General features: G+C 40.3%; 1 protein-coding gene across 1 annotated transcript; it reads right to left on the bottom strand.

Annotated features, from left to right (window-relative positions):
• Positions 1–32,330: 32,330 nt before the first annotated feature.
• LOC108277442 (WSC domain-containing protein 1) lies at positions 32,331–70,054 on the bottom strand. The gene is made up of 10 exons (XM_017490200.3): positions 69,739–70,054; positions 68,638–68,694; positions 55,961–56,551; positions 55,128–55,242; positions 48,662–48,846; positions 39,217–39,338; positions 38,482–38,653; positions 36,375–36,539; positions 33,810–34,010; positions 32,331–33,099 (listed from the first exon to the last, which is right to left on the bottom strand). Exons 3-10 carry the CDS (start codon positions 56,364–56,366, stop codon positions 32,747–32,749), a joined length of 1,719 nt encoding a protein of 572 aa, XP_017345689.1. The 5' UTR covers positions 56,367–56,551; positions 68,638–68,694; positions 69,739–70,054; the 3' UTR covers positions 32,331–32,746.
• Positions 70,055–72,089: the final 2,035 nt, after the last annotated feature.

Genomic DNA, 72,089 nt, shown 5'->3' with positions numbered 1-72,089 from the left:
CATGATGGTCATGTGTCCACATAATTTTGACCATATAGCGTAGTCTAGGAATGTCATGAAAACTTATAAACTGTTCATTAACCATTTATAGATTATCAAAACATGATGACAAACATTTATTAACCCATTAACGATGAGATACTTCGTTAATGGGTTAATAAATGAATGGGTTAATAAATAAATAAACTTCTTGTTCAACAGGTTTGTTTAAATCAGTGAATCTTTTTGGGCATGCCTGTGATTTGCTTCTCTCTCTTTCATTAGGTCAGTGCTTAAATCAATGAATCCTTTCGATCATGACAAAAATAATGCTCCTCTCTTATTCAGTGGGTTAGTGTTTGATTCAGTGAGTCCTTTGAGTTAAGGCCAGGATTTGTTTGCATTGAAGTGGGTCAGTGTTTGAATCAGTGAATCATTTTGGTCATTACCAAGATTCGTTTCTCTCTTGATCAGTAGATCAGTGTTTGAATCAGTGACTCCTTTCAGTCATGACCAAGATTGACACCTCTATCGTTCTCAGTGGATCAGTGTTTGAATCAGTGACTCCTTTGAATCCTGACCGAGTTGGCTCCTCTCTTGTTCAGTGGGGCAGTGTTTGATTCAGTGTTCTTTGAGTCAAGGCCAGGATTTGTTTGCATTTAAGTGGGTCATTGTTTGAATGAGTGAATCATTTTGGTCATGATAATATTCAATTCTCTCTTGTTCAGTAGATCAGTGTTTGAATCAGTGACTCCTTTTGGTCATGACCAAGCTTGGACTCTTTCATTCTCAGTGGATCAGTGTTTGAATCAGTGACTCCTTTTGGTCATGACCAAGCTTGGACTCTCTCATTCTCAGTGGATCAGTGTTTGAATCAGTGAATCTTTTCAGTCATGACCGATATTGGCTCCTCTCTCATTCTCAGTAGAATGAGAATTTGAATCAGCGACTCCTTTGAATCCCAAACAAGATTGGCTTCTCTCTTGTCCAGTTGCTCAGTGTTTAATTCAGCGAATCCTTTCAGTCAAGTCTGGAATTCACTCGCATTCATTGGGTCAGAGTTTGAATCAGTGACGCTTTTTGGAGATGCCTGAGATTCGCGTCTTGAGTTAGTGAGTTAGTGAATACTGACCAAGATTCTCTCCTTTTTAAAAAAAAAAAAAAATTTTACATCAGCAAATCTTCGGTCAAGATTCACTTTTAAGATTCACATTCAGCAGATCAACTGAGTGTTCTCATTCTGAAAACACTGTCCATCATCCATGCATGTGAAGCACATCACATTCCAACAGATTGTTGAACCTACTTGTCTTCAAGGCTTCGACTATGCATAAAAATTCATTTCATATTCAAAAATGTCAGCTCAAATGTCCAAAATGACATCCACATCCGTTAATACGCGGCATGTTGGCTTCACTGCTGCATTTTCAGTTGTGTTCTCACGGTATTCAAAGTGCTTATAGCAGACCAAGTTCATTGCAGAGAGGAGGTAAATGTATCACGGTCCAGTGCAAACAGTGAACGTGTAAAAACAACATATACAAACAGTCTGTACAGATTACACGCTTTGTGAATATTGGACATGGCACGGTATTTGAAAATCTATAATTGCTTGCCGATAGATCGATTGGGTGTGAACATTTTCACCCGCATTTAAATTTTTTCCAATGATCTGCTGACTTCATCTGCTTTGTTAGATCTGTGTATAAAATCCAGCGAAAGAAATGCATCTGAATACTAGTGCAATCCAAATATACTGTAACCTGCACACATAAACGCCTCACATTGTATACGAGACTGATATAGTAAATGCTTAGCACCAACTGAAATAAAAGTTTATGCTTTCGATTTTCAATGTGTCACAACTCTAATAGATGGCATTGTTACCTATCTAATGCTGGACCTTGAATTTATCACCGTCTGCATCTCTCCGTGGCACATTTCTGCTTTAAAACGATCAGAGAGTCCTTGGTGTAGATTGATTGCCTTAACACAGACCGTTCTGTCATGTCCTGACTGAATAAGTCATCTGAAAACACTGTCTGCTCCCAAAATATTGCAGCACACAGCCATCGATTTCTCTCACTCTAACAGACGATAACAGCCTATCATGCTATCTGGGTTGTTCATACAAATTTAATATCATGAAATCGATTTAGACCAGCCATTTTATATTATACAGTATGACTGTGAGTGTGCGTAAGACTAAAATAATCACATCATAAACATGCCGTTGGACTTACTTTTCACGTGTAATTACGTAAATGACACGTGATCAGATGTGAAAAGCATGTGAAGGTGCATTGGACCACATTATGCAGTGAACACATATGATCATACGTGGCATCACATGAAAACACTAAGATAAACAATAAGATGTGAAAATGAAGGAATCGTGTGAAAAATAAAAACAACACGCAGGACATGCGAATTAGACGCACGAAATTGTTTTTAAAAATTGTGATTAATCGTGTGGATAAACAACTAATCAGGCGGAAAACAAATCATGTGTGAAAATGAACAAATCATGTGAAAAAAAATCAGTCGTGTAAATGTATGTAAATATATCCATCCGTCCATCTTCTACCGCTTACTCCTTATGTAAATATATCATGTATTTAAAAAAAAAAAATCACATAGGAAAATAAATGAATCGTTTAAACGTCATACGTGGAAATAAAATCACGCGTGAAAAATCGCATCTGAAAATAAAATAAATCGTACAAAAATGACGTGAAAATAAATAAATATTATTTAAATATTATTAATATATTGTTATTTATTTTAATTAAAATAAAAATTAAACATCATACGTGGAAATAAATCATGGGAAAAAAATCACATCAGAAAAATAAATACAGCATCTTAAAAAAAAAAAACATGTGAATATAAATTAAGAATCTGAAAATAAATAAAACAAACAAAACATCAGAAAATTAATAAAAAAAATAAATAAAAAGCACATGAAAATAAATAAACATTTAAAAATATTACGCGAAAAAATCCTGAATGAAGGAGTAAAACATTTTTGAAAATCATGTGGAAAGAAATAAATTGGGAAAAAGATGTGAAAATAAATAAAACGTTAATAATAATAATAATAATAATAATAATAATAATAATAATAATAATAATAATAATAATCACACATGAAAATAAATAAACTGTAAAGAAAATCATGTGAAAAAGAAAAAGATGCTGGATTTATGACCGGAAAGTTGTGAGTTCAAATCCCAGCACTGCCAACCCTCAACTGCACAGAATGTATAAGTGAGATGAATGTAAGCTGCTATAGATAAATGTAAATAAAACATAGAAACCCACAGAAAACCTGTGGGGTGAACTGAAGAGGAGAGTCCACCAGCGTGTTCTTCGAAATGTGAAGGATCTGGAGAGATTCTGTATGGAGGAACGGTCTCAGATCCCTCGCCATGTATTCTCCAACCTCATCAGGCGTTATAGGAGAAGACTCAGAGCTGTTATCTCGGCAGAGGGAGATAGCACAAAGTACTGACTTTGTAAAAGGGTGCCAATAATTGTTGCACACCTATATTTAACAAAGATATTTTTGATAAACCTGTGTTGTGTTGGTACTTGTTTAATATTCATGAGAGCAGAGTATTTTTGTGCATTTTTTTTTTTAACAAAAGATCAAAGGGTTCAACAATAAAGACAAACTTTCCCAGCTTTATTCGAACATATTTACCAAGGGTGCCAATATTAGTGGAGGGCACTGAAGGTATTTATAATGCATTATGAATACAGTCACTCGTTACCCATGGCACATTTAGTGGAACAGAAGCATAGCGTAAGTTGCCATGGCATCAAACACTAAGACAGACGTGATTAAAATGCCTGAAGACAGTGCTATGACATGTTTATGACATCATAATGTCAGTCTGATGTCAAAACGATGTCATTTATTTGAACACGTTTTTACACACTGAACACTTTGACTCTAACAAAGCTGCGGTTCAGCAAAAAGACCAAACCGATCCCCGCGTCACGTTCGCTCTGTGCTCTCGTTCGAAAATCTCTTCTTGAGTCGGTGTTTGCAGATTTTCTCTCCCGCTCATGTCACGTGGGGAAACCCTCGGCCTTTTCTACTCACACGACATAAACAAGCTGTCCTTTTGTTTTGTTTCGCTCTGCTCAGCGAGGCGTGTGGACAGAATACAAACCACCGCAGGGCTCTCGTGCACACACACTCACACGTACACACTCGCGCAGAAGCGCACACCCCGATCCAGCCCCCAATCCAGCTGTAAACATCACCGCTAAATTATTAAGCTTCAACTTGCTGTTAGCTTGTGCTGCCGGGTCGGAGAAGTGGAAGACAAGCCAATAACCTTTCACTAACAAATAGTGTAAGTGTGTGTGTGTGTGTGTGTGTGTGTTAGGAAAACACAAGCGCTATTTAATTTAGCCCTCGTCTGCTCGGATAAGACGAACAGCTAATCAATTAAGAGCCAGTGAATATCTGTCAGGGGACTTCAGGTACTGTTTGTCATTGAAAAAGCTCAGAAAAGAAAAGTAGGTGGCCGTAAACAACACGTTCTATCTATCATGTCGGTCCGTGACGTGGATTCTTTATGTACAGGACGTGATGTGGGTTTAATCTCTATTTTCTTCTCTTCCGGCTTCGTGTTCACATACACGGATTTTCACCGAATCCGAGTCAGTTCGTTCCTTTTGCAAAATCTCGATTGAATTGTTTGAATTTATCCTTAACTCGACACTCCGTAGACCGTCCCCGTTTAACACGCACGCTACTTGTACTGCAAACCCGAGTTACGTACAGTATGTGCTTACTCGGAGCATACTCATTCGACGCATTAAAGCATTTTATACTCGTTCTGCGTTCAGAGTGTCTAGCAAGGACATTTCGCTTGTGGAAAAGAAGATAAAATACACGCGTTATAAATCAGAGGTCAATTCGTGTTCTGTATCTGCCTAAATAAAACGTTAGATCGACACCCATTCAATCTCACACTTTCTTTTGAAATAGATTCCAATCTGTCAGATGAACTGTGTGAACACGAAGGACACATTCAGAAGCATGGCTCGAAATGGTTATTATTCTCCTATTAGACAGATTATTGAAAAAGATTACCCGGCAGAATTTTTATTCCGATTGGCCTCAGTTGGTTTACTCTATTCTGGGATGTTTAAAAGAATGAGTTCGATTCTGTTTGAGATCGCGGTTGAATTATTCTGTCGAGCCACACATGATGTTATGGAGATGCCAGTGATCCTGACCCTTTCTGCTCTCCGGACCTGCCTGATCCATCCTGATGCCCTACCTCTGGATGGAGCTCTCATCAACTAGAGGCTACGGACTGGAGATCGCTTACTACCATTGAAGTACCATGGAAATGGTTTTGGACCTCAATTCCACATGGACGTTCTCGCTGTGGTTGCTGGGACTACGGTTGCTGCGATGTCCTTGGGACTGCAATTACAACATGCAGTTTCACACTCAGGTCTCCTTTAGTGAACAGTGGACTAGTTCAACAAACAGACTTCATATAAACACCATAATGACCTTTCTTTCACTCTCACACTATCCGGCGTTACCCAGATGAGGACGGGTTCCCTTCTGAGTCCGGTTCCTCTCAAAGTTTCTTCCTCTTATCATCTTAGGGAGTTTTCCCTCACCACCGTCTCCACCGGCTCGCCCAATAGGGATAAATCCACACTCTTAAAACCTCTATCCTGTGTTTATATGTTTCTGTAAAGCTGCTTTGAGACTATGTCCATTGTTAAACGCGCCATGCAAATACAATTGAATTGAGTTAAATTATTTTCACATTATCAGTCTGCATGTAAACATAGCTAATCAGGGGATTCATCAGTGCATTTATACTCAGTGAACTTAAAGAATGCTCAGGAACTTTTCTATTTACTGCATCATGAAAGTGTGTGCTTTTCTCTGTACTGAAAACAAAAAGATCAGAAAACCAGCTGACTCAATACTGACTGATAATAATGGCAGCCTAAGTACAGGTGTTACATCAGTGCAGGTTTCTGCAAGACACACGTTTAAACCTATCAAATTCTTTCATTCAGAGATGGAACTACTTTTTCATTGGGACGAATATGCTGATTTGTTGACAGTGTAGTCAGTTTGCATTGAATCAATATGAATTCATCGTGATGAAATAATTAAACCATTATAATTGTTTATAAATGGCACTTCATGTAGCTCATTGTCGAATCATTCATTCATAACACTGGGCACAAGGAGGGAATAATGTACATCCTTGATGGCATACCAGTCCATCATGGGACACCATGCACACACACAGAGGGGTAATTTAGCATAGCTAACCAACTACTGGCACATTTTTTCAGAGGAAACCGGAAAACCCTGAGGAAACCCAAGTAACTCAAGACAGAAACTCAAGGCTCAGGATCAAACCTGGGACCGTGAAGTGGTTAGGCGGCAATGCTACAACACTCTACCCCAAAATTCATACACTAATATGTATTTCCTGAAGGTTTATTGATGCCCTTGGTGTAAGTGTGGAGTAAACATTCGCTCTTAATAAAGAGAAACTGTGTTAAAAATCCTCGTTCATGGTAATCGTACACACTCTACAAAAGAATCAACAGAGATTAGGTTGAAAAACATCTGAGTATTGCTTTAATCCAAGGAGCATGGTTTTAGACGAATCTTAAATACGTTAATTAGATTGAGCTTAGTCGATTCTCACATAAGCACCTGTAACGAGGACTCAAGACACTTCCCGTCCCTCAAGAGAAGGAACAATCAATGGAGTACTACAGTGACCTCTAACAATCACTTCCTGGTTCCTTCTGGTTTTAAACCATTTACGTTTAAGTTCCTGTGTTTGTATTCATCGCGAAGTCTTGGCATTCCCTGTCAGTTCCTTGCTATTGCAGACTGCTTTATTTACCCTTGCCATGTTTTTACACTTCTCTTTAGATCATTCTATGGTCTTGTTGAACTTTATCGATTGTGTTTTTGACAGTTGCTTGCCTTTGTGTGTGTGTGTGTGTGTGTGTGTGTGTGTGTGCGTGTGGTTGGATTTTGGATTGTGAATTCACTTTGTTTGCTACAGTCTGCATAAAAACAAGTCTTGCAAATGGATCCTCAGTCTGCTTTAGTCTCCATTGTTACAGCAAACTTATGTGTTTAAATTAGGGAAATAATAAATAACTAGTACTGTATGCCTCATCATATACATATAGTCTAGGTATAGGTGTGAGGCGATCGTGCTAACCACTAAGCCACCATGCGCCCTGGCTAGTATTACATATGAATAAAATTTCTCATTGCACTTATTTAAATGCCTCATTTAATATCTCCGGGAATACCTGATTTTTATTCATTCCCAATTAATGCTATAACCAACATCATTAATCAAGAGATGTCCCAGTTTAAAAATGAGTAATTCATTACATTCATCATTCTGTAATGCTTTGTTAAAGGTAATTTGTCTTTTTTTGCGTCGCTGTTTGCTCAAACTACAGGATTCATCAGTCACGGATTCACAAAGAATTGAAACAAAACACACAGCCCCATACGCGTATATGTTGCACAAGTAGCTACGCAAAAAAAGCCACAGTGACAAACTACGTCTCTCCCAGTCACCTGAAACGTCTCCCCAGTTAACCTTAATCACTGTAATGGCTATGCAGCAGACAAGAATGAGAAGGTGCGCCTGCAGGAGTGAAGCCACCCAGAGCACTTCTGTAATGAAAAGACCATGGTGGAGATTTTGGCTGCGGTTCAGGCTTGAATGGAGAGAAAGAAAAAAAAAAAAGAAGAGGAGAAGGTCAGCGTCTGAGATGCTGAGTGGCATCCGAATGGAGGAGCTGCTCCATTTTAATCGCCACCACAGGAGCACTCCTTGACTCATTAGCCCAAAGAATGATGGCTCCGTGTGTGTGTGTGTGTGTGTGTGTGTGTGTGTGTGTGTGTGTGGTAAGTGAACATGCTCTCAATCTTGTTCCAGGGAGAATTATAGCTGCAATGCAGACGCTCTGCTGGTTCGCAGGATGATTGACCATTCCTCTGCTTCCAGATGCGCTCTCTTACATGTGACCTCATTCTGCACGTCGAGCTGTTCAACCATTTAGCACTCTTAAAAATCAACCATTTGAGTTATTTTTTATACCTTGAATATAAAGTACTATGTGGACAGGATAAGATTTCCAGTCTTCAAGAGAAGTGATCTCGGTAGAAATCCCAGACATGGGAGCACCTTCATGATATGCACACAGCTCATTTTAAAGTGCACCTATCATGGTTTTTCAATTATTACCTTTCATGTAGCGTGTTGTATACGTGGCTGTTTGTGAATGTAAAAAGTCTGCAAAGTTTCAAAAAGCAAAGCGCACGACAAACGGAGTTATTGACTCCCAAAAGAAGGAACCGATTCTGAAGAGCTGAATCGAGTCGTTACTGATTCCAGACTTTACTTCCTGTACTAACCTACATAGGTTTGTAACAAAAAGCCCCGCCTCTGGTCTTCATCGGCTGCTCGCTGACAGCGATAGACCAATCACAACAGACTGGGACATCTGACCAATCAGAGCAGAGTATGTTCTCTGAAAGGAGGAGTTTTAAATGAATCGTTTAGAATGGATCATTTCGACTGAATGAGTCGTTTGTGACACTGGGTGGAAAAAAAAAAGATAATGCTGCAATTTAAATTATAAACACGTGTTTTTTGACCTCGGATGCGTGTAAATCTATTGTATGAGACCTCTAAAACAAAATTAGGCACGTTTCAAAACCATAATAGGTTGTGCTTTAATACAAACTGATTGGTTTGACCTTTATTATATGCTTGATGTTGGGGGCGTGGCCTCAGAAGTAGCGCTTGATCATTAGTAGTTCACGTGACAATAACACGTCTGTAGGCTATACCTGTGCTTAAAACCCCAGGAGTGTTGCACCTTTACAATATCAAAACATCTTCAGGAAATTTGGATGATGCAACTTCCTGTTGAGTATTTGACTTGTGGAATAATCCACACATTTCATAAGGGTGAATGTGTCCAGGTAACGGTTCTGAATGAAGGTGTTGGGAATAAAATGTACGCTTGTCATCACTTATGATGGATGGCTCATGAAAAGGGACGTTGCAAGCTTGGGATGTTAAATGTATTCACACATAACTGTAAAAGGATTTCTGAAGTATTTTGATGATTGTATTTGAAGTTCACACGTAGTTGTAGTGGACTGGGATTGTTGTGTTTAAAGCATCTTTTAGACATACAGATTTGTAAATATAATATCATCGGGATGCGAATGCCGGAACCGATCACGCCCAAATCATGAGAGCATCCTAAAACCTTTGTCTTACTGTTGGCATTTGTATTGGCAATAATGATTAAAGCTGCCATTTAGTAGTAAGTAATATGGTATATTCTACCATACATTCTTATTTGTCTTCTGCTTTAGACCGCTCTCATTACATCCTTCCTTTTCTCATTATAGATAATCGCGAACCGTCTCTAATTCTTTTCAACAAAGAGAAAATTCTGGGTAGAAGTGTGATTTTGAGAAAAAGTAGAAACTCTGACAGCTCAAGTCCTAATCACTTCTCTTTTCAAGCTTTCACCGAACGTGTAAAATCTCTAAAGGGAAGCAGACTCCTGTACCGAACACTCCAATAACTGTTCATGCAAAACTCATTTTTGTAGAAGGAATTTAATCAAAGTATGATAGTTCTTCAGAGAGGGGAACTACGAACTGTGTTTTATATACATATATATTAATGCTGGAACAATACATGTCTCTTCACCCTTACACTTGCTAGAGTAAGGATAATGAGCCTTTACTAGTCACATATACAGTAAATTCTTTTCTCTACATACCCCAGCATGTTAGGAAGTTGGGGTCAGAGCACAGGTCAGTCATGATACAGCGCCCCCTGGAGCAGAGAGGGTTAAAGGTTAAAGGTCTTGCTCAAGGGCCCAACAGTGGCAGTGCTGGAGCTTGAACCCCTGACCTTCTGATCAGTAACCCAGAGCCTTATCCGCCACACCACCACTGCACCAATTCCTAATAACTTTACATTCAACTGAGACTTTTCCTCATGAAATGTTGCATTATTTTGTGACAGTGTTATGGAATTAGAAATCTTCATTGTATCGCATTAGATCCAATAGGACAGGTTTAATTTCATCAGAGGATCCAAAGTTGCTTATTGGTGGTCTTGTGTTTCTAAAAAGCAGAGCGAGCGGAGAGAGAAAGAAAAGTTCCTTCAGTAATTAGACAGTGAACTTTGGATGGGAAAGGGAAAATATCATGACTTGGTTAGCAAAATGCTTATGTTTTTGCCTGGTTAATGCACCTGCTAATTACAGTAGTTAGCTGACAGTTGCAATTTCTGATATATTGTTCTGTATTGTTGTCGTGTATTTACGTAAACGAAACAGTTTGAGGAAGGGAAAGCCCATCAAATGAGTGAGTAACCTGATTAGCTTGCTCTTATTTGGGTTGTGTGTGTGTGTGTGTGTGCTAGTCACGCTAATTTTCTACCATGGAAGTGTTATTAAAGTATATTAAAGGTGTGGTAGTATGCACATATAAACACAGTTTTATTTGGAAAGGCAAGATGAAATGTAACGCTAACATCATGAGAAACATTTGTTGGAATCTTTAGCATGTGGATAGAGTGTAGTCTTGGTCACTGTGTTGTTTGTTTTAGTGCCTAGGGCTTGAAGGTATTTTTGATAGATCTGAGAGAAAACTGAGGAAAAAGTGTCAGGTCTGAGAATATTTAGATGCAGATTAAAACATTGTTTTAATACGTGCATTTTTTCTTCCTTTACTTCCAGACTCTGGGCCATTTAAGCCCTGAGTTTTCTACGATTGGGGAAGTGTGACAGCTGTTCTCGAGTAGTTCAGAAATCTGATTCATGGTCCTTTTTAAAATGATGGTCTAGAGTATTCTTTAAGCGAACCCCAGCACGGTCTGCATCAGGTGTAGAAGTTTTCCTCTATCAGGGCTCCATGCCGAGAAAAATGATTGGTTAAACTACCCATATTACTTCCTGCTTCTACTTTTGTGATGCCAGGGAACGGGTCATTATAGTTATTGATGTATAATACTAGACTTTCATAACACTGCAGCACGGTAACTAGATCTCTTGTGTCTGCCTGCATACCAGCTCAGCTCCCTGTTTGCAGGTATTACTCAGCTCCCTGTTCTTACATTATTTGCAGTTACCAAATGTTTTACTGTGAATTATTTTGTATTTTTTGGAACTGAGCTCAACAGGACTACCAATCGTCTTAGGTAAAAATACGCAGAATGGTATGAATACGTGAAGCTCGGGCTGATTGCTTTCTAGCCCAGACTGTACATTCAAGCACTCTATCAATGTGACACGCCGCCGAGATTTCATATGCACCGGGGCTAACTCATGTGAAGCGTGCTTTATTGACACATCCATACCACGTCATCAGCAGTAAATGAGAAGGTGCATATGAAATATGTATAATCGCGCATAATAAATATGAACAAGGTGGATATATATATTTTTTTAACGCAGATTTTAATTTTAAATGGACAAACAACAGAAGTATTGGTGTTGTGTGGTTTTTGCGTAAAAAATTTATGCCTATGATTTGACCCTGCATGCTTCATAGTATATCCTAACTATCATATATATGTTTATTCCAAATAAAGTCTATACTGTTGCTGCCGTCTATCTTTTATATCCTTTTTATGATATTTTTGATATTTTTCTACCTCTATACAAGTCAATTCTGGTTTATGTAAATATTTTTTGATGTCACAGACAGTCGTGAAAAGTCATTTCACCGAACATCGTACTGTGTAGGGTTGTGTGTGCGACCAATAACATTTTCATCTCAATTCAGGTCACCTTGACTATTCCAATACATATAAATGAACATTTAAATCTGCAAATGCTCCACCAATTCCCAGACGACGACGGAACTTCGTTTGAATCCCACAGTTCACTTGACCCGATCAAACAGAACGGATCAGAGTGACCGAATCCCCTCTCAAGGGAGCTCATCAAGGCAGACGCTGGCATAATTACAGCCCACCTGCCGCAGAGCACGTCACCGACCCCCTCCGAGCCCGCAGAGGAGAGACAGGAGCTCAAGGTCGAACAAGACGCTGAATCACAGCAACCGGCAGATGAAGAGAAAAGAAGCGCAGCGTGGGGCCCTTCTGGTTCAGGCAGAATAGAAAATTGCATTTAATCTGCTTTCATTTTGAGCTTCCTGTCTGAGATTTGTACTTCAGCCCTGACAGCATCAATTAGATGACATGAAGGACTTCACAAAGAAATGACTGCTATTTCCTAAACACTCTCTTCTTGTTCTTCTTCTTTTTTTTTTAAAGAAAAAGAGTGACAAATCTTCTGCTTTTTGATGAATGGTGATAGATTTGAGAGTTTGCGAGTAATGAAGTAGTCAGATCTTCTGTCTGAGAAGGACGTACGACTCTAAAGCTCGTGGAAAATCAAGCAACTGGATAATGTGCAGAACCTTTGACATGCTTGAGTTTGAGATATTGGAAATGATGCGTAAAAACACTTTCTGTGTACTCGAATTACTCGAACGTGCTTTCAGAGGGCCGTGAAATGGACCGAGCTTAGCTTTGACTGGACCCAGACCTGATTTCAGTATGAGCGTTTTGGAAATTGATAGCTGTGGTAAATTTCATGAGATGTGAGTGAATACTAAATGGTGGAAATTCTCGAGTAATTCCCAATAAAAGATCAATGAAAATGACAGACCGCATTTGTCAGATTTATTTTAACGTGGTCTTGCTAAAACGGAAATGGTCTGCATTTATATAGCGCTTTTTTAACCTTAGCGGTTCTACAAAGCACTTTACGCTGTTTCTCATTCATCTAACTTGGGGTTCAGTGTCTCGCCCAAGGACACTTCGGCATGTGGAGTCACATGGGCCGGGAATCGAACCACCGACCCTACGATTAGTGGAAAACCCTCTCTACCACCTGATCCACAGCCAAATGTAATCAGCCGAAAGTATATAAAAGCTAAAGTTATGGGGTTATTAAATACAACCCCAATTCCAAAAAAGATGGGACGTTGTGTAAAATGTAAATAAAAACAGAATGCAATGATTTGCAAGTCTCACGAACCCATACGTTATTCACAATAGAACACAGAAAACACATCAAATGTTTAAACTGAGGAAATGTACCGTTTTAAGAAATAAAATAAGGTAATTTTGAACTGGATGGTCGCAACGCGTCTCAAAAAAGGTGGGTAAAAATCCAAACAGATCACCATTACTTGTTCAAATTCGGATGCAGTGCAAGGTCAGGGTAGATGAAAAAATCAAAAGAATGACATGAATAGGATTTGTTGGCTCATCGTTTGGCTCCAGAGCATTTTCCTTCGGAGAAAACAAACACCAGAGCTCGCTTGAAGAATCTTTGAAGGGTTCTTTTTTTATTTCTAAATGTGTTTTGTCAAGTCAAAGTTTATTTAACAATTGTTTACCAAAGTGCTGTACAAACATAATCAGAATAAAACAGTAAACACATACAAAAAAAAAAAATCATTAAAACAGCTCTCATACTGAGTTAACGCCAAGGAGTAAAAATGAGTTTTAAGACTAGGTTTAAAAGCGGAAAGTGTCTGGGTTTATCTAACATGTAAAGACAAATTATTTCAAAGTTTTGGCAACCACAAAAGCACGGTCACTCCTGCTCTTCAGCCTTGCTCGAGGGATGACCAAAAGTTACTGCTCGGTGGACCTAAGTGCTGTTGATGGAGCATGTGGCTGTATTAAATCAGACAGATATCTTGGGGCCAGTCCATTTAACGATTTAAATACTAAAACTAAAATCTTAAAATCAATTCTAAAATGAAAAGGACGCCAGCGAAGGGAGGACAATACTGGTGTAATATGTTCTCACTTGCGGGTTCCTGTTAACAGACGAGCAGCAGCATTCTGTACCATCTGCAAACGTGTTAGCGAGGCTTGGCTCATACCTACATAAAGCCCATTGCAGTAGTCAAGACCAGTCGGAATAAAAACATGTATAACCCTTTCAAAATCGTTAAAAGACAGAAAAGACTTGACTTTGGATAATTGCCTCAACTGAAAAAAAAAAATAGATTTAATTATTGGATTAATCTGCTTATACAGTTTAAAGTCACTGTCCATAACAACACCCTGGTTTTGTACAGTGGGCTTCACCTATGGTTTTTTGACACCAAAATCCAAATAAGGGCCCCACGGACACGCCCGAGTCCAAATACCACGTTCTCCCTTCATTAAACTTTAAAAAATTTAAGGCCATCCAGGCTTTAATATCCTCAAGACAGTCGAACAATGGTGCTATGGACTTAGCATCTTTCCTTTGCAAAGGCAGATAGAGTTGTGTATCATCTGCTTAACACTGAAACAATATGCCATATTTCCTAAAAATTGACCCTAAGGGAAGCATGTATAAGGTGAACAACATAGGACCAAGAATGGAGCCCTGAGGGACTCCACACGAGAGAGACGCCGAGGTGGACGCAAAATCCCCAAGGCAGACAGAAAATCTTCTGTCAGCCAGATAAGACCTAAACCACTCCAACACAGTACCTTTAATGCCAACACAATGCTCCCAACGAGAACTTAAGATGCTATGATCTACAGAGTCAAATGCAGCCGTAAGATCTAGGAGCATGAGAACGGCATAATCGCCGTGAGTCAGTGGCTAGTAACAGATCATTAGAAACTTTTAGCAGGGCTGTTTCTATGCTATGAAGGGATTTAAAACTAGATTAGAACACTTCTTGAAGACCATGTAGATCTAAAAAAAAGATTGCAATTCCATAGATAGAACTTTCTCCAATATCTTACAGAGTTTTGAGATGGGTCTGAAATTAGCAAGAACCGAGGTATCCGAATTAAATTTTTTTGGTCAATGGTTCCACAATCGCATGTTTAAAATTCCGGGGTACAACACCCGAGGCAAGACTACTATTTATAATTATTTGAATTTTGGGACCAATGGTCTTGGCCTAGTCATATGATTTTGTCCTACCATATCTAATCAGTCGCTGGGTCCAAACCTGGTTACTGATTAATATTGGAGTACTAACTCGTGTAACATTAGCGCATAGGAATAAAACACATGGGAGAGTGCTGTTATAGAAAAATAATCAACAATGGAGTGGTGTGATGAAAAGTAGGGTTACTGTTAACACCCCAAAGGTGATTTATTCCTCTCATACTGCAACAGTTTATTCCATTTCATTTTATTTTATACATAATACTTTTTAGCCAGTTATAGTTACATTTAATGTTGTGGAACTCCCATGATATACTGTAAGTTATCTCTTACGTTAAAGCAGCTGTAAACATTCCTGCAAGTTAATTAGACAGAGTCTGAGATTGTTACCGAGAAACCTCAAAGTGCACCATCCTCCTTTTCAGCCCTCACTTTTAAAATTGTTCACATCACGTCCTGGTGATGACATTTTGTTAGCTGGGTTGTTGCTAGTAGATTTAATAGTCAGTCAATAGTTTTTGAAGTATACTTAGACATGCGATCGCAATAGTGAACTTGACCCTTGGTGAACTTTTCTTAGTCAACTTTGATAAACTTGTTCACTTGAAGGAATTATTCTTCATATTTTTAACTCTAAGGATGCTTCTTATGTAATTTGAACTGATTGAATTAATAAATAGAAGCTGTTTTTTGTGTGTGTGTGTGTGTGTGTATGTATGTATGTATGTATAAAACTGAGGAATGCGGACACTTTCTTTCAGCCTGAATAAAACGTCTTTATTCTAAAGCATATTTCACCGACACCTGAATCATACATAGAGTCAAAACACAAAGTCATATATTCAGACCCATGAGTCATACTGAGAGATTCGTGAGTCAGGGAGTCAGAGGCCTCATCTCATCATACAAGACAGTTGCTTTGGGCAGATTGACTGCTGGGAATTAGATCTTTCTCATACATGCTCATGCATGCATAATAAAAATTTCACAGGATTCTCAGGAGTCAAATGAAGGACAAAAGGATTTGGCGCAGTCGATATTCACCTCCTAAGCTGAGAAATGTTCAAACGTCTCCTCAGTCACACTCTGCGATTGATTTTTCTTTTTTCTTTTTCTTCTCAGAGGTGCAGAAGCTCTGTCTTAATTTTGCTGGTGTGTGGGTGAAAAACAAAATGGAGCAGCATGAGCTAAAGATGACACATTTATTAAAGCACTCAGTGACATTGCGTAACCTTCTGTTCACTCAGTCGAGAACTGGCAGTAGGATTAAGACTTGCTGTCTTGTCTTCATGGCTATGACATGTCACATGACAGAGGGTCCTGTTCTTGTAATCATAAAGCAAACTCAGAAATAACACATAATATCAGAGCACTGACATTTGTGTGTGTATAGAGGATGTCCATCAATGTATACCACTTGTCCTGCACAGGTTTGCAGGGGAACCTGGAGCTTACCCCAGAGAACTCAGGGCACAAGATGGTGGACACAATGGACAGGGTGCATTCACACACACACTCACTCACAAACCAAGGAGAATTTGGTAATACCAATCAGCCTACAGAGCATGTCTTTGGACTAGGGGAGGAAACCCCAGTACTACAAGGAGAACATGCAAGGTGGGATTTGAGGCCACAACTCTGGAGATGCAAGGCAAAAGGGCTAACCACTAAGCCACGCGGGAGAGGTATCCTTGGTATATTTGCGAGCATCTGTGAAGGTAATAACCTGGTGCAGAGCTGTGTAATGGTAAAAAGGGGCGGGGCTAGAATGATTACATTATCATTATCAACCACAGTGGTAGTACACGGGTGGCTGTGGATCAGGTGGTAGAGCGGGTTGTCCACTAATCGTAGGGTTGGTGGTTCGATTCCTGGCCCGCGTGACTGCACGTGCTGAAGTGTCCTTGGGTGAGACACTGAACCCCAAGTTGCTCCCAATGGCAAGTTAGTGCCTTGCATGGCAGCTTTGCTACCATTGATGTGTGAGTGAATGGGTGAATGAGACACAGTGTAAAGCGCTTTGGATAAAAGCGCTATACAAGTGTGCCATTTACATAAAAGACGGTATGAAGCAAGCTAATCAAGTTGTTTTACTTCCCGCGGTGCTTGGATTAGATTGGATTCTTCTTCATTTGTAAGTCGCTTTGTAGAAAAACATCATAAAAACCAACGAATAAATCTAAATTACAGAGATTTCAAACTGTGGCTTAAACTTTTTCTATAATATATTAAGGTGACTGCAGGACCATGTGGGAAAGGAGCACTGTAGAATCTGCATATTGCTCTGTAAATGGTTTGGGTATGCCCTACCTCTGGATGGAGCTCTCATCAACTCCAATTCGACATGGACGTTCTCGCTGTGGTTGCTGGGACTACGGTTGCTGCGAAGGCCTTGGGACTGCAATTACCACATGCAGTTTTACACTCAGGTCTCCTTTAGTGAACAGTGGACTAGTTTAACAAACAGACTTCATATAAACACCATCATGAACTTTCTTTTACTTTGAATTGAATCGAATGAATTGTTTGAATTTATCCTTAACTCGACACTCCATAGACCGTCCCTGTTAAACACGCACGCTACTTGTACTGCAAACCCGAGTTACGTACAGTATGTGCTTACTCGGAGCATACTCATTCGACGCATTAAAGCATTTTATACTCGTTCTGTGTTCAGAGTGTCTAGCAAGGACATTTCGCTTGTGGAAAAGAAGATAAAATACACGCGTTATAAATCAGAGGTCAATTCGTGTTCTGTATCTGCCTAAATAAAACGTTAGATCGACACCCATTCAATCTCACACTTTCTTTTGAAATAGATTCCAATCTGTCAGATGAACTGTGTGAACACGAAGGACACATTCAGAAGCATGGCTCGAAATGGTTATTATTTTCCTATTAGACAGATTATTGAAAAAGATTACCCGGCAGAATTTTTATTCCGATTGGCCTCAGTTGGTTTACTCTATTCTGGGATGTTTAAAAGAATGAGTTCGATTCTGTTTGAGATCGCGGTTGAATTATTCTGTCGAGCCACACATAATGTTATGGAGATGCCAGTGATCCTGACCCTCTCTCCGGACCTGCCTGATCCATCCTGATGCCCGAACTCTGGATGGAGCTCTCATCAACTAGAGGCTACGGACTGGAGATCGCTTACTACCATTGAAGTACCATGGAAATGGTTTTGGACCTCAATTCCACATGGACGTTCTCGCTGTGGTTGCTGGGACTACGGTTGCTGCGATGTCCTTGGGACTGCGATGACCACATGCAGTTTTACACTCAGGTCTCCTTTAGTGAACAGTGGACTAGTTCAACAAACAGACTTCATATAAACACCATAATGAACTTTCTTTCACTCTCACACTATCCGGCGTTACCCAGATGAGGACGGGTTCCCTTCTGAGTCCGGTTCCTCTCAAGGTTTCTTTCTCGTATCATCTCATGGAGTTTTTCCTCACCACCGTCTCCACCGGCTCGCCCAATAGGGATAAATCCACACACTGAAAATCTCTATCCTGTGTTTATATGTTGGGATAGGGGTTAGCACGTTCGCACCCCCAGGATCGGGGGTTCGATTCGCACCGTGGCCCTGTGTGTGAGGAGTTTGCATGTTCTCCCCGTGCTGCGGGGGTTTCCTCCGGGTACTCCGGTTTCCTCCCCCAGTCCAACGACATGCATGGTAGGCTGATTGGCGTGTCTAAAGTGTCCGTAGTGTATGAATGGGTGTGTGAGTGTGTATGTGATTGTGCCCTGCGATGGATTGGCACCCTGTCCAGGGTGTACCCCGCCTTGTGCCCCAAGCTCCCTGCGATAGGTTCCAGGTTCCCTGTGACCCTGAAAAGGATAAGCGGTATAGAAGATGGATGGATGGATGGATAATGCAAACACGGTTTTGCAAAGAAGAACCAATTTTTGAAAATGTACATTTGGTCATCAAAAAGTCGCCTCTGCAACATGCAGCTTGATGAGGCAGGATGCAAGTGTGTGAACGTAGTGTGAAATCATGTAGCGATTTAAATGTCAATGTGTCCGTTTAAGTAAATGCAACGTGTGTGTGTGTGTGTGTGTGTGTGTGTGTGTGTGTGTGTGTGCTTATTTGTGGGGGTTTGTAGATCATTTGGCGTGAGTTTGTACTATCTACTTTTGCCAGCGTGTAATTAAACAGTCAGGCAGTACAGTGACAGTTGCAAACATTGCTTTTCTCACTGTGTGGTGGGTAAACATACATTTTTGCCTTGTCACATCATCTTTAGAGACCTTCATTGTGATTTTGCGGATGTTATTTGGAGAATGTTCTTCATTTTTACACATCAACATAGCAAATTTGGAGGGGGATCAAAAGGCAATTCAGGACATTATAGTGTGTGAAAGCCTTCAGCGAGAAATGTAGGGGTAGAGTGGCTTAGTGGTTAGCATGTTTTCCTTGTACCTTCAAAGCTGGGGGTTCGAATCCCGCCTCCATTCTGCGCGCGTGGAGTTTGCATGTTCTCATTGTGCTTTGGGGATTTTCAACGTGTACTCCGGTTTCTTCCCCTAGTCCAAAGCGTAGGGTGTTGATGGGCTGCCACCCTGTCTAGGGTGTCCCCCACCTTGGTTTCTTCCCCTAGTTTAAATGGTAGGGTGTTGATTGGTTGCTACCCCGTCCAGGGTGTCCCCCACCTTGGCCGGCTGTGGATCAGGTGGTAGAGCGGGTTGTCCACTAATCGTAGGGTTGGCGCTTTGATTCACGTCCCACGTGACTCCACATGCCGAAGTGTCCTTTGGCAAGACTGAACCCCAAGTTGCTCCCGATGGCAAGCTAGCGCCTTGCATGACAGGTCTGCTACCACTGGTGTGTGAGTGTGTGTGGATGGGTGAATGAGAACCAGTGCTTTGTAGAACCACTAAGGTTAAAAAAGCGCTATATAAGTGCAGAACATTTACAATTTACTTGTGCCCGCTACCCTGTGTAGGACAAATGGTACAGAAAACAGTTGGATGAATGACAAACTTTCCATTGAAGCGAAGAATTTAGCAATTTTGTTGTTGTTATTTATTAAACTTCCAGTGCATGTGTCCACTTCAATTTTCGACAATTTGACTTTGTACTAATAAATCTTTAAACGCATAAGCAAAGTTACTGCATGTTTACAAAAAACTAAATTGATAGGGGGAAAAAAAATATTCAGAAACAACAAATATTTGTACTTTTTTGTTGTTAGCAAGTTCATTTTTGAGATGCCTATGGTAAGAAGTAATTAGCTTTTTTTGTAGCATTGTGCATTGTGGTTGAATTTTCCTTCTTAAATTCCTATTCCTGCTGCTATCAGGTCATCCTGCTACTCTCTTCAATGCGACTGCTGGCTGAAGTTTTTTCTGTTTGAGTGCTGTTTATTTGATTTATTTACTTGATTTATTCTTATTTAACCGTTGCATGCATATATATATATATATATATATATATATATATATATATATATATATATATATATATATAGCATCAGAATACTTGTCGATTTTATTTATTAAACATATCTTTGATTATTCTTATGAATACGTACCCTTTTCCGGTTTAGATTTATAAGTACAAAAGACGTTATGTGTGTAAATTTGACGTGTTTACATGCACTGGAAGTATAAAAAAATAACAAAACCAAAAGTGCCCGAATACTTAGTTCCCCAAACTGTATATTTTTATTCAGATCATTCCCTCAGCAGCATATGATTAACATACGCCAGGTTCAGCCAGGCCCTCAAGCGTAAACAGCGCACCCCTACCACGACTCTTAACGGCAACACACAAAAGTCTCAGTAGGATCCATTCAGTAGACGGCTCAGGGCTAGAAGATGTACTGATCTCTCCTTTATTCTCTGAGCTGACTGTGTTTTTCTGCTTTGCTCGGTGCCTCTGGGCGTCTGTGCCCGATCCTTCTTGGTTCTGCCGCAAGTTTTCCAACTACACTTTGTTGCTTGTTTTCAAGTTTTCCCAGTTCTTACTCTTCCTTGAGTTTTTGACTGGTGAAGGGTGAAGGGACTGTGTAAAGCTTAAATATTAATAATAATATTATCAATAATGAATAATAGTGATTTTGACCGTGGCATGGCTGTCTGAGTATTTTCGAAACTGCCAATCTCCTCGGATTTTTATCCACAACAGACTCTAGAGCGTACACAGAATAGTGCGAAAAACGTCTGGGTTACGCATGTAACCCTGTTCCATGAGACGGGAACGAGACGTTGCGTTAGCTGAACGCTTCCCACAGCGTTCAGCCTACGCAACGTGAAGTTCCCTTTGAAAGAGAACAAAAGATATCCCACGAGCAACAGTTCTGGAGACCTTGTCGATGAGAAAGGTAACAGTAAAATGGCCAGACTGAGTCGAGCTGACAGGAAGGCTACGGTAACTCAAACAATCATGCTTTGCAATCGGGGTGAGCAGAAAAGCATCTCAGACCACACAAAACGTTAAGAAGAGCGCACTAGGTTCCACTCCTGTCAGCCGAGAACAGAAATCCTAGGATACAGAGGGCACGGAAAAAAGATGGATGAAGAAAAAAGACGAAAAAAGGCCAGATGATGTTTTTTTTTTTTCGATCTTTAAATAAAATGAAATAAAAAGACTGTAAAGAACTTCAAACTAATGAAATGAAATAGCTCATGATAAAATAGCTTATGCTCTGAGTTTCCACCATGTTTAGAGTTCAAAACAGGTTTTAAATGAATTACTATTCATAGCTCGAAGGATGTATAAATATCTCATTAGCATTTCTCTATTGTGCAGATTAGCAGAGCCATTGAGAGGCCAATTATTCTTTTATTTATTGTTTACCGACTTTTCAATTAATGGTTAGAACATAATGACAGCATGTACTGTATATTAATAAATAACAAGGCAGTTTTTTGTTTTTTGTTGGGGTGTTTTTTTTTTTGTTTGTTTGTTTTTTTGTTAGAGAGGAAACCACTTTGTCACTTTGTCATTAAGCCTCAAGTACATTTTACCCAAGCTGAGAAGAGTTTCAGTAAAACGCAGAAGTGCTGCTTAACAAACCATAAAATTAATCACTTTCCAAGCAAGGCAATTCTCTCTTTAAGTGACTTCCGTACAATGGTTACCAGTGCGCTTCTCCGTGGAACATTTTCTACTCTTTTCAGTAGGAGAGGAAAATTAAAAATGCCATTGAGTTAAATCGGTCGAGTGGAATGCTTCGCCGTGTAAAGTCTCATTTGTTATTCATGGACCATATGGTTTAGGCCAGAGCACATAATCAAAATGTCCTATTAACAATTTAGCTAATTTCCCCCATTGCAGTTTGCATAGGATAAACTGTATCACGAGAGCATTAGCACCAGAATCATTAAACACATCACAGATATTTCAGTCTAAACATATTTAGTGTGAATTTTTCCTTTAAGACAGATGCGTGATGATTTTTTAAAAATTATTACCATAAACTAGAGATGGACAGATTCCACACTTAATATGAGTAACAGGTTCAGTAAACTTCTTTAGATCTGGCTCTCCTTGATAATGGGGAGCTGTAACTAAATACAGTCTTCTAGAATTCAGATCTCACCTATAGTTCAAAATGAATGCGAATATAACACCGTAAATTGTATTTCATGCTTTTTGATATAAAGGAAGCCGACCAAGCGTTGCCTGATATACGAAACCACAGACAGTCGTTTGATAGAGAACCCAGTGTGTATTAGTATGGTCTCTTGCATTTGTTATGAACATTAAAACTATTCAGTCTGATGATTTTCAAAGCTCTTTTTCAACCATGCATGTACATGTACAAATATTACCATAATATTACCAAATAGGTAAAAGTGTAGCTTCGACAAGTTTGTTTCCCACATATCTGGCAAAATAAATACCGATATGAATAAAAAAATAAAACATTTTTAAAATAAAAAAATAAAACATCTTAAATCTGGGGTTGTGTTTTCTTTCAGAGCTTCAATTTTGATATCGTATCCAATACGACTCAGAAAATAATACTCTATTTTAGGACTTTTGGCATTCACTGTTCTCTGTTGTTAGGTCCCGAGGCCATCGTAAATCTAGGGTTATAGTACAATAACATTTTAGTGGTTTCTAAACACAGCGATCATGCAGTGCATTACAATAAAATGCTCAAAACGGAGATTATACGGGGTCATGATCTTCTGAACAGCACTGATCAAAAAGATGTTTACCCATGTGCTTGAGTCGAGTGCAAAGGTTTACACACTCGTATGCCAAAAAAATGTTAGAAAGTGGGATTTACTATATCATTTTTAAAAATTATTATTTTGCTGATATGAGTAGGTGTCATTCATTTATTCATTCACTTTGATTCATTCATTCATATTGATTCTTTCTTTGACTCATTTCTTAGTTCATTCACTGATTCATCCATTCACTGATTCACTCACTGACTCGTTTGTTGATTCATTCATTGACGTATACATCGAGTCGTTTATTGCCTCATTCAGTCATTCTGCCATTGATTCATTCATAAGATAACACTTTATTGCTCCCAAGGGGAAATTAGAGATGAACTCATTCTTGATTTGTTCCTTGACTCTTTCCTTGATAGCACAAATATAAGGTTCTAAGTGATCGCATTTATCTTATGATCTTAAGATAAGGATAAAGATCATCTTTTTCTCCTGATGGGCGTGGTCTCTTCCAGAAAGAAGTTTAATGGGGATGGAAATGTCATAACGTATCGAGGCGGAAATCTGTCATTAAACATTGCTCTTCACCATCATCTTCACAACACCAGCTGAGTGAAGATCTTTTGGAAGAATGGTGTTCATGACTCCAGAACAGACCCAGAGACATGTAGAATTAAATATCAAGGTGCATTAAAGCTGTTCTGGAAACCTATAAAGGCCCAACACCTTACTAACACACTTTATGGGGTTTTTTTTTTTTCCCCTTTAATTTGGTACTTGTGTGATAAATATCCTATGACCTCTAATAGACAGTAATTCAGTGCTTGGTAACATCAACATGCTCGTCAACCCTGTGTGTGGTCACGGAGGGAGCGATTATAATATGCAGTAACCATCTGTTCGGTGGCAGCCGTTGCTGATAGGTCACGTCAGTGACAGCATCTAAGCCGGAGCGTATGCTGTGCTAAGAGTACCTGAGGGAATCAGACAAGCTAGCGCGGTATTGTGCCTGCCATCTGAGAGGTCAGCAGGACAGAACAAGCCTTGCATAATGAATTACACACACATATTTACACATGTATGCACATGCACACATGCATGCACACACACACACACACACACACACACACACACACACATATACATACATGCAGTCTGTTTCTTATGTCAGTGTGTGTGCAAGTAGCAGATACTAAATGTTTAAGGCCAACTATGCCATAATGATAATAATACATGACTGGACTGACCTTGTGTCAGTCTACATTACGAAAAGTTATTTGAGTGAGTGAGAGAGTGAATGAGAGAGTGAGTGATTGAAAGAGTGAGAGAGTGAGTGAGTGAGAGAATGAATGAGTGAGAGAGTGAGTGAGTGAATGAGAGTGAGTGAGTAAGAGAGTGAATGAGAGAGTGAGAAAGAGTGAGTGAGTGAGTGAGAGTGAGTGAGTGAGAGAATGAATGAGTGAGTGAGTGAGAGAGTGAGGGAGAGAGAGTGAGTGAGTGAGAGAGTGAGAGAGTAAGTGAGAGAGAGTGAGTGAGTGAGAGAGTGAGAGAATGAATGAGTGGGAATGAATGAGTGAGAGAGTGAGTGAGTGAGTGAGTGAGCAAGTGAGAGAGTGAGTGAGTGAGTGAGAGAGTGAGTGAGAGAGTGAGTGAGTGAGAGAGTGAGAGAGTGAGAGAATGAATGAGTGGGAATGAATGAGTGAGAGAGTGAGTGAGTGAGTGAGTGAGCAAGTGAGAGAGAGAGTGAGTGAGTGAGAGAGTGAGAGAATGAATGAGTGGGAATGAATGAGTGAGAGAGTGAGTGAGTGAGAGAGAGAGTGAGTGAGAGAATGAATGAGTGAGAGAGTGAGTGAGAGAGTGAGTGAGTGAGTGAGAGAATGAATGAGTGAGAGAGTGAGTGAGTGAGAGAGTGAGTGAGAGAATGAATGAGTGAGAGAGTGAGTGAGTGAATGAGAATGAGTGAGTGAGAGAGTGAGAGAGTGAGTGAGTGAGAGAGTGAATGAGAGAGTGAGAGTGAGTGAGTTAGTGAATGAGTGTGAGAGTGAGTGAGTGAGAGAATGAATGAGTGAGTGAGTGAGAGAGTGAGGAGAGAGTGAGTGAGTGAGAGAGTGATTGAGTGAGAGAGTGAGTGAGAGTGAGTGAGTGAAAGTGAGTGAGTGAGAGAGTGAGTGAGAGAGAGAGTGAGTGAGTGAGTGAGAGAGTGAGAGAATGAATGAGTGGGAATGAATGAGTGAGAGAGTGAGTGAGTGAGAGAATGAATGAGTGGGAATGAATGAGTGAGAGAGTGAGAGAGTGAGTGAGTGAGAGAATGAATGAGTGAGAGAGTGAGAGAGTGAGTGAGAGAATGAATGAGTGAGTGAGTGAGAGTGAGTGAGTGAGTGAGAGAATGAATGAGTGAGAGAGTGAGTGAGTGAGTGAGTGAGAGAGTGAGTGAGAGAGTGAGTGAGTGAGTGAGTGAGAGAATGAATGAGTGAGAGAGTGAGTGAGTGAGAGAGTGAGTGAGTGAGAGTGAGAGAATGAATGAGTGAGTGAGTGAGTGAGTGAGTGAGTGAGTGAGTGAGTGAGAGAGTGCGTGAGAGAGTGAGTGAGAGAGTGAGTGAGAGAGTGAGTGAGTGAGAGAATGAATGAGTGAGAGAGTGAGTGAGTGAGAGAGTGAGTGAGTGAGTGAGTGAGTGAGAGAATGAATGAGTGAGAGAGTGAGTGAGTGAGTGAGTGAGTGAGTGAGAGAATGAATGAGTGAGAGAGTGAGTGAGTGAGTGAGTGAGTGAGAGAGTGAGTGAGTGAGTGAGTGAGTGAGAGAATGAATGAGTGAGAGAGTGAGTGAGTGAGTGAGTGAGTGAGTGAGAGAATGAATGAGTGAGAGAGTGAGTGAGTGAGTGAGTGAGTGAGTGAGTGAGAGAGTGCGTGAGAGAGAGAATGAGTGAGAGAGTGAGTGAGAGAGAGAGATTTGTAATTGCTATTATTGATTGGTCGGTAGATTTGTTAGTTTATTGATTCACATTCCTTCATTGACTCATCCACTGATGCATTCATTCATTCATTCATTAGCTGTTTCATTTATTGACTCATTCCTTGATTGATTAAGTAATGCTTCCATTTATGCAGTCATTGATTCATTCATTGACTCATCCATTGATTCATTCATTGATTAATTCATTAATTGCTTCATTCATTGGTGCATTCATTAATGCTTTAATTTATGCAGTTATTGATACTTTCACTGATTTATTTATCGACTCACCCACTGATTCATTCACTGATTAAGTGATTAATTCATTAATGGTTTCATTCATTGACTCATTGCTTGACTGATTCATTAAAGCTTTCATCGATTCAGTCATTGACTCACTCATTGACTTATTGCCTAATTCGTTGATTCGTTTTTTAGGTTATTGTTAGTTTTACGCATAGCTCATTTTTTTCAACAGTACACAAATCAATAACCAGACTTCCCAAAGACAGTAAAACAAATAAAATGCTTCCTTCTTCGAGTCAGTCTTCATGAAGAGGTGGTAAAAGCCATAATTACATAATTAAATAACTCACAAAACTTTCAGACAAATCAAGAAACAATTTCTCAGCTCAATAGTCTTTAATGAAATCCTACACCAGAGCTGATAAACGAGGTGAAAATGTCCTTGTGTAGGACCGAAACAGCTCTGGGTCCCACAAGGCACAAGTCAAATCTTCAGTGACTGTTGAACTGCACCGTGAGAGACACGCTCGCTCGGTCGGAGTGAAAGATCCGATTCACAAGACAACTCCATGTGTGCAACTCTCTGACGCGCGCGAAGCATGGAAAAGCAATTAAGGGCACTTCTACCTTGCTGCAGGCTCTGAGTGTTTAAAAGAAAGAAACATGTGACAGTTCGTTTTAAGAAAGCAGTCTGAGGAAGGGTTTCCTGAACGAACAGGAAGTCTTACATCTTACATTCATGACAGCTCACATGAGTGAAGCTATATTAAAAGAGTTAGCATTAAGGCTATGGGCGGGGTTAGTGTTTGTACCTTTTCTTTTGACTATTAGTATCATTCTGATGCTCCATTTTGACTCCAACTACATCATGCTCATTTGTTCTGGATGAATTTGATGGCTTTGATGTATTCATCTGTGTGAATACATGTATAAATAAACATTTACACATACAAATTTACAGATACAAAAAGTTTGAAAATTTAAAATGATTAGAGTATACCTCAGTGAAGGAGGTGTGGCCTCTTTGTGTCAGTCTCAGTGGATGAGGCATGGCCTCGGTGTATATCAGTCACAGTGGAGGAGGCGTGGCCTCTGTGTCTGTCAGTCTCAGCGAAGGAGGCGTGGCCTCATTGTATATCAGTCACAGTGAAGGAGGCGTGGCCTCTGTGTGTGTCAGCCACAGTGGAGGAGGCGTGGCCTCTGTGTGTGCAGTCTCAGCGAAGGAGGTGTGGCCTCTATTTGTGTCAGTCACAGTGAAGGAGATGTGGCCTCGGTGTATGTCAGTCACAGTGGAGGAGGCGTGGCATCTGTGCGTGTCAGTCACAGTGGAGGAGACGTGGCATCTGTATGTGTCAGTCACATTGGAGGAGGTGTGGCTTCTGCATGTGTCAGTTACAGTGAAGGCGACGTGGCCTCCGTGTATGTCAGTCACATTGGAGTAGGCGTGGCTTCTGCATGTCAGTCACAGTGGAGGAGGTGTGACTTTTGAGTTCTGATAAACATTTATAGAACACTGACTCACATCACACTGCATTAAAAAAGCCTCAAACTGTATTGTATTAAATCCTCTGCTGTTTTAAATGTTTAAACATTGGATTGTTGACCACGTATCGTTGTAGGATTCTAGAAGAAATGATACACACCCCTACTGTTTACCCATCTGTGTTAACACCTCTTACCGAAAAATCACACAGAGACAGGATGTCTTTCTCAGATGCAACAGTTTGTCTTTTGTATTAGTTCCAACATTTAGCATGATGGCCGCTAATCATTTCCTTCACCTCCTTCAGATATTCAGACTCTCACAAACATCTCCAGTGAAATCACACATTCTGTCCATGATGAAGTAAAAAAAAAAAAAAGTCATCTAGAGAATGTAATCAGTGAATCATAGGAATGAAATGGGATTTGGATTGTCCAACAAGAAAGAGGCACTACAATGCATGTGAACACACACACACACACACACACACACACACACACACACACACACACACACACACACACACACACACACACACACACACACACACACACACACGCCATCATCTACAGCATCAGCATGGAAAGTAGATTAATCTGTCACAGGCTTTTTCAAGCATGAACCTCAGTGGTGACATCCTGAGCAAAATGACGATATTGAAGCTATTATCATTCTTTTGTAGTTCACTGAAGGATCTAATCTGCATGCTAAAGAGTAACAACCGTGTACGGTACTGGAATAACCCATAATTCCAAGCCACCTATATGAATTGTGAGCACAGATACCTTCATACAGTGATCACTAACAGTGTTAAATCAGGAATAAAACACTTTAGGGGCTTAATTAACTAAAGAATGACATATCATACTTTGTTTTATCCATGTTGCTGATCATCCACGAAATCACTGTTACCACTAATGTCACAGCAGTCATTACCTCACTAGCCCCTCTCTAAACCAAAACACAACAACAACAAAAACATAGCTTGTTACAGAGAAATCGAAAGTGTAAACTCCTCTGTCATGAATACTGTCCCGCTTTGCATAAACCGTCACAGAAATTCTAATTGTTTCCACTACAAATACCATTACAAACCATCAGCTAACCATTAAAACCATTACCACTACCATTACCGGTTCTTAATGGTATCCACTAGACATAACATGCCACCAATAGAAGGCAAAAAATGACCAGTAGAGATCCACAGGGAGTGTTACAATTTGTATTAAAACCAATACAATTCCCATTATAACCATTAAAACCATTACAAATTCTATGAGTGTTTCTACTGTTTTTTTTCCAGCAGGGTGTAGAGGAAAACTTACTGTTCCAAAGCGCCGACACTGGAGACTCCTTCCATAAATGCTAAATAAACATCTTTCTACTGAAAACCTCAGCATGCAAACAATTACACAACTTTTTTTTTTTTTTTTTTTTTTTTTTTTAAATCCATATATGTAAAACATACAGGTTGTTACTATAGAAACAATAATAATGTTTATTAGCATGCGGTAAATAAAATGTATTTTTGCAATTATAAAATAAATAAATTAATTTAAAAAAGGCATATTAAAGCATATTAAAGTAAAGTAAGCATATTAAAAAGTCCTAACTGTCAAGAATTATAATTATAATATTTGCATAATGAAAAATATAATTTCCCATGTAGTTATTCTGTTAAACTTTGAAGTTTGGAAATGTAAAAACCTGAAAAACCTTAGATTCTAGCTGTAAGATTATGTGTTAAATCGGGTTTGGCTAACTGTCTCGCTAACCATGTCCACGTTAAGTATCATGGGCCACTGGAGATTCTATAATCTTTAAATCTATAATCTCACTGCTGCTACACCAAACCTGATCTCGATCTATGCAGCTGTGCTACCCAGTGTGAAATTCAGACACATCTGGAGTGGACCGCCATCGCGCTAATCTTCTTAGTGAGGATTAGCAGGATGCTAGCACCGCAGTTTGTCTATTAAAGCAGGCCAGATTATGTTTAAAGAGGTTTCAGTAAGTAAGTTGAATCAACATGACGGTCATTTGGGATGTTTGTGTAGTGAAGAAAAGCCACTTTTTAAAATGGGACTTTTGACTGTTTAGTGATGAACAACGTTGCTATCAAGTCCTGTTTCTAAGCGCTGACAGGTCGTCGACCAAACTTCACACGCAGTTGACACCTTGTGTTTGTAGCAGCATTGCAAGCACTCTGAAATCTGATCATAGTAAAGTCCGAGACCCAGCTCTATATTCGCCCCGATGCGTGACAAGTCACTCGTAACGCTTGTACTTTGCTTCTTGCGGGCGTGGAGCGAGCACTGCTCTTGTCGCTCGTAGGTGTGTACCGTCATTTTTAGCTCTGACTAAACATTATGGAAAGAGTAGAAGCCAAAATGTAGCCTACAGCACACTTACATTTACTGCAGTATACAATTTATTTGTCTTTAAAGTGTACTTGGAATGAATTCTAATATGTTAATCAAATGAAAAAGTCTGAAAATTGGTCATTTGAAGTATGCTACGTGCCAGGCTTCATATTAGCTTTGTTAGCAGATGAAACTAACTGTACTAGCTACATACACTCACAAGAGGCACCGCCCTATACAGCGCCGTCTACTAATATTGGCACCCTTGGTAAATATGAGCAAAGAAGGCTGTGAAAAATTATCTTTATTGTTGAACCTTTTGGTCTTTTGTCAAAAATATTCACAAAAATGATCTGCTGTCATGGATATCAAACAACTGCAAACATAATTGGTTTATCAAAAATATATTTTTGTTAATTATAGGTGTGAAACAATTATTGGCACCCTTTTAGTCAGTTCTTTGTGCTACCTCCATTTGCCAAGATAACAGCTCTGAGTCTTCTCCTATAACGCCTGATGAGGTTGGAGAATACATGGCGAGGGATCTGAGAGCGTTCCTCCATACAGAATCTCTCCAGATCCTTCAGATTTCGAGGTCCACGCTGGGGGACTCTCCTCTTCAGTTCACCCCACAGGTTTTCTATGGGGTTCAGGTCAGGGGACTGGGATGGTCATGGCAGGACCTTGATTTTGTGGTCAGGAAACCATTTCTGTGTTGATTTTGATGATGTTTTGGATCATTGTCCTGCTGGAAGATCCAACCAAGGCCCATTTGAAGCTTTCTGGCAGAGGCAGTCAGGTTTTCATTTAATATCTGTTGATATTTGATAGAGTCCATGATGCCATGTATCCTAACAAAATATCCAGGTCGTCTGGCAGAAAAACAGCCCCAAAACATTAAAAAGCCACCACCATATTTAACCGTGGAGGTATTAAAAAAGTACATGAGGTACTTTTCCATATGGCTACCTCTCTGTGTGCTCCAAAACCACCTCTGTGTTTATTACCAAAAACTCTATTTTGGGTTCATCTGACCATAGAACCCGATCCCATTTGAAGTTTAGTAGTGTCTGGCAACTTCCGGTTGCTTCTGATTGTAGTTTTGGAGACGTTCTGACCCCAAGACGCAAGTAACATCTGTAATTCTCCAGCTGTTTGCCTTGGAGATTTTTTGGCCACTCGAACCGTCCACTTCACAGTGCGTTGAGACGATATAGTCCAATTTCAAGTCGATTCATAACATTTCCAGTTGACTGGAACTTCTTAATTATCGCCCTGATGGTGGAAATGGGCGTTTTCAATGCTTGTACTATTTTCTTAGAGCCACTTCTCATTGTGTGAAGCTCAACAACCTTTTGTCGCACATCACAGCTATATTCCTCGCTCTTACCCATTGTTATGAATGACTAAGGGAATTTGCCCTGTGCGTTACCTGTGTTTCCTTTTCCTAGTCACCCAGGTGTACTAAACAATGTAAAATATCAATGGGAATATACTATAATATTTTTCTCATATGAATTCGTAGGGGTGCCAATAATTTTTTTTTTTTGCTAAACCTGTGTTGTGTTTGCAATTGTTTGATATCCATGACAGCAGGGTATTTTTTTAAATGAATTTTTTGAACAAAAGATCAAACGTTTAAACAATAAAGACAATTTCTCACAGCCTTCTTTGCTCATATTTACCAAGGGTGCCAATATTAACGGAGGGCACTGTAATTATAGGTAGGGAAATGAAAAATTGTTGGACTACACGCGGCATAGGATTAGTCCGAGGAATCATCGAGCCAGCCATTTAGATTTTGTCACTGTAACGTGTACCGTAGCTAATTTGCTTAACTCACGTGTTGTTGCTGTTGCTGAAATTGCGGCTACGTAGAAAATGAAAGACCACCCGTTTGTTTCTCATTTGCTAGTGTGAGCGTACATTAAGTGTGGTGTAATAACACTTTATTTTAAGCGTCACGCATCAGTGTGTTTAATTAAGGCCTTGTTGAAGAAATGTTGTTCAGAAAAGCCCAAATTAGACATAGAATTCGAAGTCTAATGAACAGTGCACCTCCTATTCCTATCTGTATTTGTTTATAACACATCTGTTCATTCCCAGTAATAAACTCGTATTGGGTTACAACCCTAATATCAGTGTAGAATATGCATCATCTGACTGCACCGTCATTGTGTAATGATATTGTTTAGGTAAGAAATCTCTACGGAAGTCACATTTTCTTGTTTGTCAAATCATTTTATTGAAAAATGTCACTTCTTATCTAATTACACTGAAAACATTTTGGAGACTAAGCAAAGTTTATTAAATGTAACTTTAGAAAATGGCATACACGTTATAGACACCAGTTTCCACTCGGTCAAAATACTCAACGTTTTGAATCTCAGAATCTCACGAGATCGAATCTTTAATGAATCTTAAGCATGATGGAGTTCTGCTGAGTGCCAAAGCTTTAAACTGGAAAACAAATGTCAAATCCTGACCGAGCTCCAAGAACAGAACCGACATTTCCCTCGAATAAAGCCCTTCGTTTGAAACTTTGAAGGAAAATAAAACATGGGATATAAACCCTCATCATCTTGGGATGTACTCCTGAGGCAGGCCGCTGTGGTTGCTTTCTCTGAGTGCCTGATCCACGACCTTAATATAACTGTCAATCAACCGCCTCATGTCCGGGGTGAAGGGGTCAAAGGTGGGCCGGCGAGCGCCGGAGCGTTTGAAATGCCCGTCCTTGTTGGTTTCGGCGCAGAGGAGGCGTTCCTCGCTGGTGCTGACGTTGAGAAAGACGATAACAGAGCGGAGCCTGGGCACCAGCGACTCCTGCAGCTCTTCATAATGAAGCACCAGCAGCTTCTGGCCAAATCGGAGCCAGTCCAGAACGTGAGACGCCCACCAAGACGCGTAACTGCCGACAAACTCGGGCCATTCTGCATCGACACAGAGATAGCACAAATATCTGTTTAATCCTTGTGTCTCAATCGTCCTTAATTAAATCTCGCGAATACAACTGGCTCTCTGCCTTTCGCATTACTGAGACAACAGCATCGACTCAGGGAATGAGTGAGAAACAAAACACTCGGGGTTGTGCTGTTATTGGAAAAGAATCAATGACTGAGTTACTGTTGCAATACCAAAGTTTCCAGTTTTATTTTCCTATAACAGCACAACCCCAAGTGTTTTATTCCTCTTATACTAAAGCATTTGAATTAAATAATAGGCTGTATTTTTTTTTTATCCATTTGTAGTTACAATTAATGTTGTGGAATGTCCATAAAACCGTTAATGGAAAACTGTTAGCATTTAAATTATATCAGCTCTCACTAGTCTCTCTCTTTATCTCTCACTTGAAGTTAATAAAACAAAAAATTATCGAGAATAAAAGCAAAAACTGGCACCGGAGACTCCTTCCATACCTGCTAAATAAACCTCTCCATACAGAAAACATGTTAGGTGTCGTTACTATAGAAACGATAATGTTTTATAATAAGCTACCGTCAGAGCTGCTACTATAGAAAATGAATCAGCATCTTCGGACCAATCAGAATCCAGAATTCAACAGTTAAGCCTATTATATATTTATTTTTTATGATTATTATTATTTTTTTGCCAGTGAAAGAATGTGGCGTGATGGCGATACCGTTGCTCTTCCAGTGCTGGTCCGAGGCGTAGCCGAGATGTCCTGCACATTTGCGATTAAACTCGGCCATGAGAGAGCGGTACGGGTTTCTGATCAGCAAGATGGCTGAGTCATACATCTCGATGTCGCGCTTGCCGCTCTCGTGCGTCTTCACGCAGATGGTGCGTCCACTTTTCCAGTAATCCTTCTCGCCCTTGAAGCCTGAACAGAAGGAGGGAGGTTTGAGATGTGATGCCAGAAAGACGTGGGAGGATCTCAGAGCCACGTCTCAATCCAAACACACACAGTTTCGAGCAATCTGAGTAATGGAGCTTCTCCTTCACACACCAGACTAATGATGTCAGGTCAGCGATGGATATGAGCAAGTGTCTGACTTTCAGTGTCGGTCAAATCTTCAGCTCCCTGCTTTACCCAAGGCCTTATAACTTTTTTAATTACTTATTTATTTCATGGTTACTGTATTATTAGTATTATTTTAAAAGTATTTATCTTTTCAATTTCGTGTTTTTCTTTGAGCCGCATTTAGTGTATGAATTATACTAGATATAGAAATCTTTATTATTATATGACTTATGTAGGATTCAAGAAAGCCTCAGCTATTCATCTTGAATCAATAACTTGTACTTGTGCTCTACTATATTTAGTAAAATGTTGTGAAAATGTCAGAAAGGCTGTGCTGTTACAACATTGACGATTCCTAAATCTGGACCTGACAACGTCTGAGTGAAGTGGCCTCTGCCCACTTCCAACTGAACTCTAGTGCAGCTTGACTGCAGCAGGAAAGCCATCTGACTGCAGGAAGTGAATTAATCATGCTGTGTGTTTTGGCTTGCAGTATTTTCGTACATGTGAGCTGCTAAACTCAGCCATGAGGTTGCAAACTGAGCCAAAGGACAGCGCTGTAGAGCTGCAGAAATGTCACATGTTATGGAGATTTGTGCCAATGGATAAAAAAAAACAAAACAACAATATAAACCTTGAATGTGATACACGAAATGGTTTAAACTAGCTGTTTATATCTAATTATATTTACATCTAATCGTATATATTTCGCCGTGCTCTCCATGCTCGGGTGATTTTGGTCATTTCTATAGACAAATGGCGAAGCTTTGTTTAATTTTCGGTTGCATTTCCACCAATGAATAAGAGAGTTTTTACAATTTTACCTTTAATTATGTAGAAAGAATTTCTATCAAAAGATTTGGCAGCTGCCAACATTAAATGACAAATATGGAGCTCAGGTTGAATAAAATACCTCTCCTTTACGATATACCGCTTTCGGTATCTGTATGTCACAGTGTCCATCTCATTAAGAAAGTGAAGGTGATCTGTATGCATGATAAACCCACCCCTAATCTGAACTGCCGGTAATTTCCAGATGGATTAAATCATATCAGTTATTATTACAAATTTGCAAGCAAGTGGAAGCCCATTTTTCTCCAAACAAATCATTAAAGACTTTTTAGTTATTTCAAAATCTTGCAGTATCAGTACAGCAACCTATTCAGCATGCTATTCAAACAAACAAACCAACAAATAAATAATAAACAGTTTAAACATTTGACATGTTTTCTATGTTCTATTGTGAATAACATACGGGTTTAGGAACTTGTGCAAATCACCGCATTCTGTTTTTATTGACATTTTACACAGCGTCCCAACTGTTTTGGAATCGGGGTTGTATTGTAAAGTGTTACCGAGGCTCTGTGCATGGTTAATGTTCTTGCTTCCTAAATGAAAAAAAAAAACAAAACGAAAAAGCTACTTGATTTGACGTCATTCAAATGCGTACATCGGTTCCACATGATTTACGTGAACACGGTTTGTTTTCATATATCCAACATGATATGATCACGTATTTCCAAAACCTTGAATAAAAACTAACGCCGCACGTTCACTTAAACTGAGGATCAAACCCAGATGGCATTTTGCCACAGCCATTGCCACTGTACTATTCTACTACTACATTTCAAGTGTTCATTTATTACTATAGTTACAGTTCCAGTCAGTGCCAACATCCTCACGAGATTTCATTACGTAATTGGTTTACATTAATACTACACAAATAACTAAATCTAGGAATTAGAACCTTATTAAAATCCCGTTTTTTTGTTTGTTTGTTTTTTTAATGAGAAATGTAGTATTTTTTATCTAAACTATATGTAATACAGTCTCTTAAATCTGACTGACTAGGGCTAACTGATATTATAATGATAATGAGTCTTTATTGGTCACATATACAGTAGAGCATAGGAAAATTGTTTTCTTTGCATACCACAGCCTGTCAGGAAGCTGGGGTCAGAGCCATGATACAGCGCCCCCTGGAGCAGAGAGGGTTAAGGGCCTTGCTCAAGGGTCCAACAGTGACAGCTTGGCAGTGTTGGGGCTTGAACCCCCAACCTTCCGATCAGTAACCCAGAGCCCACCACTGCCCCTGATATTACACTCCTATCACACTGATATTATATTATATATACACTATATTACTATATATATTACATACATAGTATGTAAAATATTACTATATAATGGATACAGTTAGAAGAAAATGTCAGGTCTGTTTACCTCTATTATAAAGTGTGCCATCAAAGTAGTAGCTGCCTGTGTAATATCCAGTAGCGAGCTCAATCAGGTGTCTCACCCAGGTGTTACCCGCTCCAGGAAAACTGGACAGAGCGACCAACCGGCTCGATTTTTCTGGCAGGAATCTTCGTTCCGTACATCTGGAGTCTGCATGAGGAACGCTGTGTTATTTATCACCAGATGAACAAATGGATGAACCTGTTACATTGTGCATAAAAACGTGTGCTAATGTAGCAAAACGTTTCCAATTTTTGGATGGTAATAGTACACAGGACACACATGCAAGTGAGTTTTTAGTTTTTGAAAAAGACTGTTTTATGATTATTAAATTAATGTTACCGATATATGAAGATATATATATATATAGAAAGATTTTAGATTTCTTGTTTATTTGGAGACAACAAAACAGCGAACAATTCCACAAAATGATTGGTTAGAAACGCATTCATATAAAAAAATAAAATCAACTGAAATGTGTCCGAAGTCTAGCTGCAACACAAACACAACTAATGATCTTAATGCTCTATTAAAACATCATTTAAAATGCTTCTGTTTCATCAGTTCAGTCAGATAAACTTTGAATATTAATGAGCTTGGAGGCAGTGAAGGAGCCAGCGTGGGCACAAGGGTTATAAGAGAATATTTCTATAACATTCAGAAAGGGAAGATACAAACTTTTGAACTGATTTCATTTGGATTTTTTCCACTATGAATATATTTGCATTCACGAACTGACCATTTTGGCTATTTGGTTTATATTAATGCACTCATTCTAATACGTTATCAGAATTGTTTTATCTTTTTATACTAACAGCTTAGGACTTAAATAAACAGATTTAAGGAAAAAAAAAAGTGTAATTGTTGATTGTGGTTTCTGTGAGGAGATGTTTAGTGAGCATTTTGTGAAAGGAGTCTCCAGTGTCAGAGCTTCGTAACAGTCAGAGATAAAGCTGTCACTTTAAGTTCCCTTTCAAAGGGAACTCCACGTTGCCTGAGTTTCATGCTGTGGGAAGCGCCTTCGTGTGTGACCAGTATCTGAAGCTTGTGTAACATCATGCCTATTTATAGGCCTGCCGTGATCAGGAGAGGACGTTTGACTGCTACTACTTGCGCGTATCAGTGCCCCTCCCCCAGATATTAAGCACTTTCCAAGTCACGAAAACAAATATGGATGCTTCTTGCATACTTCGTGAGTATTGTTTTATTGTATTTTCAAATTGTCGCTGGACTGTTGGTTCGTCCCAAACTGAAATAAGAGCCGGCATCTCTTCTCTACCCCGGCGCCTCTTCGACTGCTCGGATGCTGTGTTGTGAATGGAGCATGATCATGTGCCCACGTGATGCAAACATCGAAGATCATAGACATTACAACCCACCGGAAACTCACTCCTCCTTCGACCATTTTAATTCTTTCTGGATGCCAGAGATTTATCACTGAGGGGACGTGTATAAAAAATTTTTCCAACGTCCCCTTGCTAAACTAATCCAATCCGAATAGGAAAGTCCATAGCTGGGTTCAATACACAGACATGTAAAGCGAAACAGGAATTATCTATGATCAAAATGCAGGAAACCAGTGAGGGTCAAAATGAAGATGAACAGAACTGAAAGCTGAGAAACACACGATAACAATAAACCAAGGCAAACTACTGATGAATCAAACACAGAACAGGTGAACACTATCAGTAACAGACCAATGACGGGATGGGGAAGGAGACAAGACCAAAACAAAACAAGGCGGATGGACAAAATATAAAGCAAAGCATTTGGAGAACTAAACAAGTGAAAGCAGTGTTTTCAGAGGAATTTGCTGCTATAAAGTAAGTGATGACAGGAACTAACTTGTACCATGGATGTTCCACGATATTAAATATAATTATAAATGGAAAAAAAGCATGACATGATGTTCTTAAATAAAACACCACCCCATCATCGATTTGCTTCCTGTAACACCGAATTCCTTACGTGTTGTCTTTATTATGTTCATGGGGGTACAAACCTTTGCACTGAGTTGCACAATATTAAAGGTTCTATGCACCGAAGCTACGACATGTCGGTGTGTTTGATTAGCACTCGGTGTGGCTCTTACCCTGCACAGGTGTCTGATAGACCTGAAGGACGTACGGGTGTGGTTTTCCAGTCGGCAGGCTGCTGTTGATCTGAGCACAGTGATCTTCATTCACTGGATCATGGAAGGAGAAGGTTGGAGTAGCGTAGCCGCAGAAACACTCCGGAGCGCTCAGCATGGCTAAGGGAAACTCCTAATGAAAGAAACAGGGAGTGTGTTAATGTCCTGGAGAGAAGAAATGTATGGAGGCTCTTCAGCTTTCCGGTTGTGTTTGTGCCAAAGCAGCATTTCAAACATCTGTGATAAAAATGATGGAAATATCGCTGAGACATTTACTCAAACAGTGATCTTTGTTTTTTCTGTGTATCATTACCTGCATTTATTTTTAGATCCTATTAGCAGCAAACACTTTCAAATACCAAAATTTGTTTCACAGTTGACAATCAATTGACTCTGTGGGCAGAGCGTAGCGAAGCATTACCATCTAACCTCGGGTTCTCCAATTACTCTGGAATAACACCACTCAGCAAGTTGCATGCACGATTGATTACAGCATTAATTGATTGTCTTAAGGGCCACATTAATGTTTAAACTAGCAGATTGTTTTCAGAAGGGCGGCAGCAGAAATCTAACTCGGTGAAGCGCTTTACTCTGAGCTTGGACGCCAGGAGAAAGGACAATCAGCGCTAATCTCCTAGTGATGTAAGCAGAATAATGAAGCATAAAGGGGGATGGAAGACAGCAGGGAGGCAATACCTTGTCCATGCAGGCCTCGATGCACATCTGGGAGGTGAGGTTAGGCTGAACCAGGCGGATCAGAGACGCCGCGGTTGTGTTGTCGGGTCTTCTGAAGCAGCCACGATAGCGTACGTTCCTGTCTGAACGGGGGGGAAATAACATGACACAAAGAATCAGATCTGTTATTAATCTGATTTACGTGGATCATTCGAACTCAAAAACATGATTACCAAGATTTAACAGATTCTCTGATGTGGTTTATCCAATCGCACGTGTTTATGTAAATTATTTAGAAGAAGACGAGCTTCAGGGATAGAGATATTAGATCAGAAAGTGGAGAGTTTTCACAGAATGTCACTGAGTTTGAATTTCTCTGTCTACATGACTTTTAAAATCTCATCGCTTAATCGTTCACAATATACAGGAAGTTGCAGGTGAGTAGTTGCTGAGCTGGGGGGCGGGGAATGAGGGCGGAAGGAGGCGGGCGTTGTTGTGTTTGACTTACCTTGGAACTAGGTCAGGAAGTCAGAACTCGGAATGATGTCATTTTCGACCTCCGTGTCGTGTCGTGCAGCAAACGTGTCTGTATGTTAATTGATCTAAAGTAAATACTTGTATATACAGTAGAACTCATAATGATCATTATAATCAAATTATAATTTGTTTACTGCTGATGCTGTGAGCGGCCATGTTGGTTTGATGTGACGTGCTGAACACGGGGTTAAGGAGACCTTCCTGAGTTTATGAGGAGAAATTCTGTGTCGAAGGGGCTTTGGTGTTTTTGTTTTTTTCCTAGACAGAAGTTGGAAATTCACAGTTTTAGTCTAACACACCATTAGTCGCTGAGCCCTTAAATTAGTTGCTGACTGGGAAATTTGGTCTAAAATCATGTACACTACTTATTAGGGAACTGAACACACAGCTTGTTTAAAAAAAAAAAAAAAAAAACCATAATGACGAAAAAGTAATGTTTAAAGACAATCAGACATAAAAGTCTTTGTTTATTTTCCCAGGGTTAAGTTCAGTGCTCATGACATGGCAACATTAAGCACCACTACAAACGAAATATGACCACCAATTTGGCTTAATTATATCCATGAGCCATCAGTAAGGGTTTTTGTTTGTTCTCAGAGGAGTTTATGTAACCGGACCTTTTAAAAGCAGTTAGCTAGCCGACTAAGATATTCGAATATGGTGAATATGGTGAAGTTTCTGATTTGTATATTCATAAATGTTCATAGATCCTTTCAATTCCTTAGTAGAGTAAAGGTGAAGGTTGAGAGGGTTCGTAGGTCATTTGAACAGATTCTTGATAGATTCATGAGCATTAAAAGTGCTCTAAAGGCACTATAAGAAACCTCAAAATCCATATAGGGTGAAAAAAAAAAAAGTGCTGCAATAAACTTACATGAAATCAAAAGCAAAATTAATTTCAACTGATCTGCCTCAAGGCTATATGAGATAATACAAAAACAGACTCATTGAAGGCATGTCTGCATTTCTGAAATACCAGTTCCACTTTCATCCAATGGTGAAAACATTATTATTATTATTATTATTATTATTATTACTATTATTTTGATTAAATAAATTATATATATATATATATATATATATATATATATATATATATATATATATATATATATATATATATATATATATATATATATGTAATGGAGCATGGTTTGCAATTCAGTGCGACTAAACTACATGAACTACGTGCTCAAGAAGTAAGATAGAGACTAAAGCTACGTTCAGATTGATTTAATTTGAATTAATTCGTTCAAATTAATAGAATTTATAAAAAACCAAGGTCAATCGAGAACAAACGAAAGCTTGTTTCTCTTAGTTGTAATTCTTGTAATATTTTATTTATTCACATGTGGTGCCTCATCTAGTGGATAACATTAAATGTAAAGCAACGTTCGATGTTATGTTAAGTGAAATTACATACATTAGAAAACAGTATACCTAGATCAATATAGTGCATCTTTAAAACTAATTTAAAGTACATCATTGGACCTTAAGGACTACTGATGTACCATTAAAGCTTTACTATAATTGCTAATTAAAAGTACAGGTTAAAGGATAACGATACATAATAAAGGTATAAAAATATATCCCCTTGATGGTACCTGCTAATTAAGGAAAAAATAAAATTTGATACCCTTATTTCTGTAGGTGAGATTGTAGATGAGAAGGAGAAAGGGAGCTATTGATGTGCAATGGCGGTATTCATAGCGAATCCTGTGTCATAGACTACGTTGCTATCTGACTTTGTTTGATCTCAGGGTGAGTTTCATCCAGGGGTGAAATAAAACCAGGCTTTCAGGAAAAAAAAAAAAAGGGTACCGAACTGTACTTTTGCTTGTCGCTGGGATGGTAGTATCAAACATACACATTGTGTAACTTTAGCATTAACTTTTGTATTTCAGCAACGCATGCATTTATACCACTCGCGCTGCATTGCATTACATATCCAAATACGAAAGCGAAAAAAAAAGGTGACGCTGTGCATCGTGGAAATCAGTATTCTATTAGCTTTGTCTGTAATGCAGTAGCATTGTTTGAACACCATAGATCCCAACCTGTGCACCCCGTAGAGTTAAAATATGTATGTCAGATGATCGTGTTCTTGCATGGAGGACCTACGAGTTCTGCACTTAGCCCGATAGCTAAGGATCGCAACAATCAAGACACATTATACGTTATACAGTTACACAACCATGTACACGACCATCGGTTAAAAGAGCTCTTCAGTAGCTTTTAAGCAACACCAAAGGCCGTTGAATATGGTCAGTTTAGCCGATTTGGAGCTCTATTTCTGCTGTGTAGCTCATTTTGTTTCAGACGATTATTTTCAAAATCCCCGGGTCAGTCACATAGTTTGTTCAATCAAAATTTTGGGGAGAATTAATAAAGGTATTTATTTATTTTTAAGATATGGTGAATCTGTGGTACATTTTGTACGAATTTTGTGGTACGTTTACAACCGTAAATTTTCTCCATTCGAAATTTGTTCGAAATATCCCGAGAATCAGATCAAATCGTGATCGGAGTGTGTCGTTCCACCCCTACATGTGACGCACAGTTGAGCTTCTTGAATGTTGTTGCCACGTGTCCTGGTGGAATGGACAATTCTTTCAGTGGGACTTTGACTTCAGCAAGGTGGCACTGAAGCTGGCGGGCTTATTTTATTTCTTATTTATTTCTTCAACAAAAGACTCCTAAAAGTGTTTGTTTTTACTCTAGATACACGTGGAACAGTATCTCTACTTCAGTGTTGAAATTCGTCTTCTTAGGCCTTTCGGTATACTCCATGTTGCGGGCCACTAGGCTTTTTAAACGGAAAGTCGTTTAACATATTTGGCAATTTGAGGGCGTCGCTTTATGTTAATAAGCGTGGCCGTAAACAAGCACAGCGATTCAGAATATGTGGAATTGATCAACTTGTCCTATGCACACGTTGATAAATGAGACTCTTGATTTGCTTGCAGTGTGAATATAGACTTGTGACACCGTTATCAGACGCATCAAGTCGTATCCCACCCATCTCCGAGAGTGTGTGCACTGCACAATTACAGCAATTCCAGATTCCTTAACTAGCATGTGTCAGCTTGCCTGTGGGACATGCCATGACACACAATACCCATCAGCACCTCGGTGGAATTAACCAGACCCAGACTATTGTTTTGTTTTTTGCGCTCCAAATAATTGAAGCCTCAGAAGGACTCGAACAATGTTTGAACCTCTGTGGGCCGTAACAAGGAAACAACTCCAAAATTATCACACACCGCTTTGGAAACTTGGGGTTTAGTTGAGAGACTGAGGCGTAATGACGGTAAGACTATAACACCCGACACCACAGTGACACAGCTGTGCAGGATTTATTAAACAGCCATAAGCTGTTCTTGCTACAATGTCATTAATAGACAGGATTGAGCTGGATTTATAGGAATAGGTTACAGAGTCTGCATGTAAAACATACAAGAACATTTGATTTGTTCAATTTTCATTCAAATTAACAAAGAACCGTGCATATTTAAGGCATAAAATATGCTTTGGGAGGTGTGTGTGTGTGTTTGTGTGAGTCAGGTGAGTCAGAGTGAGAGGATGTGGCTGTTGTGGTGTTGTGTTGTGTGGTGTTGTGTGGTGTTGTGTTGTGTGGTGTTGTGTGGTGTTCTGTGATGTGGTGTTGTGTGGTGTTGTGTGATGTTATGTGGTGTGGTATTGTGTGGTGTTGTGTTGTGTGGTGTTGTGTTGTGTGGTATAGTGTTGCGTTGTGTGGTGTGTTGTGTTGTGTGGTGTTGTGTGGTGTTGTGTGGTGTTGTGTGATGTTGTGTTGTGTGGTGTTGTGTGATGTTATGTGGTGTGGTGTTGTGTGGTGTTGTGTGGTGTTGTGTGATGTTATGTGGTGTGGTATTGTGTGGTGTTGTGTGGTGTTGTGTTGTGTGGTGTTGTGTTGTGTGGTATAGTGATGCGTTGTGTGGTGTGTTGTGTTGTGTGGTGTTGTGTGGTGTTGTGTGGTGTGGTGTTGTGTTGTGTGGTGCTGTGTGGTGTTGTGTGGTGTTGTGTTGTGTTGTGTGGTGTGTTGTGTTTTCTGGTGTTGTGTTGTGTGGTGTTGTGTTGTGTTGTGTGGTGTGGTGTTGTGTGGTGTGGTGTTGTTTGGTGTGATGTTGTGTGGTGTGGTGTTGTGTGGTGTTGTGTGGTGTGGTGTTGTGTGGTGTGTTGTGTTGTGTGGTGTTGTGTGGTGTTGTGTGGTGTGGTGTTGTGTGGTGTTGTGTTGTGTGGTGTTGTGTTGTGTGGTGCTGTGTGGTGTTGTGTTGTGTGGTGTTGTGTTGTGTGGTGTTGTGTTGTGTGGTGTTGTGTGGTGTTGTGTGGTGTGGTGTTGTGTGGTGTTGTGCTGTATGGTGTTGTGTTGTGTGGTGTTGTGTGGTGTTGTGTTGTGTGGTGTTGTGTTGTGTGGTGCTGTGTGGTGTTGTGTTGTGTGGTGTTGTGTTGTGTGGTGTTGTGTTGTGTGGTGTGGTTGTGTGGTGTTGTGTTGTATGGTGTTGTGTTGTGTGGTGTTGTGTGGTGTTGTGTTGTGTGGTGTTGTGTGGTGTTGTGTTGTGTGGTGTGGTGTTGTGTGGTGTGGTGTTGTGTTGTGTGGTGTTGTGTGGTGTGGTGTTGTGTTGTGTGGTGTTGTGTGGTGTTGTGTGGTGTTGTGTTGTATGGTGTTGTGTTGTGTGGTGTTGTGTGGTGTTGTGTGGTGTGGTGTTGTGTGGTGTTGTGTGGTGTTGTGTTGTATGGTGTTGTGTTGTGTGGTGTGGTGTTGTGTGGTGTGGTGTTGTGTGGTTGTGTGGTGTTGTGTGGTGTTGTGTGGTGTGGTGTTGTGTGGTGTTGTGTGGTGTTGTGTGGTGTTGTGTTGTGTGGTGTGGTGTTGTGTGGTGTTGTGTGGTGTTGTGTTGTGTGGTGTTGTGTGGTGTTGTGTGGTGTGGTGTTGTGTTGTATGGTGTTGTGTTGTGTGGTGTGGTGTTGTGTGGTGTGGTGTTGTGTGGTTGTGTGGTGTTGTGTGGTGTTGTGTTGTATTGTGTTGGTTTGGCTCCAGCTGCACTTTAACAGGGTCAGAGAAGCAAAACTCAGACATATGGCTGTTCACAGAACTGAAGCCAGAATCTAGTTCACCTTCTGGATAACCTCTATTAGACAGGATAATAGCAGTGTAGTGTGTGTGTGTGCGTGTGTGTGTGTGTGTGTGTGTGTGTGTGTGTGTGTGTGTGTGTGTGTAAGGGTGTGTGTGTGAATAACAAATATGCTATTCAGAATGAACAGATAATGCATATTAAATGAATACAAATAGAGATATGAATACGAGGCACACATTTTTTTTAGAAAGCTTGCCAGAAAAGGTCACAGGTCACAGACTGGAGATGTGCATCAGGATCCCAGGACACAACAAAAACCTGCCCGAGTGGGAGGTGGTCAGATATGAAGCGTGCGTCACAACAAAGACCATCTTCATTAATGAGAACATGCAGCAATCCTTGGTAACAGCCTAGTCTAGATCATGATGGTGTTTAGTGTGGGAAACAGAACCAAACAAATTCATTATAAAATATCACAGACAATCAAAAATAATAACTGCATAAGTAGGATGTAAAAAAACAACAACAACAGTTCCATATGAGGCTCCAGAAGAGCGTTCACGCTGTCATCAGGAGATCGTTTGGGAATGAGTTCGAATCCCAAAGATATCACAGCCAGTCAACATCCGGGAGACAAGGGAGCAAAACTGGCCGTGTTCTCTGCATGGAACTGAGGGTATACTCCCCGTCCGCTGTCAATAACAGTGACGCTTGCCAATCGTGGATGTCTGTGAGCTCATATATGTAGAAGAGGGTGGATAGAGCTTTCCTCAGAGTATGTCACACTGCCTTGTCATGCAGCTTGAACAGCATTTTGAAAAATGTGTGTCTCAGAGGAAGCATGTGTTCGCCCTCACCCTCTCCAATAACTACCATGTGATAAGCTAGATATAATTGGGGACATAAAAATGCGTTTGCAAGCCCAAAAAGTCCTGTGCACATCTTTGAGGAACCATAGCCAGATAAGACCACGCCGACAGTACTGGTATGGTGGTATGGTTTATATTTCATTAAAAAATTTTTTTTTAAATAAATACATTAAAAACTTCAGGTTTAGGCCACGCCCATTGAGATTCAATTCCAAATTTGAGATATTTGGACCACCAAGCAGATTGTACTGCAATACCACTATACATATATACATATATACATATATATATATATATATATATATATATATATATATATATATATATATATATATATATATATATAGTGGTATTGCGTTACACTCCTTGCTAGAGTGTGCATGTGTGTGTGGGTTCTTGGAAAATCTGTTGGATGTCTCTGTGGAAAACAGCCAGAACTGAAAAGAATATATACAACAGACACCTCTACTTTAAGAAACCGTAAATATGTTTCAAAATGATGAGGGAATGTTTTTATTTCCTTTCCAACCTTGCCTTGGCGACTTCCTACAAAGGGGCCCGTGTTCCAATTTGAAACTGTCTAAGAGAGACTAAATGAGACCCTGTGCTATGAGGCGCAACTATAATGGATTCATAATAGTAATGCTGTGTTTCTGAAAGCTTGTAGAACTCCTTTTAGCCCTCCCATTCACCGGTGTGACCGGTCGTCAATGAATATATGCTGGGCTAGCCTAGTCTGTTATTGACCGTATACTGATCTAAACATGAATGCACATCTGCCTGCCAATCAGAAACCAGTATTTTATTCTTACATTCATTAGTTCATCTTGAAATTTCCATAACACTGGCTGCTGCTTGTCATTCATACGAGTCTGGCACAGGATATGATAAAGCGCTTATTACGCTAATTACCCAGCTAATAACATGCACGATAAAGGAAGAGGCGAGTGGAGATCTGGAACTTTGGATTTATAACCTGTTTTAGTTTCAAGCCTGAGCAGGAATTTGCTGATTCATTATTTATTTGAATGAAACCCTAAAAGAAATCAGTCGTTAGTACATCACCGGTTCTCCATGCTGTCCTGTAAGAATATGAGCAGGTCTGTGAGTAGAAGCTGGAGGATTGCCTGAGGTCAAATTTCTTCAGTATTTATGAAGAGGTTTTGTCTTTGGGGAACGAGTGAGAAGATTTATCTACCACTTAACATCAGGAACGGTACATTTGATCACATTTGATCTTTTCAATTAAGTTAGTTTTGACGCTGAAAACTAGAGATATATCGTTACCGGTATATGATACCGGTGTCAGGTATCAGTCCGCTCGTTGACTCATACTCGTGAAAAATGCTCTGATACTGACATCCAGTATCGGGAGATGTAATCCAATATGTCATGTGATCCTAGTGTACAATTTCACACTATTGAACAGCTGACATGAAATGGCAGCGATCTAAAGGTATTTCACGATTGATGACAATCGAAAGCAAAGCAGATCGCGAGATGTGCTCGGTGAAAATTTCAAGAGGAGGAACTACGGCATCTTCCTACAGTATAAGTGTCACGTGAATAACGTAAAGGAGGTTAGGACGGATGCAAGTGCAGATGAGAGCGTTTAGTAACGAGAGGCAGGAAAACAAATCCAAATCATGAGACAATAGCGTGGTCAAAAACAGGCAGTGGGTCAGGCGATCGACAAACGGGCACAGAGTCGAGAACGAGAAACCACGAACAAGCTCAAAGAACATGAATCAAAATGAGGAGCAGGGAACAAACTCTTGGAACGGTGATAACACTCAATACTTCGCAAAGTCATTGCGTTCAAACAGTCTCTTTATACTGTAGTTGTGAGTGCTCGTGAACTGGATGCAGGTGTGCGTGATTAGTTCGAGTGAGTGTGAGTGTTCGGGGAATTGCAGTCCATGGCGGCCATGTTTGTAGGCCGCAATGCTGGATAGGAAATATAGTCACTGGTTCGTTGTGACATGACAGTAAGCAGCCTGAATAAACATCTTAAACATAAAACCTCAGCACGATGAGTTCAATGCTAAAACCAAGCACTAGCTAGGCGAGATCAAATGTCTAGGTGAGTGAAAATAACAGCTATGTTGTTCTTGATGATCGGACGCTCTCAGTCATTGACAAATCGGAAATCAGACACGGGAAAAAAAGAAAAAGAAAAACGTGCTCGACTTGCAGCTGTATAGAAACGCTTGTTCCGTAGTGAAACAAATCCCACACTTCTCCACCGCAACATTTACTCGATCCAAGGTAATTAATGTAGCTAGCTAACGCACTTCATTTTAAATCAAGTAGCTAATGTGATAAAGAACGGTCCTAGTAAGGTAAGTGCATGACCTTCTCTACCCATGTAGAATTTTCATTGCTGCTATTTAAACTAGGAAAACACCAACAGAGCTATGATCAAATGTTTAGTTCTGTGACGTTCCTGATTGAGTAATACTAAATAGGTTATTCATTGCAGAAATAAGCACTTGCACATGCTGCTACTCATACACTGCATCCCTACTACAGACCACACTGGATAAAAAGTCAACTGTCACAATATATAGAACGGTGACCAATTAAAAGGAAAAAAAAAAACATGAAGGAAAAAAAAAACAATTGAAAAACCCCATCCCAGACTCTTTTACTCACGAAAATCCCAGCGGCCTTGGAAACTTGAAGGATACGCAGGCGATTTTAACAATCTATTAGAAGAGCCCAGAAAATCAGCTTTCTAATAGGTGCATAACCCGACTCTGAATACGCAAACGTTTCCCTGTGTTGATGTACTGATGTATCGTTTGTATTTAAGGCACACTCTAATGTATAATGTATAGCACCGTATGCATATGTAAACAATATACATATGTTTCTGAGGGGGAAAAAAAAATCCCAAAACATATCAGAATGGTGCAGTAATGACCATCAGAAGATGACGATGGGAAAATGAAGCCTCATACTCACATCTCCTCTGGCCGGGAAGAACTTCCTCCACTTTGTAGACAGACAGACGGGCCACGCCCCCACAGATAAAGCCCTTCTCTCCTTTACAGTCCAGATTACACTCTTCCTCCTTCACCCGAGCACCGGTGATGCGGTTGCCACAGTAACACTCGGACCCGTACTCCAGGCCAGCATATTGGTACCCACTGCGTAAATGAACAGCGGACAAATGCGATTCCAGCCTTTAAAGGAGATTTGCATTTTCTACAATGTTTCCCTTGATTGTTTCTCTATGCAGTTCATCAGTCCAGACATATTTAATGTCTGGGGTTTGTTTCTTTTTTTTTTTATGTGATGGATCGACAAGGCTAGAGTTTAGCAGTATAGCATCACACACTTGCCTCCAAATATATCATCCGTCTAAATAATATCAATATCAGCAATATCAGTTGTAAATATATGTCTTTATTGGATACTAATATGTATAGTATTTGAGTAGCAATGCAGATCGAGAATTCATAGCCCATTTAACATCCTTGATGGCATCCACACCATGAAAGATCTTAATAGATTAATTATTTAGAAAGTATTTAGTGTAGAGACTTTAAATGGCATGCATTTGCAATATAAAAGTTGCTTTGTAATGTTCAGTTGACAAAGGAACACTCTCCAAGGCTTTTATGTTTCTGTTTACGTTCTGTTAGATTTTTATAAACCGCAGACCTACAACTTTCAAACAAGTCTTGTTATTCAGTCTCTACACCATTCATACAAGGTGTGTGTACACCATCAATCTATCTGTGCTGAAAAAAATATTAATATCAAGCCTAGATGACACCAAACAGGAAAAACAATAGACATTGATCTCGAATGTTATGTCCATCCATTATGACGATAACAGATCGATCAGAACGAGGCTCCTCTTGGTTTGTCCAAAGTGTATATATATATATATATATATATATATATATATATATATATATATATATATATATATATATATATGTGAGTGATATGCAGTTAGCAGATTGATAAAATGCATTAAAATATTGGCCAGGGTTGGAGTGGAATTACAGCAGCATCATTTGCTATCATATCTGCACTTTGAAAACAAATACGCACGGTACGGTGGAAAAAAAATGAGCACATTATCTCTGCGATGAAGTGGAACACTGGGAATGCGTGTGAGTATACATCGTTTGCGTTTCATTCCTGCAAGAGTTTCCATGAAGCACTTACGCAGAAATAACATTAAGATAAGATGAATAAACAGACTTGCTAACCTGCCAAATGATCTGTATTTTAACACCAGGGTAAGCTGGTAGGACTGTCTCCGCCTCCAAAATGTAATGGAAAGCCTTCCCAGAAGAATGCAGGCTGTTACGGCACCAACTTTGGAATGGGATGTCCAACAAGCACATATAAGCATGACGGTTTGGTGTCCACATACTTTTGGCCATATAGTGTATATTTATAAATCAGCAACAGAAAATCGCTTTTATTATTATTATTATTATTATTATTATTATTATTATTATTATTATTATTATTGCTTTGATTCAGTTTAGTTTTCATCCAAAAGAAGAGAAGAAAGGCTGAAAATGATCAAATCTACTAAATTTACTAATTTAATAAATGTTTTTTTTTTTTTTTTACTGGTAGTTATATTGGTATTTATTCAGCGGGACTATGCATTATTCCTCCTTGAAGTTGGCAGGTCTGAATAAATGACATATGCTGTACATACTGATACTACATATACAGGTCTGAGTGTCTCGTATCATGGCCCGGTGTCAAAACCCTGCTATCCGGGGCTGATTAGTGATGCTCTTTTATAGCACAGGATCCTCTATTTCTCTCTCCACTCCTAGCTGCAAGCCAGACAGAGCCTGCAGAGGGTTAACAGTTGGTTAATGGCCAGCTTGCAGCACTAAACATCTGTCTCACTGTCTCTCTTGGGTATGGAGTGCAGCCCGAAGCCTCTTTGTAGCGGCAGCTGTCTGCAGGATGCCACCTGGCCATCGAATCCACGGCCGTATGAATCTCCTGGCAACCTCTGCACAAGTCAACAAGCCATACGCATCAGTCATGGAAGCTGTGACGCACATCAAATAACAGCGGTGTACAAAAGGTAGGAAGTGCCTGGTCCAGAGCTGTTAAAATGAGCACTGGACATTAGACTGAGCAACTGTTCCCTGATCCTCAGGTCGATATGTGGCATCGATATATTTCTATGGCAACCTAAATTGATCCTCTTCTGGCTCTACTGTATTGCTGCAAGCGGACTGCTCATCGGCAGACGGTATGCTCACGTCTACCTGTTTTTTCTGACGCCTCCTAAAGCTATCATCGCCTCTCAGTAACATCATTTTAAACAGGTCATTAGGTTTCAAACTCAGATACTGGTAGCATGCGTGCGAGTTTGAAAGAGTTTTAAAGCGGTTTCTGGTTCATCTTCGGTTTAAATGACGATATTTTGCTCAAACTTTATTCTGAGTTCATTAAATTCAACCATCCTCTATCCTGTTCTGGATTGTAGGTTTATCCATCCATCCATCCATCCATCTTCTACTGCTTTCTCCTTCTTCAGGGTCACGGGGAACCTGGAGTCTATCCCAGGGAGCATGGGGCACAAGGCGGGGTACACCCTGGACAGGGTGCCAGTCCATCGCAGGGCACGATCACATACACACTCACACACCCATTCATACACTACGGACACTTTAGACACGCCAATCAGCCTACCATGCATGTCTTTGGACTGGGGGAGGAAACCGGAGTACCCGGAGGAAACCCCCGCAGCATGAGGAGATCATGCAAACTCCGCACACACAGGGCCACGGTGGGAATCGAACCCCCGACCCTGGAGGTGTGAGGCGAACGTTAGTGGGTTTATATAATCATTAAAACAATCACATTTAACTTGTCAAGGATACGCAATTTGTTTAAAATCATTAATTTATTGTACACACAAGCAGCAGTCAAGGGAAACATTTGCACCACCCTCATTTTGGAAGTGGGCGTAGGGGGCGGTGGTGTTAATTTTTCATTAAAAAACAAACAAAACAAAAACCATTCACAATGTATATGGACAAAAGCGTGTGGACATCTGACCAAGTCGGAAACACACGATTGTATAGAACGTCTTCGTGTCCTGTAGGATTACAGTTTCTCTTCACGGGAACTACGAGGCGTAAACCTGCTCCAGCGTGACGACGATGCTCCTGTGCACAGAGCGGGCTCCATGAAGACACGGTGTGTTAAGGTTGGAGCGGAAGAACTCGAATGTCCTGCACAGATCTCTGACCTCAACCCCGCTCAACACCTTTGGGATGAACTGGAACTGGAGCCTCTTCACCATCCCAACATCAGCGTCTGATCTCAACCTCACTAACGCTCTGTAGCTGAATGAACACAAATCCACACAGCCACGCCCCAAAATCTAGCGGAAAGCCTTCCCAGAAGACCGGAGGTTATTTTAGCAGAATAGGATGTTCAACAAGCAAATACGGGTGTGATGATTCGGTGTCCACAAACTTTTGGCCACACAGTACGTAAAGGCAAACCTTTGACATACAAGCTAATTAAAAAAAAAACAACAACAACGATATCACTATTCTGAAATACTCGGGGTGCAACACTGTGAAGCGATATAATTGATCCCAGTGCTCTCACAGTAAATTACATTCATTTGTTTATTAAGTTTGTCCTAATGGCATGCAAACTCTTGTACTTGACGGTACTTACTTATAAAAAATGGCAACTCATATATGCCAAGGCAGTTGGTCTGAATAATTCAGTTGAGTGAACTTGATGAATCGGCGTTTACAGGCGCTGTGTGAACTGTCTGTTTTTTTTTCTCCCCCCCCACGCTTGTTAGAGCTCATTGATTCCTAAAATACCGCAACACTGACTCAGGCCAGGTGCACTAACTGGTTTATACACACTGCTTACTGCTCATGCCTGCATAAAACTCATGTTCAGTTTAAAAATGACATTCAGCCAAAGCAAATATATTCCACTGAATCCAATCCCAGACTGCCAATTTCCCCAAGCGAAAGCAGCATTCACATATGCGCAACACTAACCCTTCACACTAATCACTGACTTCTGCATAATGCATGAAATGCAGTGTAATTAACTGTAACGACTGTTACCGTCTGCATCTATCATCTTTGTGTCAATAACTTTAGGGTCAGTTCCTACAATATCTAATAGCTTAATGACTACAGCTCCATTCAGATGGGATGAGTTCGCTTGGGAACTCGTGGGATGAGTTAACTTAAAAACGTAAAATTTTTTATAGTTGATATATCGATTTCTTTAAGCCAAATCCACTTAAATATAACAAGTTTGAGTTCAATTTGTGTTATATTTAAGTGCATTTGGCTTGAAGAAATCGATTTATCAACTTTAAAAATTTTGAGGTCACTAGTTTCCTCAAATTTTTTGAGTTAACCCTCTTACCCCGTATGGCCGAAAAACCGGCTTGCCCGTCTTTGATGTATTCCCGTAAGGACGATATACCGGCTTGGTCGTCTACGCCGAATCCCCGTAAGGCCGATATAGCGGCTTTACAGTGTAAACGTTATCCCCGTAAGGCCGGTGTACCGGGATTACTCTGCTATGATTCCTTACTTATTTAATTATTATTTTTTGACGCGGAAGGTTGATGACGTCATGACGTTACGACGTGATTACGTTTTTACGCCGACATTGAGATGAAGCTGATCCAAGCGTGAATATTGGTGCACTAGTAGAAGTGAACTAAAAATGCCAAAGCGAAAAGCTAATCGTGTTCCAGCTAAAGTTACACCTACAGTGAACATGGCTACATCTAAAACAGTGAAAAAAAGAGAGAAAACATACACAGTCACACAGGCGAGAGCGAGGATTCTACATAGTGACAGCAGTGAAAGTTCAGGCGATGTTGAAATCGAAACCGAAACTGATAGAGATGCAAACTCTCCTGATTCAGACCCTGATCCGTCTTCATCTTCAGCATCAACCAGTGCGACTGACCCTGCAGGTGTCTAGAGTCATAACGGGACCATCTCTGTGCATCTGTGAAAACACTACCTGCTGGTCTGATTATCACCAGAAACTTGACTTTAGGCGCTAAAATGCATTTATTTATTTATTATTTACTTGACTTTATTCAAAGGCATTGACCACGCCGATGCTCGTATGTTACTTCTAAATGAATATAAGGATTTTAGCGAGCATTTTTCGTAATTTCTCTAGTTAGGAATTGTGCTCTAAGTGGAGTAAAAACACTGAACTGCTTCATTTTCAAAGTAAGATTACACAAATACATTATTAGAAGTTGTTTCAAGGCCTAAAAATGTTCAAATTAAAATGTTGATTTTGGCCCAGGAACTCAGGGGTGGCGTGCTATTTCTCTGGGGAATATAGGGTTATGGGACATAATACTGTGGGAACTTAGGGGTAAGAGGTTTAAATGAACTTATCCGTTTGTACAGTTCCTGAGCTGCATTTGATTTCCATGCTGGAAGCCACCTCATATGTCAGCATGAGAAAAGTCAGTCCAAATCAAAATGCAAATAACAAATCGGGTTTTCCACTCAACTATCCGTCCGTCCGTCCGTCCATCTGTCCAGCCCACAAAGCGACTGCAAATGTCATCAATGTTGTTAAGTAAGCCCTGACATATTGTGGGATAATTAGCAGGGGCAGTTGTCCCTCGCGTCGTCTCTCTGGTGATCGTTTAAGTCCAGGCTGATGAGCTGGAGCAGGTGTTGGCTCCATCACTGCCGACTTTAAAGACACCCCTAACACATATGCTCACAAACCCCAGAGCTGAGCCTCCCTAACCGGCCGTGTTCTCAATCCCAATGTTTTGAACTGACACAATCACTGTGCTAGAATTGGAAGATGAAATATATTAGGCATGCAGCATGTTTACCTCCAGGACTCCTTATTTTAGACATGTATTGCTGTTTGCTCAGACAGAGGAGAACATCCAATTACATGAAGAATTGCTTGATTTGAACATAGCTACCATTTATAAATTTTTTGGTTATTGACACTGGGTTGTTTTTTGTTGTTGTTTTTTTTTACTAACTAACTAGCTAACACAATACAGCTCTCGCAGCTTAGGTAGCTACAGGTCTTAGCTCACAGAAGAAAATTCTAACCAGGCATCATATTCACTCACTAATAAGACTAAGACTTTTACTGACACTGTTATCTGTGTTTTTCTCAATTTTCTGTACTATAAAGTCCAGAAAGCCCTAACAGTAGGTCTTTATAAAAGCCACCACTTTAGACACACCTCAGGATCTATGTCAGATAGGATTATATAAACTGTGTGCGCTGGTGGCTGAGAAAAGTGTGCCAAGTGTGAAAGGAACGTAAAGGGTAAGTCTGCTAGCTTTGAAGGATGCTATTATAAGTAACTATCTTCGAAATGAGAAACAGAAAACAGTTTTGATTGTTGCAAAATCCGTGTGGAAATTTTCGGTACCTCTCTGTGCAGGTGTCTTGACATAGAGTGCTGGTCATTTTGCGGAAATCGTAGAACACCATGCCCTTCAGGGTTCGGTCCTTAGCATCATCCAGAAAACATCCAATGTAGGTTCCTTGATAGAAAACACAAACAAGAACGATACTTATCTTTTTTGTCTCCTTCTCATTTCTGATTAAATCATCTTGTTGGTTAAATGAATGAAAAATTCCTGTCAAATGTAACGCCGGGTTTCTTCGTACTCGTGCGCGTACGTTGGTTGATGAATGCCAATCTGTCATAAAATTACCAAGCACGGTCATGGCATAGCTGATTTTGTGTTTACTGACGGCAACAAAACTCCATAAAGGGCAAAAGCTCGCAGAGAGCTGGAAGTGAAACGTAACGCAGCATGCAGGAAATCTTCCAGTAATGCAGCTCAGCCACTGCAGCACATCAGCTTCCACAGACTCACACTGACTTTTCCGCCGTTTAGAGGGTGCCATTACTTTTGTTCTAATTGACAGGCCAGTCTTATTGTTTTGGATTGCTTTCTTTCAGGTCACTGATATGAAACGAACGGGTTTCACAAAAGGTTTGTTAAACTGGTACGTTCAGTTGAAATAAATAAGAGTGATTAATGCTTGATAGTGTGCCCCGTATATAAATTCGTCTCCTTAAATATAAATGTTCACAAACTCAGGAGCTTCTGTGGGAAGACCAAGGTTTGTTTTTTTTTTCCACACTAACTGGATTTTCATGCCTACCACGTTTCTTGTCTAAATGCTCCTGTGAACAATTTCCGAATAAATTTAAGAATAATTTAAACAATCGGAACGTCAATAATTAGTTACCTTTGTGCCTGACTTTCCTCTTCGGAGTAGCTCTCTCGACCCTGTTCGTGTCCTGCTCAGACATCAGGCTATGGAACCATCGTCGCCGGAGATGCCGGATCTCTTGGTTACGTGACATCAGCCATTGTGTTTCTCTCCCATCATCTGACTCGCCAACCTGATAGGTCTTTCTACCCAACCGTGAAGCCATCACACCATGCCCAGTCCTGAGAGCAGGAGCTTCGAGTGCTCGTGGAGGTGAAGGCAGCGAGGGTGGAGGGAGTAAGCTACCACGCTGAGAAACCACCAGTCCTGATCTCTGCAGCAAAAGGACACTTCCTGCCATGATGTAAGCCACGCCCAGGAACAGAAAAACCAGCTGAGTCCGCCGCAAGAAGCGCTGAAGTCTGTAGAACGGCTTTGCCATTTTGGCTTGGTTTCAAAATGTCATCGCGAGAGCGTGGAACGAAGTCGAACCTCAATACATCCCCGGGGAACGCTTATTTACATCCTTATGATTTCGCTTTGTTGAGTTAACGTTCACTTGCAGGAAATTTCAGTAAGGTGCTCCATCGCCTGTCGTCTTCATACACAGAGGAAACCTCTGGGAACCTGAAGTGAAAATAGAAAGCGGTTAGATGCAAGTCAAGGCACATTGTTCCCACATTGTTCCCTTTTTTACCCTTGGTGATAAAGCTGAAGGCTGGAGAGCGGAGGGAAATTATGGTTCAGGTGTGCGGAGGGTCTTACTGGTTATACGTCTCCATTAAAGAGAAGGAAAGTCTTCTCAGCTGAGCTGACACCTCTACTCTTCTCCCATCTCCTTCTCTGTACCCTTATCTGACACAGATACAGCCCACTGGTGTTAACCCACCACAGCTAGATTGAGTCTCCATTACTCTGGAAGATTTCATCTAAAGATGGTGTTCATAGCACTACATAAAACCTACTTAAGCCCTTTCTGACAACGGACACAAACTTGTACGCCTTTTATAAAAGCTTTGGTTCTAACATCCTTCAACTGCTATATATATATACAATTAACATCGAAAATAAGTGACATCTTGACGTTATGAATAGTAATAAACAGGACCAATATCCATCCATCCATCCATCCATCTTCTATACCGCTTATCCTTCCTTCAGGGTCACGGGGGAACCTGGAGCCTATTCCAGGGAGCATCGGGCACAAGGCGGGGTACACCCTGGACAGGGTGCCAGTCCATCGCAGGGCACAATCACATACACACTCACACACCCATTCATACACTACGGACACTTTGGACACGCCAATCAGCCTACCATGCATGTCTTTGGACTGGGGGAGGAAACCGGAGTACCCGGAGGAAACCCCCGCAGCACAGGGAGAACATGCAAACTCCGCACACACAGGGTCACGGCGGGAATCGAACCCCCGACTCTGGAGGTGTGAGGTAAACGTACTAACCACTAAGCCACCGTGCGCCCCAGAACCAATATATACAGTATATTTTGTCATGGGTTTTATTCCTTACACGTCTTATAGTAAGGAATCATACACTCGGTGTCGATTCTAGCGTCAGACGACAGTGTCGTGTCATGGAGAATCAAGAGCTTTCATTGTTACCGCTACAAAACTGATCATTTTCCTATAACAGCATAACCTGGACATCGAACATCTCCAAAACGTTTGTTCTTGTTGTGAGAAGCTTTCCTTTATTTTCGGTGTAGTTTTATTCCCCCCATAAGAACATTGATTTGTTTAGCCTTTTGAGGTACCTAAGGATGGCTGTGTCGTCTGGTCAGTTTCAGACAGCATATGAGCGAGACCTGAGACAACATTTTTATATATTATATATTGAGAGTTTAAATGCATGTGGATTTGTGTTTTAATGTAAATCGTGTTTCAAAAAAAAAAAACCTAAATACGCCTTCAGACAAGCTCAATCTAATCAACCAGTTCATTCCAATGTTACATCATAGCAGCTATAAATAAACAGCCATTCTTTTTTTTTCTTACCAGCCCCTCTTTTCATGTAAACAAGACAAAAAAAATGTAGTTTCTCATGTTAACAAGTAACCTCCATCTGTCCTAAAGACTTTAAATTGGAAAATTCTAAGTCCCAGCTTTACCTCTACTATTACAAAGCTCTGAAACTGGAGACTCCTTCTCTGAAAGTAAAAAAAAAAAAAAAAGCACCATATCAGCAATTATACAATATACGCTTTTTAATCTGTTTATGTCGAGCATCCACCATACAAATAAAAAATAATAACTTAGAAGAATTGTGCATTAATATACGCTACGCTACCGGCAGAGCTTCTGACCAATCAGAATCCAGAATTCAACAGCACTATGGTTTAATCATAAGTACGAAGCTGGATGTACTGTAACTGTTAAAACCCTTACGGTATAACAGTGTCCAGAGCTCACTTTAATATTAAGTAACTCTGAAATACTAGCAGTACACCGAGCTACAAAGTCATTTGTCATGACAATAGAATGCGAGACAGTGTCATAACACCCTTATGACAGTGACATAACAACCTCATGTGTAGAAAAAGAAAAAAAAAAGTTATTCGACTTGTGTTAGGTGTGCTTGACATCAAATCTGACAAATACTCATTAAAAAAAAAAAAAAACGTTTGCTGGAATTATCCTTTATAAATGTTCATGAGGGTTCATATCAGTTCTTACGAAGGGTTTATGTAGGTGTCATAGGACTATGAACATTGCTTGTAAACGAAGTGTTTGCCGTTATTTTCTTCCGTCTCTTACAAAAGCACATCCTATAAGCTGAATATTACGTCATTAAGGAATGAAATGAACAAAAGCATTTTCGATCGTATTTATAATGCATTGTATACTCGAGCCTGACCCGAGCACGGACAGACTTTGAGAAAGCGATTTTGTCAGATAGCATTTTTCATTTCAGAAACGTCCTTACGCAGCATTTCCCGCTACTTAATCAGCCCATTATTTCCACTCTAAAGAAAAACGCTGATATGCGCTTATAAGCTTGAAAAACAAACGGTGTAAAGAGGCTAATTGAAGTTTCCGGGCGGGCCGTCTCCTGGCGCCCTGCACTCCTGCCAATCGCTGAGCTTTGCACAACTCACTTAGTCCGTTTCATTTGAAATCCATCTGCCGAGACCTCGGCGGAGGTAAACACTAACCACGTCCTACGATGATTAATTTTCAGTGCTAACAGAATAATCAGCCGACTGTCTATGAATATGAATGTGGGCTCAGTCTGGAGCGCAGGATGTAGAATCAAAGCATTCGAGTTCACACAAGACGGCTGGGAATATCGTTCCTCCGACATTCCACGGCTCTGTGGAAACTACCGCCGTTCATCATCCGAGCGTTTGGTTGTCCCTTGAATTGAATTGAAAAGAAAAGTCCATTGAAACACATTCAATATGTTCGGATCGAACGTTTGGGAAGTTTTTGTTGTGTATTTTCATAATACCATCATTTTCATAATTCCTTCCCGCTGCCCTGACGTCACAGGTGGACATTGTTATTGTTAGTGCAGGTGTAATGGCGTTTAATAAAAGAACATCTCACCTTTCACAAATCTTACACAGGATGATAATGAGATAATGCTCAGGTTTGGCAATTATCTCCGGAAAAAAAAAAAAAAAAAAAACAGCACGAGCTTCTTTTTTCACTCACAATTTTCCATATGAATGAAAAAATCCAGAAGGTCCCAGAATGCAATGCAGCTATACGGTGCAGTTTCAGCTAGTTGGCGGTCTACGAAATGACTAGCATGAGAACGCTGTCACGGTATTGGCATGACTTCTGTCTGTACAGATAAAGAGGTTAGAGCTGTACTGACTAAAGTACTAGTAAAGCCCCGCTGCATCACTCTCTTTGCGTAGAGCTGAAGCAAGGGCTAAATCCTACTGCACCAATATGAGCAGGTCGTTGAACTGTTCACTAAAGAAAGTCAACTCGGAAATTTCATTACAAAGTAAATCTTTATTCATTTATATATAAAGACTTTGATGATCACATGTCAATTCTAAAGATTAATATGCAAGTCGTTCAGGGTGGGTCTTTCGAATTTTTTTTTTTCGATTTTATTTTAAGACACTGATTGAAAATCTTCCCCGGGCAGATTTCGCATCCCCACAAACGCTGCTTAAAAAGGCAGTTCCGCCTGTTTAATCCCCTGCTTTTGTCCCTGTAACCTCTTGTCCCCTGTTCTGGACCCAGCTTTGGCGAGTGGCCCAGATCCGCATAAAGGCTGAGGATGCAGCGGCGGGCGTTTTTGCCGGCACCAGGGGAAACCATCGCTGAGCTCCTGATGAGAATGTCAATCAGCTCGGCGCCTCATTATTCCACAGCCGGTGCACAGTGAGTGACTGGTGGATTTCGTTCGGTCGGAAGCATTCTGTAGCTCCTGATTACTCAATTCGTTCAATAATAAAGACAGGAACAGCCTGCATCCGGTAAAAATGGCAGCTTTCACTTTTTCTTTTTTTTTTTCTACATCAGTTTGAACACCCTATAAGCTGATAATTACAGAATGAATTAAGGAATGAGACTTGTCACATGCTGTTATAGTAAAATAAACCATGACGGGGTGGTGTGATGAAGCAGATTTACTGTTACCACACCAGATTTGATTATTTTACTATAACAGCAAGTCCCAAAAAGTTACACTTAATTTTTTTTTTTATCTGTTTATAGTTACATTTAATGTTGTGCATGAAAACATCCATGAAACAAGATGCTATGAACATTATTGTTCTCTAACCAGCCTCTCCTTTTTTTCCTCTCTTGAAGTTAAACAACTGAAAATACTGGAAATAATTTCCTTTTTGGCAGAGAATCCTTAGATGAGTCAGGCTGATTTGATGTTTACTGTGATTCTGTTGGTTACTGATGTCACGGTTATCAACCTGTTTTTTTTTTTGTTGTTGTTGTCTTTTAATTATTATTAAGAGGTCCGTCCATGTACATAAATAATTCATTCACAGGTTCGAAGGTTGTAAAGCAAGAGATTGACTGTTTTTCACAATATTGCAAGTAGTTTTGATTGAACCCTTTACTGTATGCTATTGCTACATGGCAGCATGCCTGTTTATCTGGATTTGTATTCACTGATTGGCCTTTAGAGAGCAGGTGGGCGAAATTCGTATCTCTAATTAGAATATAACTCATATTTGCGGTGGGAGAGTCATTTTCAATGAAAGTAAGCGTTGATCAGTTTGAAAATCTTTCAAATAAAAGTCATTAAATGTTCATTAGGCCTACTCCTATTGTTATACAGCAATGTATCATAAACTCCCACTAAAACAAATAAATAAAATACATTTTAAGTCTTAAAAAACGCAATATAAATACCCCCCCCCCCCCCATGCGATTATCATAATGTGTAATTCAACGCCGTAACGATATTTTGTTCGTTTAAAAAAACAAACAAACAAACAAATCAGACCAGTGTGTGTGTGTTCTCTCAATAAATAAATAATGTTGGAATACAGATTTATGCAATATGCAAATTCAAACACATCTACTGATCTATAGGCTCAGGCGTATATTCGATACATTTTAGTTTCTATTTATATTTTATATATTTAAAAAAAAAAAAAAAAATCCTTATATTGATTTTCAACAGGTTCACTTTCATCCTGATAGAAGGACAGGAAAAAAAAGTAAGCCGATTAGGGTGTGGTACCTGGCTTTAAAGCTTTAATACCATACGCCGATCTGTCGCTCAACGGCTTTGAAAACCCACTCAGGTTTAAAACTCAGTGTTCCGTTTCAGACAGCTTCTCTATATACGGCCGCATAGATCCAGGTGTTTGGGAGTCGATGACTGTGCGGAATTATAAATGAGCCTCTTCCACACACAGACCCATTTCTTTCAAAATGAGCCATAGGGTTTGTAGTGATGTTAATTAAATGATGGCCTACATTAGAAAGTTGCTTATTTCATTTGATGTTATCATTACGTAAACGTCCTGGATGCATCCTTCATTACAGCTCGATCATCTCTCTAAATAACTGCATTATAAATGCAATGTTTTGGGGGTGTTTTTGTATTTAATACAGTATTTTTTAGTTTACTGGATAAATGATAGTGCTGCCGCTTCACAGCTCCAGGGTCCTGGGTTCGATCCCGAGCTCGGATTGCTTGTGGGTTCGTCAGGGTTCTCTGGTTTCCTCCCACATCCCAAAAACATGCCAGTAGTTGGAGTAGTTTTTAATTCATGCCTCACACAAAGTGTTTCCGGGGTAGAATCCACTGTGGGCCCGGCCAAGATGGTGGATGGATGAATGACGTCTTTTTTGACACTTTTCAGTTGCGTTTACGTTATCTTGAGTAGATTTCCTTACAGAAATCTCCACCACAAACATAACCAACAATAACTTAAAACTTCCCGCCGTCGTCATGATCGTCCTCATGGGCTGCGGCTCAACTCGAAAAACTTTGACCTTACATTCAAAAGTATTTCCTGATCTAGAAAATCCAGAAAAGTGGTACACAAAACAGAGATTTCGGTTGGTTTGAACGTGACACGAGACGTTTTTTTTTCTAAATTCCAACTCATTTAGACACAATGCTAGCGTGATTAGCGGAATTTAGATGGCCGGGGAAATTTGTCCAACAGTTCAATGAAACTAAAGTATTTCATCACCTTATTTATAAATCAAGCATAACTCTCCTCATGTGGGGTCGTGACCCCTAGTCTGGGAACCCCTGGTCTAAGAATAGGCCACGCCCTAAGCCACCAGCAGGTATCTAGTTACCTAATTGAATCAGTGCTAACTTCATCACATCATGATTATAGTATATCGGTTATAGCGTCTCTGCTGTCATGCAATATGCTATATCATATAGTAAAAGCGAGATAATGACTGTGTGTACAAGATGCGATATCGAAGTCATGAAATGACAACGTGTGCACGTTTTATTTCTACATATTGATTTGTCGAACAAATAAAATAATGCCAGCGCTTTCGTTAATTTGATGCGCTCCCCTCCAACTACATCATTCCCACGGCTTGAAGGAGAAACTGACCGAGCACTCATCTACTACAATTACAGCTCACTTTCAGTGTTGTTTATAATTTTATCTATAAAAATTCACTGCTCAATACAAGCAGGGTCTTCGGTTAATACGCTGCCTCGTCCGGTGTCGTCTCTCGCAAACTATTACACGTCTGGACGACTAGACAAGGACGAACTGCACCTCCTAAATGCGTATTATTGAAGAGCTCAGCATCAGGTCCAGCATGTCTTTTATCCCCATATTGTTTTTCTTCAACATTGTATAGAAATTCCCCTGGAAATCTTAAACAATGAGCGCTTTCTCTGCTCCACTTTGCATGTCGCCATGGGGAAAAACAGACATATGAGAGGTGACCCACTGCTCCGAGGCCGTGCGGTAACCCCAATCTGTCTCCTTTATCTCGGAAAATTGGCCTCGATTGTTATTTAAACAAGAGATTCCCGAGTAAAACCAGCAGACTGAATGTGCCGTATCTTTACGTTTATTTGTTTGCTACAGGCTTTAATTAAAAACCTATTTGACGCAAGTGCAGTCTGAGCATTCGACTGTAAAACTAATAGCACGAAATATAGAAGGGAAGAAAGGGAACACCAGCGCAATACCGTACCATGACTTTCCTAGCAAGAAATAGACAAAACAATAAATCATTACAGTCGGGGTTTATATGCAAGTTTTTGGTCCTGAACTTGTTATTTGTTTTTACTAACAGGCAGAAATGGGATCAAATCATCGTTTCACACGTCTTGGCATTCAAGTCCCAACTCAAGACTGATAATTCCAAGTCCTTAAATTTATGTTTCAAGTCCTAAATTAATCATAATATGTTCTTTATCAATTTTATGGCCAAAGTAATAATTAGTATAGCACATTTACAGAAATCACTGTTCATCACTTTCTAGACGAACTTTATAACTCAATGGAAATATACTGATATTTGAGAGACACGTAAGTTTGGCTTTAAAAACTCTATTTCTGTTGAATTTCTCATGAGATGTGGTGCAGACTATTCTCCCCAAGTGTACATCTGTCTGAATTCCATTTGGCTCAGTTTTGGGATTTGCTTTGTCCGACTTCAAATGGCGAAAGAAGTTGCCTGATATTCTTGAACCCTTTCGTTGTTGCAAACGACATAGTGTTCCTAGGCGAAGGCTACTCTCTTTGGGAGCATGGCAACCACAAACGAGTTCATGATAGTCAGCCTATGAACAAAAGAGACTGCATTATGCTGCAGAGAAACCGGTATCTCGTCTTCACCAGGTCGGCAGTCTGATCTTCCATGTCCCCACTGCAACCGTCAATCCTGGGCTCGGATCGGACTAATCAGCCATCTCCGAACCCACTCCCACTTAAACTGATGAAACTGTGCGGTGCTCATCGACTTGGATGGACGAACAAGGGGAGGGCGGTCTGGCTGTTCGAACGTTGACCTTGGAAATGAAGATTGATGCTGATTTGCTGACAATGAGTTGTTTGTTGTGGAAAAAGAGTAGTTGATTCACTGCACACGTTTAAATGTATAACAAACAGATTCACTGTAAAGTTACTGATAGATTTTATATGACGTTCTCATTTCGGTGCCTTCGATATTTTGAGGTTTCTGTACCGCAGTGAGCCGTTTTCCATCTTTAGGTCTACATTCAGAGTGAAGTGTACAGCTGTTTATGTGCAGAGGAGTAAACACAGCCCTCACACCTGACCCGTGTCAAGTGCGCTCCACTTCACCGGGCCAAAGCATTTACGAGCCCTTTAAGGCACAGCGAGAGGCGGCCAATTGTCCAATTTTTGGACTGAGCTGCATTAGGTTATTTATGTTTCGTGTTGCTTGAGCCGCATTTGCATTTTTCAGATTTACTGCGTGGCCGTAAACAAGCCACGGCAACTAAAATCCGCTCGATAAACTCCTGCTAAAACGACGGCAAACACCATCGCTTTATCGCGCTATATTATTCGAACGGGGGAGTCTGTGCAAAGCTGCGAGAAGAAGTGAGGCGGAGGCAATGCAGGATTATGTGAGAGATCTACAAACACACCTGCAGAAGGACTGCACCCGCACACGCAAATGAGTGTGTGAGTAGATACGATTATAATGCAATTGCAGTGCATACTCGGTGGAAATTTTCAACATCTGCTTGCTTAGCTCTTAGTGTGAAAAACAGTCCGCAAAAGAAAAGGCCGGATGTGTTCAGAGTTTTAGAGGAGACCGTTTTCGACCACTACAACGACATTGACTACGTTCACATGGATGGCAGTAATCTAATCATTGACCTTATTCTGAATAAGACAATATTCTGATTAAGGTGTTTACATGAGTGGCTTTTAGAATACGCCTTTCATGTTCAGGTTTTACATGCTATAGAACACAGATCGATTAACGGCACACGTCATTACGTCCCCACGCCAACGCCGTCCGACGTCCCTCCAGAACTTCACGTATCGACATACAGTTGGTCTTCGTTATGGGACCGTATACAGTTTTTGGTGTTTCATTTTTAATTTTACGAACGCTTCAAGTGCGGTTAATCATTACTCATGCTATACGTGCAAATAGACGACTGCTTGAAGCTGCGTCCCAAACCACGTACTTACCTACTACTGTATATACTAACTGAAATGCACGTATTCGCCTACTATATAGCGGGTAAGTACGCGGTTTGGGACGCAGCCGTGCTCTCTCGTTTGCCGTCAAACGGGTGAGGGCTGCCGTGTGTGTACGTGTCCTGTCACAGAATGCGGTGAAAACTCCCACACGACGTTAATAGTGCGATTAAGGTGTGTACACGTCTGTAACGCACGTCGATAACGCGACTAAAACAGGAATACTCCACACGTCATAATTCCATCTGTGTTTACTTCGAGTACGACTTTAATCGGATTAAGGTCATCGATAATCTCTGTTTACATGCTAGTTTCTTAATCAGAGTATCGTCTTAATCGGGTTCATATCGGATTATCGTTGTCCGTGTAAACGTACTGATTGTGACAGATTGGAGACTCTCTCATTATTTATTAAATCAAAATCGGTGGAGCTTTTTGTGCTTGTCTGTTAGTAATATAGACACCAATTCTAGAGTATATCTAGAAGAGAGAAAAAAAAAAACAACGAAAAAAAAAGACATTTTGTAGGTTCTAATTTTATTCTCCGTCACTTCTGGTCTTGTGTTTAAATGTTCTCAAGCCTTGGGGGCGTGTCTTGGTCTAACAGTAGCTGCTTGTTAACAGTAAGCATGGTCAGTGTGCCTTTAGCTGTGTCTTCCTGGTATACGATTCCCTTTTCTAAACGTCTGGAGTTTATTCCTTTGGAAGACGGTGGTGCGTGTGCGAGTTGGCGCAGGAGTGTTTTACCAACTTGGGGCTGTACAGTGCCAGAACATCACTACCCCAGCATCTCATCGTCCTAGTTAAACGGGACAGGCGTGGGTGAAGGCGGCAGTGAGAAATCCTCCACAGCTGAGTCAAGGCTCTCGTTTTAACTCCCCGCCATTCTCCAACGTTTAGCTAGTTCACCTGTCGGGTTTGTTTAGATTGGGCAGTGGTGTGAAGTGGCGTGGCGTATCGCAAACGCTACTGGCTGTTATTCCAATCAGTCAAGCACTCCAGCACGTCGTTACTCTGTCAACATACAGAATCAAATCACGGCTCTAGAGCCATTTCATAGGGACGTTTACTGCCAGGCATCGTAAAGCAAAATGATCCTTATGAAAAGTTTTACTGGTGCGACAGAAGGAATCAACGCGCTTTCCGGAACACCGAATGCAGACTAATCAAAGTGCCAGACATGAGCGTTATTTTCACGAAGAAGTCAAAGAAAGAGAGAGAAATGTATTCCAATAACTGGGTTTGATTTTTGGATTTTCTTCAATGCCCTTTATTAGACACTTGTTAAGAAATAAACTTCTTCTGGAATGAAAGTTCCGAATTTTAACGATCCACTAGATTCACTTCCTGGGATGGTTTTTATTTCTTTAATCGTAGCTACACAATCTGTACACAATCCCGTGTTCCCTGCCTGATCTGCACTCGTTCTAATACGTTATGGTTTCCATAGTAACACCTTATGCAAGGATTTGCATGACGGTGGACGCTCTACAGAAATTGATTAAAAGTCAAATTTGTAGTTGTCGATATGGTATAAGGAGATGCTTATTCAACATTTATGGAAGGAAGGAGTCTCCAATGTCAGAGCTTGTTTTGTTTTGTTTTTCCAACATGACACAGTCGTCATCTCTGCAACATGAAAAACCGCATTTCTGATGTCTTATTAAGTCGTATTTACGTCAAAAACGAGAGAGAAAAAAAAAACAGAGGCTGGTAGCTAAGGAAATTACTTAATATTTATTTACACGATAACGTAAGTGATAGCTTCATTTCTTCACAGCATTAAATGGATAACAGTCGTTCTTTAATGAATAAAAAATCACTCGCGTTGGCAGATTGCGGTGGTGTCAGAGGAATAAAACACTTTGGGATGTTCTGTTATTGGAAAACAGCTTTAGTGTGGTAACAGTAAGTCTTCATCACACCACCTTGTCGTTGATTCGTTCCCTAAAACAGCACAGCTCCAAGATTTTAACTTGAAAGTAGGAAGTTTTTTTCCTTATTATTGCATTTTGTCGATTAGGTTCAAGGCAATTTTGAGTTGGGAAACAGCGTTCTCTCGGATAATGTCGCACCGAATAGTGTTCTCTGTAGCTGACAAATGGTTTTAAAGTGTAAAAGTGATCTACGCAGGTGAATTATTTGAGATCTGCAGATGTGGGTGTGATGAGATTGAACGAAACCAGTCCAGTGACTCCGTCCCTGATATTAGCAAGACATCTTCATCGTGGCAAGTATGTAGCGCACATTACACTATAATAAACAGTAGGGGAAAATTTTTTTACGAGTAAATATCTATGATAGAAATTCAACCTGAATTATTTACTTATTCTCTATATAGTAACTTTAGGCTTAATCGCTGCTTTCCTGCTGTCATTTCTTCTCATGGAGTCGGGGTGTGTAAGGGCAACTGTAACCAATCACTCGTGATTAACACCGTAGGGTCCGGAGTTTAAAAGTGACTCATCAACACTTCCATGAACACTTTTCAGAGAAAGAGCATTCACACAAATCACAGTATATTCACATAAACCTTTTCCTGTGCATAGCTCTTAATTAAAATCTATATTTACACACACAGCTGCATGCGCAGCTGTCCTTCTAAATTGAGTAAACCTTCACGTCCAGTCGTAGTGATAAAACTCATGCACACATGCGCACACAAACAGAGTAGAGAGCAGGGTTAACACACTGATATCCATCCATCCATCCATCCATTTTCTGTACTGCTTATCCTACACAGGGTCACAGGGGAGCATGGAGTCTATCCCAGGGAACTCGGGGCACAAGGCAGGGGACATCCTGGACGGGGTGCCAACCCATCACAGGGCACAATCACACACATTACAGACAATCTGGAAATGCCAATCAGCCTGCAGAACATGTCTTTGGACTGGGGGGAGGAAACCGGTGTACCCGGAGGAAACAATATGATATGTGCTCCTTTAAAGTGAAATGCACATGACCTTCTGCTGCAGCTTCACTCTGAACGTGAATAAAGAGCCTGAGCTTTTCACTCCAACTTCCTGCGTTCACTTATTATCACATACATGCTGTATTACACACCGTCATGAAGCCTTAAATACACTCACGTCATTCACTCAGTCACCTTCCTCGACCGCTGACCTCCGACCTCTTACCATCAAACACTGAAACACACAAGCACATTCATTACTGAATTAATATTCACATTTAAATAGATAGATAGAGAGATAGATAGATAGATAGATAGATAGATAGATAGATAGATAGAGATAGATAGAGATAGAGAGATAGATAGAATCAAAAGTAAATCCGTAAATATGATAGACTGATAGATAATAGATAGATACATGAATGAATAAATAAATAAATAATGATAGATAGATAGATAGATAGATAGATAGATAGATAGATAGATAGATAAAATCAAAAGTAAATCAGTAAACATTTAGACAGATTGAAAGTCAAATAAAAATAGATAAACAAACAAACAAGCAAACAAACTTCAGACAGACAGACAGACAGACAGACAGACAGATAGACAGATAGATAGATAGATAGATAGATAGATAGATAGAGTTTTGATATGTTGCTGTGTTTAACACATCTAGTTCCTGACAGACTATTTAATCTCTGTCTATAATCAACTATAAAATAAACACTCTTGTATTATTTATACAAGATCTGCTTTTACAGGAAAACACAAACAATATCATTATATTCCTGTTCTACCATTATAATCCCATTATAATCCCATTATAATCCCATTACACTCCCATTTCATTTCATTACTTACTTGCTTGTCAGTTTAGATTTAATGAGTTAGAAATGGTCAAATTATGGGTTAAAATAAAAATAACCACACACACACACACACACACACACACACACACACACACACAAAGGTGTCATGTCTGTGTCTGATCATCACCTGTTTGCATCTACAGTCACAGTAAATCCCTTCTGACCCTGCTGTTCCATATTATATTATATATATATACAAACTTTAATCATAACTCAGGGGTAAAGTCTGTAAGAATAATGATGACAGAAGTTTAATATTATTGCTAATCATCATCATCATCATCATCATCATCATCATCATCATCATTTTCCCTTATCATAAATTTTGGACAGGACAATAAATCCAGATGTGAAGGTTTATATTAAATCAGACAGTAATCAGAAGTGCTTTAGATTAGATGTCTTACCTCCTTGTCACGGTGAAGTGTGTGTGTGTGTGTGTGTGTGTGTGTGTGTGTGTGTGTGTGTTAGGGATCAGAGTTCCTCCACACTCCCGGTTCTCGGTGTTTGTGCGTGTCTCTGCTCCGCATCTCGGTCCCTCGCCGCCTCTGTTTCTTCTCTCTGTGTGACGCACTTCATTCAGTCACACCGATAATCCGTCTCCAGACTTAGTGTGTGTGTGACTGAGGAGCACCGGACAAGCAGAAGTGGGTCTGAGCGCCGCAGCGCGTGCGCTTCCCTCCGCCGTGTCTGTCGCTCGCGCACAGAAAAGCGCAGCACCGACCTACGAGCGGCAGAGTTTAAGGCGGAGAGCGCAGCCGCACTGCGCATGCGCGGATTCATTTTCTTCTCTTTCTCTCTCTCTCTCTTTCTCTCTCTCACACACACACATACACACAATACTTTGTACTTCAGTGTCTTTATTCTGCTGATGTTTATTTTGACCTCTGTAATATCATTTTCTCTGTCATGTTTATATGCTGTTTACACATTTATATTTTGTCGCTATAGCTTATTTTGTAGCTTCATGGGGAAAAACTTCGTTCTCTGATCATCTGACTCACTGAAAACCTAAAATGTTTTGTTTTGTCTGTGTACTCTATTTATTTATCCATCCATCCATTTTCTGCACCGCTTATCCTATACAGGGATCGCAGAGGGAGCATGGGGCCTATCCCAGGGATGCCCGGGCACCAGGCGGGGGACACCCTGGACGGGGTGCCAATCCATCACAAGGCACAATCAGGCACACGTTCACGTACTACAGACCATTCAGATATGCCAATCAGCCTACAACGCATGTCTTTGGACTGGGGAGGAAACCAGAGTACCCTGAGGAAACCCCCGAAGCACGGGGAGAACATGCAAACTCCGCACACACAGGGTGGAGCTGGGAATCCAACCCCCAACCGCGGAGGTGCGAGGCAAACGCGTCACGGCCAACGCCATCACAAAAAGACAGTACAGGACATATGCAATCTCTTACTTTAGGTCACCACCATGCCACAAAGAGAGCATAGTATCTTACATATCAGAGACAAACAATGTTAAAATCTGTAGTGAATTACAACACAGCCGAGCAGAAAGCAAGGGTTAAACTGCGACTGTACAGGTGGAGGAGTGCTACTTCTGTCCTGTCACAGAATGCGGTGAAAACTCCCACACGACGTTAATAGTGTGATTAAGGTGTGTACGTGTCTGTAACGCACGTCGCAACCACCAGTCAACTTTTGACAACAAACCAGTTGTTTTGCCGCTAAAATGAAACATTGTGGAGGGAGAGCGTTTGCATCATATCCTACGAGATGAAGGAGAAGCAGTGTGTGTGTGTGTGTGTGTGTGTGTGTGTGTGTGTGTGCTCGTTGCCGTTCCAACCATCTATCTGCAGTGAAAGCACGAGCAACAGACTGTCTGAATCTCCGGAGCTATTCGGACTCTCAGGCAGCACGGCCGATCACGGATCACGTGCGCTCTACTGTCTTGACTCCCATTGATAGTCGCTGCACCGAGTCGTTCTAAATGTACATAAAGTTAAGCTTTTTTCAACTTTGTCGCATCGCTGGACACGCCCACGCCTAATCGGCACCGGTCGCCGGAAGTCGCCGGCTCTCATCGAAAACGAACGGTCTCCGGTCGCTGTATGTGTGAACGTACCTTTAATCTGTTAGATAACACAGATAGAAATAAATACACAAATAATGCACGCCTTCTGACAGGTCACACTTGAGAATTGAACCGCACTCTGGGATAAAGGAAGTGAGGTGTGTGATGTGTGAGGAACCTGTGCGTGTAAACATATTTTGTTGTTGTTTTTGTCTGAATAGAAGATTGATTCAGAGTAGAAGTTTAATTCAGGTACACTGATTCTGTTTGATATGGCAGAGATGTTCAGCGCAATCCTATTTTATCGTATAGCATCTGTAATTTCCCCGTCAGACTCAGCCGAGTGTGTGAGAGCTGATAGCCGAGCTCCACGTGCTGTTTTATCCTTTAGTGCGCTCGTGTTTTTCTGAAATTCAGCCCAAAGTGGCCACAGTGGCGTCATTATCTCGATCGATGAAATCAAGATCGACCCTGAGGTCAGAGTCAGAGATTGGACAACAGGAAGAAATGTGTGTGTGCGTGTGTGTGTGTGTGGCAAGCAATAACGTCATGACCTGAATCAATGAGATCAGTACTAACCCTGAGGTTAGAGTCACAAATTGGATAGAGAGAAGAAATCCATGTCTGTGTGTGTGTGTGTGTGTGTGTGTGTGTGTGTGTGTGTGTAGGGAGTGCAGTGTCCCCATATAGAAATGCCACATAAACGTCCCATATG

Source organism: Ictalurus punctatus, chromosome 17 (genome assembly GCF_001660625.3).
Source record: "Ictalurus punctatus breed USDA103 chromosome 17, Coco_2.0, whole genome shotgun sequence".
Taxonomy (NCBI): Eukaryota; Metazoa; Chordata; class Actinopteri; order Siluriformes; family Ictaluridae; genus Ictalurus; species Ictalurus punctatus.
The sequence above is the reverse complement of the archived record's forward strand: the minus strand, read 5'-3'. Positions and strand labels throughout refer to the sequence as shown.

What these genes read in the sequence shown, in the direction of transcription:
- LOC108277442 (XM_017490200.3), bottom strand. Translation starts at nt 56,366, where the DNA reads ATGGCAAAGCCGTTCTACAGACTTCAGCGCTTCTTGCGGCGGACTCAG. An exon ending in TCTTCCCGGCCAGAGGAGAT is followed by an intron (nt 39,339 to 48,661) that starts GTGAGTATGAGG and finishes CCCCCCGTTCAG; the next exon opens with ACAGGAACGTACGCTATCGT. An exon ending in TGGCACACTTTATAATAGAG is followed by an intron (nt 34,011 to 36,374) that starts GTAAACAGACCT and finishes CCTTCTGTTCAG; the next exon opens with GCTTCAAGGGCGAGAAGGAT.